This window comes from Epinephelus lanceolatus, chromosome 21, assembly GCF_041903045.1.
Source record: "Epinephelus lanceolatus isolate andai-2023 chromosome 21, ASM4190304v1, whole genome shotgun sequence".
Classification (NCBI taxonomy): Eukaryota; Metazoa; Chordata; class Actinopteri; order Perciformes; family Serranidae; genus Epinephelus; species Epinephelus lanceolatus.
The window spans coordinates 17,701,833-17,773,921 of NC_135754.1; the positions used below are offsets into that span (position 1 = coordinate 17,701,833).

Below are 72,089 nucleotides of genomic sequence, written 5' to 3' on the forward strand. Positions count from 1 at the left end.
ATTACCCCCTATTCCTCACTCATTTTCAATCACTCACTGACTCAATAAAGTTTGTTTCTCCAATAAAAAAAGACCAACAAAGGAACACTGAATCCCAGTTTTGTGCAACAGCAGTCTCTTACAATCCTCGACACTGTGTGTTTGTGTCTGGAAAATTGTCCACGAGTATCACGGACGCAATTGGCTCATTTGTGGGCTAAAAGATTGGACGGGTTTGAAAGTGAGAAGAAGACATTTCCTTTGGAGGCATTAAATGTGCTTTTTTAAGCTTAAATGGAAAAAATGGAAAGATGGAGAGATTGAAGGATGACAGATGTGCGAGCGGAGGTGTGGTCATTGTCACGCATGTTGTCAGTTCCAGAGGGAGTGGTGTCTCTTCAGTCGACAGCTGGTTTCACTCAGAGAAAAGACATGCAGCAGAGAGAGGGAGATCAGACCTTCACCACTGAATATTTATGATCTTGGTCCACACAGATTTCTCGCCACATTTTTTGCGGTTTTCTGTGGGGGTTAGTACTTGGTGACCCGCACACACTCCCAGACTCACAGACAAGCATACATGAGTGTTCACAGATACATTCAGATATTCACACATGCTCTCGCTGTCTCCGAGGGGAACGAGATGGGGGGAAAAGGAAATAAAAAAAGGGGGGAAATAAGTCATAGAGATCATTAGAATGGAAAGTCGTGAATGTGGCGAAAAGTAAAACATTAGGAAAAAGAAGATTTAGGAAACAGACCCACACACACACACACACACACACACACACACACACACACACACACGCACATGCACACAGACCCCATGCTGGAAAATGCCGTTGTTGAGCTTTGAAGCACAGTGGTAATGAGGCTCCATTTAAAGCCAATGAAGCCGCTTTGGCAGCTTATGAAAGCACAATTGGTAAGCCCCCCTCGTCTGCCGCTGGGTGGTGTGTGTTTGTGTGGATGTGTGTGTGAGTGTCAGTAGGATAGGGAGGGGGAAGAATGGACAGCATTTGGCCGGATCCACTTTGCTCTTTTCCAGCACTCTAAGCAGCAGCTTCTCTCTGAGACCAGTAACTCTCCAGAGCTCCAGTTTTCTCTGCAAACACTAAAATGGCCTTCAAAACACACTTGAAGATATTATCACTGAGTTATCATTCACAAAGTTGCAGAAAAGTGACAATAATCAATTTAACTCTTTATCTATTTAGGTGTAGCTATAACTGACGATGAACACAAGAGCGAAAATCCCTCAGCTCTTCCATCTATCAAATTTCTAGAATTTCTGAGTATAAGACATGAGCTTACTGGATGCGAATTTGCATTTCCTAGGATAGCAAAGACTGCTCTCTCATGGCTAGTACTCGTTGTTTTTGTTAGCTGGGTTGGTTAGGTTTAGACCGCAAGACGGAGATAGAGGGAGCCTTCTGTCTATACTCTATACTGTAGGAGATACAGTTGTCCTTTCTATGGAACCAGTTGGCAAATCTCATTCAGGGCGCCCTATTTAAACTGCTTTGGCCTGCCTATTGTTGCTGCTTCCTTTGCAAGCCACTCAGCTCCTTCTTTTCATGCTGTCTGACTTATCAATGTCATTGCTGTTTGTCATTGATGCTGCTCTGTTCTAGTCCTGGGGGGTCTTTGCTGCTGCTCTTCCTGCCTCATGGTTTCCTTGTTTGCACATGGAAGGGCAGAGAGGTGTGCTCTCTCTGCTTCAGGCTTTCCTTGTTTGCACATGGAAGGGCAGAGAGGTGTGCTTTCTCTGCCTTAGGCTTTCCACATAGGCATGTGGAAGAAGCTTTCTGCATGGGCCTGGGAATGCAGAGAGGCCCCAGAACAGAACCATACCGCCAAATACAATACTGCAAATGGAAATAAGGTTTTCTTTGACTAAAGTGGTCCTGACTGAACTTGAGCTGAGCTTGGTCACAACCTCGAGTGGAGGCCATATGAATACATACTGAACGAGGAGAGGACGAGACTACTGTTTTATTCTCCCACTCCTAAAGCTTAACCGGCATCCTTTTAATATCTTGAGTTAAGATGTCATAAGTGATGATTGAAAGGGTTTACCTACTGTAACCCTTACCCTTACTCTTTTAGAAAAATCCTGCATACTATATTTATGATATTATTTTCCCCGTGCCCCTGCACCACAAGCTACAGCCTCAGGATGTAGATCACCTTTCTTTTAACCTAACCCTAACACAGCATGATGCACTGCAACTTCAGGAAATGCAAGCAGAACAATAAATGAGAATTTGGCTGTTTGTGCAGGTCGTAATATTGGACAGAATAGTGCTAAAAACCTATTTTGATACAATGCTGCAGAGGCTTACTGTACTCCCAACCCTGAACAGTAGGTGCGTTATCTTATATATCCTTTAGGTACAAAAACACCTGTTAAGGGAAGGAAAGGTGGCCTACTGGCTTTAGAGACCTTGGGGTGAACAATCAGACCATGTTCAAAAGCTCACAAAAACAAGGTTGCCACTTGGCTACCAAAAATGGCTACACAGTTAACAAGAGGTAACTCCATTGTTATAAGTTTTGTTGTACCTGCACAACCCCGGTGGCAGCCTGAAGCTTCATGCTCATTGGAGTGTTCACACCCTCTCTCCATCCTACAGTCTGATAACTCAAGGGACAGGTTGGCATTTTAACAGTTATCATCTGCCGTGAATTTGTGCTAAGATTAACCAGATGATGCAGAAAATACTGAGTGAGGGTGATGATTTTGTAGGGACTGTGCCTCAAAGTGGATAATGTGCTGCTTGATTTTGTCTGATATCTCAGCTTGTAATAGAGTAATAAAAGAGAAAGACAGAGAGACAAAGAGAGATAGAAAGACAAGCAAGCTGTTGGGAGGCCAGGATGTTGAGGATGGATGTGCTCAACGCAGAGACGTGTGTGTGTGTGTGTGTGTGTGTGTGTGTGTGTGTGCCCAGACAATCTCAGCAACCTCTATTCTCACAGCCTTGATGGCCATGCCTGGGGAGAGCGATGATAAATGGTCGCTTTCCTGTAATTTACCTTCAGCAGGATGGATGGATGGAGCTGGCCTGTTTGGTTAGAGGGTGGGGAGACGAGGAGAAAGGAGAGTGTAGGTGAGAGAGGGGGTGGAGGAAAAAAAAGAGAGAAAGAGAGTAAGGAGTTTCCTGCTTTGGACCTGACTCGGGAGGTGGGTTTTCTCAGAGGTGAGGTGCACATCCAAGTGTGTGTGTGTGTGTGTGCCTCGCTGTTTATTTACAGAGCTTTTGCTCCGTTCATACAGACGGGGAGCCACTCGCTCTACCCAGTGCTCTCCCCTTTCAGACCCCAGTCTAGCCCCTGTGAGTGGAAACACACCAGAGCAGTGCCCACTGTATGCGAGCATACTTTCCAATGGGAAACACACACATATCAAGTTGACATTATTTCCGCAGCTCAGGCTAATGACTTCAATTAAAGAGACAGATTATCAACACAACACACAGCTCATTAACTAATAATTTATTTTTTTATCATTTAGATTAAAAAGTCAGTGGTTCATTGCCTCAGAGGAAAAATGTACAAGGAAGACTTTGATATAACAGAGCAGGACTGAACTGAGAGAAGAATCCCTTTGTTCCCCCAATGAAAGGTAGGTGGATAATTTGTGTGTGAGTGAGCCATTACTCCCAGGACGTTAAAGTAACAGAAAGTGGTGGGTTGTTGTGTCAGTTCCCGTCTGTGCCTCTATAGGAAAAGCAGAGGGTCCAATCAGCCCGCGTCACATTTGTGCTCTCCTCAAAGTCATTTACAATTGGGCGGTAGTTGTCTGGGAACAACGTAAAAACCAAAACAAAAGGAATACATTCTGTGTAATATCTGAACCACATCTTCTGGTCGTGATCACAAAAGCATATGTTTCTGGTTTTCCACATCCATATAACATCATCTGGTTTGTACATCCATACACGTGAGTCATCCCAGGCCAAGTGACGCTTTTACAAAAAGACAACATGAATGGCAGAGGCAGCTCAGTACATATTTACAACATTAAAAAAACGTGTCAAGACTTATTTAACAAGGCGAGATGGAAGTGAACCAGAAGGAAATCAGGCCAGGGGAAATGTAAATGATAATCCTTCATCATCGGCTGTTCAGACTCATCATTGCAAACATTAAAACATTGGCAAACCTTTCTGCACCTTCACTTCATGTGCATATCACTTGTTTACTCGGGTAAGGTTAATTAGACACACACACACACACACACACACACACACACCTGCGAATGCTATAAATGCTGCAAAAAGGGGGGGCGAAACAAAGCAAAGCAGTTATGGCCTCAGTTCCACTGCCAAGCTGCTCGGCTTGTTAACGTAAAACAACAGGACGGCTCTCCCTACGAGGCTCACTAAATAGCTTTCACAAGACTTCCACCCCCCCTAAACAACATCTGGCTCACTCTTACTTCTTATTTTTACACCAACATTCAGGGTGGGCACTCGAGAAAAGGAAAACGACAGAAGAGCTGATAGAAAGAAAAGTGTGATTTTGTGCGTGCAGATTCAAGGACACCGCCGTTCCTCCGCCAGTATGTTGGGCGCTTAAGGAGTTGAGCGCCAGAGAGGCCTCACGGGCACGTTATTTCACCATCAATCATAATGTGTCACACTGTACTCACATACCAGGGCGAGGAGACTGGTGCTACTGTAACACCACCTGTCTGACGGGCCGCTGCAGACAGCCAACACACAATCAACTGTTTGGTTCTGCATTTTTGTGAAATTCCAGCGGTGGGTTGCGCCCTGGGTATAGCGCTGTCACCATTTTTTTTTTTTGTGTCCTTTGCTCTTTTGTCACACACCAGAAATCACAGTGGGTGACGACTCATTTTGGTTTGGGGTTTTGTTTTCATAGACTGTAGATAAAGATGGACGCATGAAATGAAGTTCAGAGATGATCCCTATTGTGATTTTTGTTCACACAATAAAATTTGTACCTTCATCCACATGGTCTGGCAGTGCCCGGAGGTTAACAAATTCTGGTTTAACATCTCAAGCATCCTGTCTAATCTCTTTGATAGAGCAGTCCCTCACTCACAGCGCCTGCTCCTACTCAATGATACTTCATCATTGAAGCTTACTATAAATGGCAAATGATTTTTCTTAGCCGTATGAGTGAGTGACTGTATGGTTGAGTAGTGAGTGACTGAGTGATGATGCTTTGTTTATGTAAGATTTTCTATGTGATATTTTCTTCATTTAAAAAAACAACAAAAAAATATATTTTTTTCTATCTATTATCATTATTACTATTTTTGTTGCTGCTGTAGCTAATGTTACTGTTTTGTATATATCTGCATAGGCCTGCAAATTCTACCATGTCTTAGGCATAGGTTGGGGGGATTAGGGTTGGGGCAGGTATTGTTGCCATTGTAATTTGTACTGGGTCACGCTGGACACAGCACATCTGCCTCTGTAACTTGAAAAAGAACAATAAATAATTGATCTAAAAAAAAAGATGGACGCATGACAGCTCCCCGAAAGTGAAGCCAAAATATCTTGAATGCAGTAGTACTGGTATTGGTCACAAACCCTGCCCCCTTTATATTAGCAGATGGGACATTGGCGAAACTTAAAGATCAAAGTATGTGTCAAATTATGTTCGAGTGTTCATTTTTTTCAATAGGTTTGGTTATAACTAGTTATTTGATACTAGAAAAAGGGGGGTTTGCTGTCATGACTGACAGTTTGGTGGGTTCTCGCAATCAGTGGCGCTGCTCCTGATTGGTTGAATGGGTGTATGGGTGGGAAGTTCTTTAGCACTGTTAGCACCCTATGAATGACATTATGTGCTTATCGTAAAGTTACGTACTTAATGCAAAGTTACGATACTTAGGTTGAGGCAAGTAAAGATAAGGAGGTTAGCTTTAGGAAATGATGTCGGTGAAGATTCTCAGTCATCCAGGTCATGGTAATCATAAGTCCTAATATCGTAGGCAACTGGACTTGCTTGCGTTTCTTGAAGACGTTTCGCCTCTCATCCAAGAAGCTTCTTCAGTTCTAAATGACTGGTACGAAGTTGCAGGCTATAAACCCTGTGTGGGTGGGAACCATTGCAGAGTCGTAGGGGTCACGTGAGCTCTTAGTTTCAGAGTCGTTAAGGTCACAATGTTGGTCAAGATTCTCATCATCCAGGTCATGGTAAGAGCTCACGTGAACCCTATGACTCTGCAAGGGTTCCCACCCACACAGGGTTTAAAGCCTGCAACTTCGTACCAGTCATTTAGAATTAAAGAAGCTTCTTAGATGAGAGGCGAAACGTCTTCAAGAAACGCAAGCAAGTCCAGTTGCCTACGATATTAGCACTTACGTTTAGGAAATTATGTACCTGGAAATAACGTACACTCTCTAAACACGGGTCTCTTAGGGTAAAATCCCTTGTTTGGTGACCAATCCGAGAGCAGCCCGCACCAGAGCAAGATGTCTTCTTTTTTGTATTGTAGGAGGAAGTCGAGATGTGTTTTCCATCTTTATATACAGTCTATGGTTGTTTTTGGATGATTAAAAAGTCATTATGAGACAGACAGATAAGCATGAAGATCCACAATCATATTGAACAACATCCTGTTCAGAGTTTATAATAGCATCAGCTGTCATGGCGTCCACATTCTTAAGCTTGGTGACATTATTTCATAAACACTTACAATCAGACCATACACCTGCGTGTGTGTGTTCTTCACAGTTTGACATACATTCTCGGAAGACGTGAAAACAAGAGCTACAGTGCAGTACAGTACACCACTGAGGAGTTTTGGCAGCCTCGTTCTGTGCTGTCACTTATCTAAGACATTGAATACACAACATGCAAAAACGGGTTAAAAAAAGGAGAGCTTGGGGAGGGTGGTGGCTGACAGAGAGAAGAGAGCAGAGGAGAGACACTTTTGGAAGAATGACAAACCAAACATACGGCCGCAGCCAGAGGAGCGTAACCACTCGCTAGCATGACATGCCTGTCGGCACACTCGCTGCTACGCTGGCTTGATGTGCCCCTCAAAACTGTGTGTTTATCTTGTACTCTATTTAAATAAATTGTAATGTGCTTTACAAAATGAAATAACAGCAAAAGGCAGATAAAAAGCTTGAGAGCAACCAGACGGGTCTCTCTGTGGTTTTCGTTGGTCCTGACTTCCATAGTCTCTTAATTGAATTTAAAAACTGACTATGCTTATTTGGCAAAGGATGACAGGGACTGTGTGAGGGTAGGCAAGTGGGGGGAAGATGACTTGGGAAGTTTTCCTTTGGATCTTGATGCTCATTTTTAGTTTAGTCCGTGCTCTGCTCACTGTACGGTTTTGATGGACCAGCAAAAACCACAAACATGCAAACATAACAAAGCACATGAGGAATGAAATATGATCCTCTCATGTCATAATACAATCAGTGAGCACTAAAAACTTTCCAGCCTCATTCATTTTGTCAAAATACACTCGAGAGAAACACGACTGTGTTGTTTATCCCACTTTGTTTTCTTTTTACTGCATGAAAAGGAACTCTCGTTTCAATCTCTTATTTCGGCAAACAAAAGCCTGCCAGTCGCTGGACACATCAGGAAAATGTTCAGACATTTAAATACAAAGAAATGACATTGGCCACACAGCAACATCTGGAAGGCCACTACCCAGCGGAAGACATTATCCATAAAGTGAAAAAAAAAGTCTCCTTGGAAATATTGGTATTGTTCTGAAATTCCAGCCATTTGTCCACACCGCTTAATCTGTCTTCCAGAAAAAGTGACAAGCAATGAGTCATGATGGTGATGCATGACTTTGTAAACCACTCATGAAAGGGGCTGGTGGTGAAGAGGCACAGCCCTGGAGGCCTGGAATGTGACTCACACATGCTAACGGGTTTGCTCTGTTTAAAATGAAACAAAAGAATACATCTCAAAAAAAAAAAGATACGGCTGGGATATGGATGGATGAGATAAAACATAGCCACACGAAGAATATAACCTCTACTGCGAGCAGTGGCATCAAATACTTGCAAGATACAAGAGCAGTTTATTCTGTGAGGGCTGTCTGGTGGCAGCAGCAGTGGTGGTGAGACTGAGGTTTGCTGTGGAAAACGTCCCTGCAAAGGGAGCCCTTGGTTTCTCACAGGACACAAGTTTCATAGTTAGAGTCTGTAGTAGTTACTGCAGAGACCTAAAGCAAGTAGGCCCGTTTTTTTAATGAACATTTTAACAGCAAATGTTGAAAGGTTGTCATGTCGGGCAGTCCAGCTCGAGCTGATCCGAGGTTGTTTCAACAATGAAACGTGAGGAGGCCAAGCTGAGGATGTGCAGCTTGTCTTGTTGCTGAAATCAGTCAGTGACAAACACTGTTGAATAAAATCCTCAGAGAAGTGTGTGAAGTGTTGTATATGTCAAAAAAAGTGGCAGGAGACAGTCAGTCTTGACAGGAAGAGGAAGCGGAGGGTCAGTGGGTCTGAGTCAGGGGACGAGTGGACATTTCCGCTGTCGTCGTTAAGGGAGGGAATGGCGTCTGCTTTTGTCTACACTTCATACCCTTTTTAATGGTCCCTTTTTAAGGCAAACCAATTGGACAAAAAAGACATAAAGACAAAACTTAAAAAAAGAGGAAAATAATTATACAATATACACAAAACGTGGTCCTTAAAACAGGTAGGGTACATGCAGTCTTTCTAATGTGCAGCGTTCCTGTGATGGGGGAGGACAGGGAGATGCTTGGGTAAGGGTTCATGAAGGTGGGGCAATGGAGGGAGAGGTAACGCCGCTATCCCATCACGCTTTGCTGCACTTCCCCTTCTTCTCTTTGCGCTGGAACTTCCTCAGGCGTCTCGTCCAAACGTCCCTCCACTGGATCACCAGGCTGTTCTTATCAGCCACCAGGCCCACGCGCTCCGCTCCGGGACTGGTGGCTCCTCCCCCGGGCCCGACCCCTGGACCCGTCGCTGGGCTCGTCCCACCGTCGCTGCCGCCCATCACCAAGAATCGTTTGCTCATCTGGATCTTGGGACATTTGCACGCCAGGTCCTTCATGTGCACCCACAGGATGTTGTCGCCTCGCTTCAGGGGCTCGCCGCGGCTCTTGTACACGGACACCAAATTAACGGAGAACTTTGCCCAGTCGCCCACCGTCTCCATGTCCAGGACGTTCACTTGCACCGCTGAGGGAAAAAAAACAGGTTCGGGTTAACACTCCCAACACAGTATAATTATTAATTATGATTAGCTGCGGTTACATAGACAATATCGCTTAAATCTGATAATTTTGATAAAAGATTCCAACTTAACTGTTGACATGGACACTAAATTACGTGATCTGTTAAGATGTGCATTTACACACCTCAAAGGACTTTATCAGAATATAACTTAAACACAACAAACAGATGTCCCCTAAACACCTCACATGGTAGACTACTGGTAGACACTACAAATGAACAATGTAAATGTCTATGCAGGCTAGAACTACTGTTAGCAATAGATATAATGTCCAGCGACTCCACAAATGCAAGCTGTAGCAGCAACGTTTCAAAAGGCTACCATTTCGAAATCAAAGATACGTTTATTAATTAGTGCACTCACGTAAGTTTTCCCACGAAAAGTAATGGACCAAAATTTGTACATATCATACGACATCACGAGCCAGTAATTCGTGTAAAACCCACGTATTTGGGAAGGCTGCGTTCACATAACCAGTGTGCTGATGGGCGTAAAGACAGAAGCGTTCCCCGCAGGGAGATGGGTGGGGTAGTGAATGGGTCAAAAAGCACAGGACTTTTATCCAGGACTTTTCGCAGGAGACTGGTGTTCGGAACTTGGAGTGAACTTTGAGTTATTTTCAGGTACATCCTCATCATGTTTCTTTTCCCAAACCTAACCAAAGTAACTTTACGTTAAGCATGTAACTTAATGTTAAGTACATACAGTAATGTCATTGGTGGGGTGCCAAATTGTTAGATATACAAACCGTGCGTTTTCTGAATATATCACCGTTTGAGGATATGTTTCACTAGCAGAGTGCCAAATATTTTTCTAATTGGTTAACGATTGTCAAAATCAGCAGAGAAAGTTGCGTAGAGAGAGCTCACTTAATGTTACCTCCATGTGGAGCATGGATTATGTGCTTACATGTTTTATTAGATGCTAATGTTTTCCTATTGAGCAGACTTTCAAAGGTTTACACCACCCCTCTCAACCCAATGAAAAATACCCTCCGATTGGACCAGTCCCAACGGAGGTTGTTAAATGAGGCACTTTTATTCTGATTATTAGTGGAATATTAGGGTCCATGTAAATGCATCTATTAGTAATTAATTTTACTCTCTTACCATAATCCTTTTTGCAGTATTTCTTCATGTTGATCTTCAGGTTGCCCTTCACTGGTTTACAATAGGACTCGCAATCTGCAAAGCACAAGGACACCCAACATTCACTCTTGTAATGCAGGCTGTAACTTAATATTACTCACTGACACTTAAATTACACACATAACAGGACACTTACACACTTGAAATTTCAATCGTTGTCATAAGGTTCGATTTCAGGACACACCGTTTTATAGCTCATTATGTGGTGCTTTTGTAGCAGCACCAGCACATCTGTTGGGCTAAAGTTAGTGTGACAAAACACTGTAAACTGTTATGTGCTGTGAAACCACCAATAAACACACCCAACAGCATCAAAATAAATCACTATGTGCTTCACATGCACGCAGGCCAAGGCTGTTAAACATCAACACAAGAACATGTACGTATCAATGCTACTTTTCTGGATTCTGTTTCCACTTGTATTGTTTCATAACCTTGTGGCAAGTATGCTCATATTCACACCTCACAATATATTTTCCCTGACAGGTCCGAAGGCTCCAAGCGAAACCGGAGCAGGTTGGATAATGTTGAGCTTGGTTTGGTTTTTATATGCTAAAATACAACTTTCTGACAAATCGCACATCAAACCGTTGCAACAGCCGGTGTCGGGACGCAAGGTGAAGCAGACCAGAGTAGTAAAAGCGTTCGATTTGACATGTTTTCGGGGGTCTTGAGGAAAGACAGAGCACGGTGGAAGCAGGTCATGGTTGGATGGATGTGAATAGACCTTGGCTGCCAGCGTGACGACTGAGACCACACATTGGACAGATGACCTCCGCTGACCATTCATAGGTGGAGTCGCAAGTGATGAGGTGTTACAGTTATGATTGTGACAGTTGAAATCGACCTTTTGGCTGAGTCTCAGATCTCTTCATTTCTGACTGACTTTAAAAACAGCCTTGGTTTGGTTTAGTCATCGAGTATCTATGAGCATCTTTTTCAGGTCAACACTTCTTCACACAGTTACACGTACATGGAAGTTGCACTGGAAACAGTTCTGCCCTGAATTTCTCCGTCTGGTTCTGTGTCTCAATTCCCGTCCTTCCATATTTACGCTTGCTATTTTGGGTGTATAATTGAGTTCACACTGTCAAGTGTGGCAAAATGCAGTGCACTGTGGATGGTGTTCTCATAGCGGTCAAAAGGTAGGAATGTTGGACACTTCTCCACCTCAGTGGTCACTGTCTTGGCTAAGCAGCGGAAGGGGAAGGACCAGTAAACTTTTGAGAAGGGCAGCTGAGGAAGCTGTAGCAGTTGGAGTTGCTCTGGGGAACAGAAGCCAGCAGAAACTGCGGTCAAATGTTGAAGGTAATGTTCCGTCCGGTTGCAATTTGCCATGAAAAAGAAGGAGAAGCGGTCAAATGTTGTGATCATCATTTTCGGGAAGTGCACAACAGCCATGGTCGGTCTGAGAGAGCACTACACTGTTGAAAGTCACGTACACAGTTTAGTGTACACAGTGCACTACATGGAAGTGTCCTAATGGACTTAAAGCAACGACTTCTCTGGCCGCAGCCTCACATGTCTTGACTCTATGGCCCAAAGTTTACCTTCAATCTGAGTAAAAAATTACAATAGTAGTTGAATTTATTTGCAAACTGATGTTGAAAAATGACTGCATACAAAACTTCCTATGGGCCGAGAAAGTAGGATTTAAGTTAAGTCAGATAGAGCACATGCATGTCATTAGTTCTCATGGTTTGTTTCTTGCAGCCCTGAAATATTTATTTTGTCATCCGGACATTAAAAGCTTTGCTTCTCTGTGATCAAGAACCACGTTTTCCATGAGCTGAGAGCAGAGGCAATGGAGAACGAAGAAGACGGGCCAAATTAAATGAACTCACAAAAACAGGAGAAAGTGCTCATGTTAGAAATTAATATCAAGAATTCCTGATAAAATTTATAGCGTCGCATTGTGTTTTCATAAATTGTGCTCATGGTAACTCCTGCTACTGGAGCTGTGACAAGAAAGAGCGAGACACTGTTGATCATTAGCGAGGCTCGTACTGTACTTGACTGGATGCCACTGGGTTTTATGAACCGTAGAATTTTGGATCCACTTATTTCAATTACAAAACTATGAGGAGGACACATGAAAATGATGGACTGAAAATGCAGAGAATGCCAAGAGGGTCATATTCCAACATGGTTCGAGTCAGTTTTAGTGAGGGGGACACGAAAAGCTGACCATGCTGCTCGCTTGGAATGTCAGGGCATGAAACTGAAAAACCACATGCTTGTTACTGGACTGGTATCCGCGGTCAGGCCTTTCATTGCCTTCAAAAGGAAAACCATTCAGTCATATTGCTTCCCAAAGCAAACCAAATAAAATTGCTGGACGTGAAATGCCCTAATTAGAAAAAAAAATGGTCGTGAGAGAGAGAAATTACGCTTTCTGGGGTTGCATGAGAGTAGGGGTGTTGCATCGTTCATTTTTTGGGGAAGGACGGATGGAGCAATGGAAGGAGTGCATGAGGAGGAAGAAACGGGGGACCAAGGAGCCCATAAAAATGTCCAGGAGGCTTGGCTGTATATCAGAGCGCTGGAGATTTTATTAGCCAGAGAGAGGAGAGACAAGGAAAGAAAGGGAGAAAGAGAGAGCAGATGGCAGCTTCCAATAACCTCGAGACAGGGTGACTTTAAAAACATGATGAGTGGAGGTGTAGATGTGGACGGGTGCAGAGGTGAACGTGTGGATGGATTTGTGTTTATGTGTGTTTTGTACTTTAAAGAAATGATGTAAATATCATAGTTTGCTTGCTTCCTTTTCATTAAAAGTGGGCGTGTGGTTTCATGTGCAGATCATTATTATGTAAGTGTGCATGCAGCTGTGACGGGCATGCATTTGTATGAGATGTGCATGGGTTTCATTAGATTGCTGCCGTTGTGTGTGCTGTACACAGTGGCCGGCCTGAAGGTATTGGTGACTGGCTGGAGACAGTGTGTGTTTTCCCATGAAGAGTCACTCACTGCTGGCTGTTCACCTGGAAAAGCTCTCGGTGAATCGCCCACTGACCCAGAAGACCGGCCCACTGAAAAACACTCACAATTGGCTCCGGGGGCTCTCGATGCCCTCGTTCCCTTGAGCCCCTCTCACTGTGCCGTGACAAGGACAAATTGCACCCACCGCCCCTAACACAAAAACTTTTTGGGGGCCTTGGGTTTCTCTGATGGCGGAGCTCATTCTATGGGAGTTTAGGAAGCAGAAAGATGGAGGGGAAACGCTGTGGTGTGTTTGGTAGGGCCTGAGGTGAATTGGCGATCAACAACTCTTGTGTTCTGAGACCCCGTAACATTTTCCCAGGGAAGTAGTAAACACAAGAAAGGGCTGGACTGTGCATTTTTTTTTGTTTGTTTTTCACAAAGGCTCAAAGGCCCAAGTAATGAGGAGAAACAGATTGAGAGAAGTCACTGATGAAGAAAAAAAAACTGCAAATGTTGAGGAAAATTATTATTATTAATAATAGCCTATTATTATTGATATATTTACCTTCAAAAGAATATTTAGATTTTTTTTTTTTTGGAGTTGTAGTAGATGTTAAATAATACTTTCATGTCTGTGTGGTAAATATGCAGCTGCCGGCAGCAGATGATTAGCTTAGCTTAGCTTAGCTTATCTTAGCAGCTAGTCTGGCCATGTCCAAAGGCAACAAAGTCTATTATATTTTATTTCTTAAATCTGTACAAAAAAGTGTAAAAACAAAGATTTGTGATTTTACGGTTGTTCATGTGATGGACAACTTCTTTGATTATTTCTGTTTCCAGTCTTTATGTTAGGCTAACCTAGGCTAATGTAGCTTAGCCAATATACAGAATCTACAGCAAAATTATGACAGTGGTATAAATCTTCTCATCTATCTCTTGGCAATAAAGCAAACAAGTGTTTTTTTCCCCCAAAATGTCAAACTATTACGTTAAATGAACACTTCATCCCCCAAATTACCATTTGTGTATCAATAACTCACCTTTTTTTTACATTGAATTTCTAACGAAAACTTTGTTTTTACTGACATGCCTCTGGTGAACGAAGAATCCAAAAAGTGAGAAAATTCTTGATAAACTGAAGTCACAGCATTCCATGTTTTACAATGAATGGATAAATTACTATTTTATTATTGTGTCATGCAAACAGTTATGCCCAGCCTGCATGGGCTTACAAGACACCATAAAATACAATTTTAAAAAACAGCCAGGACCAAAGTCCAGCATACATATTTTCAGACAACATTAAAAGGAAAGAAAATTGTGCAAAACAACAAAAGCAATGTACATAATTTGAACAACAACTACTGTAAGGCCGAGTTCATGGATCACTCGCAAGGCATTTACCATACAGCATTGAAAAAATCAAAACAAGTACTAGTTAAACTATCTTGCCTTCTCCTTCAGACTTTTGCAGCAAAATTGGCAAACTTAAACGCATCACAGTTAAACAGCCATTCTAACCAACTCTCACATTATTCATGCAGTATAATCCAAGTATCATTCATCCAGTTGAATGCTCAGTAATCCTCAAACACATAGCCCTTTCTGGCAGGGAACTGAACTACAAGTGAAAATTATCTACACAAAGCCAGACTCCATTGACAAAAGCAGTAATTTTACCTTGCTGAACACAGGAGCTGCTGGTCCACCAATAACACAAACAAATCAAGCGTTCAGTGAGGTAAAATTACGGCTTTGTCAATAGTGTCTGACTTTTAAGGGAGAACTGATAACCTTTACTTTTCATTAATTTGTCTGTTGGAAAGGGCGGAAGCTGAGAATGTGCTGTCATGACTGAATAAATGATACTTGGATTATACTGCATGAGCTTTGTGGAAGTTTGTAAACAGCTGTTTTGATATAGTTTTGCTGTTGTTAAATGCTGCAGCTTATGATTTCAGTTCATCAAGAATTTCCTCAGTTTTTGGATTCTTCGTTCACCTGAGGCATGCAAGAAAAACAAAGTTTTCTTGACAAATTCAATGTGACAAGGAATGAATTATTGAAATGGGTGTTAAAGTATTGCTTTAATGCAAACCAATGCATTTATTCTATACCATTGGATTTAATAGGATGTTTTTTCCATAGTCACTGTATGCATTATGCACTGACTGCGTGTTTGGCGTTCAGCTTCACAATTTTCCCGTGAAGTCAGTACCAGCCATTATAGACATCTTTAACCCTATAACTCATACCCTCAAACTGGACTTCAAATGTAAGAAGTCCATAGGTCAAAAGTGTAATTAGCGAACAAAATATTTAATTTGTATAAGAGCAAGGATGTAAAAACAATAAAATGATATGCTTTGAATCGTACGGTGAAGTATCTGTTGCAAAGTGTGGGGTGCGATCAGTAGCCTGAGTGATGATATATGTTGTAAACTCACTAATGAATCAACATTTCCAAATCAACACCACCATTCAAATCAAACAGACACAGAGTGAAAAATAAGGGCAGGGTAATTGACCGGAGCGTAAATTGGACAGTTAGAGGGAGAGACTGAACAAATTTCCCCCTAGACACTTGCCAGCACTCCTTTCACGCCTCAAAACTCTCCCTTCCACTATATCTCCCAGCTAAACTTTAACTAATCACCTCTGCTGCCTATCTGCTGGCCTTGGCTTTGAGCACGAGCTATATTTTTTTTGAGCACAGCGAGGCTCCACTAACTTGAGGTTAGCGGTTAGAGGAAACTGTGCCAAGGACATAGGTTTTTAAGACAATGGAAAAATTCTGCTGGTCCCGGTGCACTCGTTCATTCTGCAGAACTTCAAAAGGAGGGGACCCCGCCCTTCATTAATATTTATTCCACACCTTAAAACTCAAGTCCAGGAATATTAAGAAATATGTTTTTGTTCCTCTCATAAAGCGTTGGTGCTTATGGGCGAGGTGCAGAGGGCAAACACTAACCTGCTGGTTCCTCCGTGCTGCTCACCACAGCTGTGGGATTGACCACTGGGATTTCTGAAACACACAGACACGAAATACAAAAGTTATTTCGCTGGGTAAATGTAAATCCATGCCTTTCAAGTATGGGCTAAGTGATCTGGCTGCATGCCTGTGGAGAGTGTATGTGTGGTCAGAGAAATGAAGTATGTCTGAATTCATTAAAAGTAATTGCAAAGAGTGCATATGGGAAGGTTTGGTGAATATATTAATAAAGCCACAACAAAATACAGAGGGCAGAAGAAGTAGAAAGTGGATTTACCCAACAAATCCAATAGGAGAAAATACCAGGGTTGTTTTACAGTAGGTTTGGATTGTGATATATGTCAACTATGTACATGAAAACACATGGCGCATTGCAGACAGACAAGCTAGATAAACACTGACAGACTGACAGGCGTACTTATTGGTGGTGAGAGGGAAGACAGGCTCAAATAAACCATGCATTCCACCAACTAATGTGGTGGTTTCACTGTCATTTTTAAAGAAGAGAGATCCTGAGTCAATATAAGTGGAAGAAATAATGGAGGTCAAAGGACCAAATTTACATTTTGAGCCAAACTCTCTGGATGCATCACACAGTAATCACCCAGTAATCCAGTTCGGAGAAGTCAATCCGTTCAAAGTCGGCACACTTGATACATCTGAGGCAGAAGTTGATTCTTTGAGGCACACTGATTAAAATGGAAAGGTGGCTGCACTAGATTAGTCTCGTCCTCCCCCAACAGATGCTGGGTTAACACTGCTGTGTAATCTCCATGCAAGCGATGTATAGACAGATGGACAGATGGCAAGGGGGCAATTTTGCTTGGATCGTCTTGAGACAGATGCAGCCCTCCCTCGCTGTGCCCGCTGGCTACACTAAAAAGTGCCTTGTGGAATTCCTCCAGGACTTCTCTTCTAATCGTATGCAACTTTCCAATACAAATGCTAATGCTAACAACGGGCCCTCGGCTTTTACCGTAAACAGAGTTACTGGAACGCCGGCTTAGCATCCACCCAGAGGATCTGCTTTTGATTGGATTTGGAGGTTGAGGGTTTGAACTGAGAGAGTGGGAGTGTGTTGGCGGGAGGCAGCAGTTGTCTCTCTGAAATTATGGACACCCCGCCAACAAAAACAAACAAGGGCACGGAGCTTTGTGAAGGCAGGCGCAGCTGCTCGGAGCCACTTTGAGTCCGTACGCCCTCATGGCCACGTCTTGTGAAGACAGACAGATGATGAAAGGATCATTCAGATGAGGGTTGCTGCCATCATACTAATTGGCTGCTTAATGGGCTTGTCTTCTGTCTCGGGGTCCGGGAGCCTCAGTAGGAGGTGAGATGCCCGCCATGGGGCCGTATTGACACACACAGTTGTCTATTCGTGATGGATCCAAATGTGCGCATGTACTTAAACGCACATACACAATTTGTCTTGTTCTCGCTGGATGGTTCAGTGGCACTGGAGTGAGTGGGGTCTGCCATCCATGACCACAGTTGTTTTCTCCCTTCTCGGCCCCGTCCACCATCTGCTCCGGAGCCGCATGTGAGAGAAACAACACGGCAGCATGTGGCACAGTGTGGCGGAGCTCGGTACGGCACTGGGCGGCACGGTTTGCTTTGGTGGAGGTTTGTCTTGTGAGTGTGTGCAATGTGTGCCCGTACCGCCTGGCACACAGTGTTGTGGAAAGTTGCCCTCTATTACACTATGCCTGCATGTGCCGGGCCGCTGGCAAATTTCATAACTCACACGCACACATGCACATTTGTCACAGGAAATTAAAAACCTGATGTAGCCGACATGCAAACTACAGAGTACACACACACACACAGACACACACACACATTATACATCGTTGACAGCAAGTGGAACAACAATAACCAAGTCTTGAATTCTCACACTACCAGCTCCCCGCTCCACTTTAACAAAGATCACATTTCAGTTCAGCCTGCTTTTACATCTGGGCCCTTGTTTGCACACATGTTTCGGGCTGTTCTCTATGAAATTATCATTGCATTTTCAGTGGCCATGCAAACCCGCAGAGCACATGTATTGTATACATGCAGCGCAGAGATCGGGCTGGGTGTGCCTGTCACAAGGCCAGAATGACTTTAGGCTACGGGGGGAGTGTGCTTTCAATTACGCCCTGTAATCTCACTGGTTTGAGTATGTGCTGCTTTTAGTGTACTCTGTTGTAACTATGTATTAGGCCTGTTGTTACATTATGTTCCTCACAATGGGGCTTGTCTGTGTTTTGCAGTTTTATGCCGTGACTCACTGCCAGGGTGATTAAATTACCAAGCTGAGGATGCAGTGACTGGTAGCTGTGTGTGCATGCGAGTCACTCACTGATGCACGGGGCCACGGGTGAGCGGCTCTGCTGGTAGCCCTTTGCGCAGCGGTTGCAGGTGATGCCGGTGACGCCGTCCTTGCAGGGGCACTGGCCTGTGGTCTGGTTGCACGTCTTGCCTGCTGCGCCCACAGGGTGGCAGTCACAGGCTGAGGGGGGTTAGGGACAGGTGTGAAGGGGGAAGGTAGGAGAAAGAAAACATATTTGACATTAATTCATTACATATTTGCAGAAATTACACCCAAAGGAGCAATCTTATGTTGTTTGCCAGTAGTAAACAGATATGTATCAGGGTTGAATGCTACATGTGAAAGCATAAGACAGCAGGCGACAAGCAGAGGATGTGTTAGAGACCTAGAAAGGCCCACTGTGCCCTCCTCTCTCCTGCCTACTTGTATCCGCTCTCCCAAATGCCGTGTGCCTGCCTGGTGACACACGCTCTGCCGTTTCATCACTTCCCGAAAGTTCAGTCGATGCCCGGCAAATGCCAACAGCAACAAGCAATGCTCCGGTCAACACGCTTTGGCGAGGTTTTTATGACTTCTGCTGGTTCTAGGCAATTTATCCAAGCCCCCTTTAAGCAACGTGAGTCTTTTTCCTTTTTGGTTTAAAGAGCTGTTAAATATAAGAGCTGGCGTGTTGGTCCAAAAGCCTTCTGAGAGAGCTTTACAAGATGTTAGAGAGGATGACAGAGGGAGGGAGAAGCAACATATCACAAGAGTGTGAGGTGAAGGAGAGGATGGGAGTGAATCAAAGAGGCACAGCCCGAACAGAGCCTCTGGTGTGTGCTCCCCAGCATAAACAAGAGTGAATCTAACCAAACTGTGGCTACGCCAACTCCACTAAATAAACAGACATTTGTTCTTTGAGTAATAAACACATACTTAACATTTCACGGCAATCCGGCCAGACAAACACATCAGTGACATATCAAAACAAATGCTGGACTTCTGCGTCTTCTTGAGCAGCGGTGTGACTGATTGGTTTCACTTGAAATGTGACATTCTCTGTCCAGAAGAGAACAAGCAGAGAAAAGTATCCTCTCCTATCGAATGAAGGAGACGTGCTGCCAAAAATACAACAAACCATGAAGTGCAAGGTGAACATTAGCCTTTCCCCTTTATTTCCAATGTAACTCTTTGGAAAACAGGCACAGGATAGTGCAAAAAGAGAGTGACTTGACTGTAACACAATAGCTGTAATTGTCCAATCTTATCAAGAAAAGACAAGAAAGGCCAAAATTACACTTTGGGGAAAAACCCTGTAACCCAACAGTTTGTTCCAGGGCTTGCCAGAGGAAGGCAGCTGCTAACATGCCGCGGTTTCTTCCCACCACTCGACGGAACTGTGAATGTGTTTATTTGCGCCGGACATTTTTGAGCTGCTACAACAGAGGACAGCCTGAGGACCCTACCACCTGTTGACTGGGCAAAGGGAGGGTTTAAATGGCTGAAACTGACCCAAGAGTGATCGTGTGTGTGTGTGTGTCTGGCGGCGGGGTTGGGGATGGGGATTAAGTGCGGCTCAGATCTTCAGAAACACGTTTGCCTTTCTTTTTTTTCCGGCAAGGCCGACCGATCCACAGGTGTCAGAGTGGCTGCGCTCTGTTTGAAGTTGCGCAACAGAGACGTAAATCTGATGCTTCAGCGTCCGTGCAAAATCCCCACCACTTGAGTCATGCAGGCCGGACCAGGAAAAGTCAAGCTTTGATAACACTTGGTAAGAGTTCCAGACTGACCTGAAGGGAACAGGCATCTGCATATGGCAGGATGTCAGAGGTCAGGTCGACAAGGGTCTCTTTGTAAGCTACATCCTCACCTGCATCAGTCAGAGCTCCTGCCGTTGTTACCAGGCACTACAGCGTCCACAGACCACTCATTCCTACAGTTTATGCCCCCCTCCTTCTTCCCTGTGAAATGATTTGTCCAAAGCACATGTGGGATAAACCCCCGTTATTTGATCTGTCTGATACAAGTCTGGAGTCGGTCTATCATGCCTGCCGAGGCATGTGGCCATTGTTTCCTGGCTGATCGCTGAACAGCGCAAGCTATCAACACAATCCAGTCAGTATGAACAAGATGTGAGTATTGTTAGACATTCTCACTTCCCCTCTAAACAATCATAGGCTGTTAAGACATCGGAGTTTACTGTCAGAGTCCACAATGTTCAGTAAACAACCAGCAACTGCCAAATCTGACCTGGGCTGTAAGAGGCAGGATGGGGATGGAGGGAGGGGGAGGGTGGTGTCAGTCTCCACCCCCAGCTCTCCTCCTTGAACTGCTTTTCTGAAGTTTTATGTGCAGGGGCTCAGGCCAGTTAAGAAGCAGTAAAAACGTCCTCAGAGGTTGATGACTTTTCAAGCCTTTGCAACTGCAGACGTGACAGGCACTGCGTTGGGATTTGTAGTTCCTTTGACAGGCTCAGTTTAACTGATTCGTGTTGCTCTGTGCGTGTGTGTGTGTGCATATGGGCTAAAGCACTTGGGAGGACTGCTCTTTGTCTGCAGTTATTGGCAGTTGCCACATTTGGAGAGGGTGGTGTTATTTGTGCCCTTAGTTGGAAATATGTTTTTTATCAGTCAGCTATGTTCTGCTCATAATTTAACTGTCAAAATAAATAAAAGTGTTCAAATATGTGCAGTTTTTAGGGACTGTTCATTATTTATGATGCAGGACAGGGTGGTGCAAAATAAAAATCAAATAATCTTTTTATATTCTGGCTTTAGTTGGGGACATACAACTTCAAATGGTTGCATTTTGTATTTATTATAAATACCCTCTGAACTCTGGGTTTGAAAGGCATGTTTTCTTTAAAAAAAAAAAAGCCAAAATCCCACCATTTATCATAGCCAGAAACTAGAGGTGTAATAATCCATCGATCTGAACTGATATATCAATTCAATGATCAACGATCATGTGTCATTGATGCTAAGTAAGAACATCGATCCATATTGTCATCTTTAGGATATGCTTTTATTTTGAAAGTCTGTGTCACTGTCAAACAGCGGCAGGCAGACGGCAAGCGGCCAAGAGAGAGATGATGAGGATAACATTATTTACTCGGAAATAAATCAGCGGCATGGAAATATTTTAGATTTAGAAGAAAATACGGGTCAACAGACAGAGCACGTGGCGTACGTACAGTAAACAATGCCGTTACGAGATAAAACACCATGGACCTGCCTGGACAGGCATCTCACTCACTAACTTCTCACTCCAGCAACATTAGCTGCTCTGTATCAATGTTTGGCTGAAAAAAACGTGCATGCAGACTGAAATTCAACTGAACTGTTCTGTTGGGTGTTGCAGTGACTTAAACTAACAGTGAGCAGGAACAAAAATAACATTACACGTAATTTTTTAATGTAGGAGTACAGAAAAAAGTCTGCTAGCTGCTAAGCTGATTTATGCAATTTAAAGGACAAGTCCAGTATTTTGCACTTTGAGCCCCATTTCTAGGTTGTTTATGATGAAATAGAGTGGTTAAGACCAAAATAGTGACGATTGCTCATTTTCGGAGAATTTGTCTTTCCCCTGCCTGGCTTAACACTGCTGCCTATGGCCATGTGTGAACCTGTCCTAAAACCACGCTAAACATTCCTTTCCAAAGCCATGAAACTCACTGAGTGGTCAGTGGTGTTCGTTGATGTTCTGACATAAAAATTATAGCAAACTGTGGTTTCCGTGATGATTTATATGACATTTATTGGGGCGGCAGTAGCTCAGTCCATAGGGACTTGAGTTGGGAACTGGAAGGTCGCCTGTTCGAGTCCCCGTCCGGACCAAAATATGGAGCGTGGACTGGTGGCTGGAGAGGTGCCAGTTCACCTCCTGGGCACTGCCGAGGTGCCCTTGAGCAAGGCACCGAACCCCCCAACCGCTCAGGGCGCCTGACCAAAGGGCAGTTCCCTCACTCTGACATCTCTCCACTTTGTGCATGTATAGGTCCTGTTTGTGCATGTGTGTGTCTTTCAGACCTGTGTGTAATTGACAAGCAAGAGTGAAAACATTGAATTTCCCCTCAGGGGGATTAATAAAGTAAATAAACTTAAACTTAAACTTATTTAGTCTACTCCATTGGTTTTCTATAGGAAGCATCATTGTCCGTTGGTAGTAATCCGCCATCGGAACCGGAAAGGGGGTTGTTTACGACAAGGTTGTAGTCATTGTAGTCTTTTAGCTCAGCGAAAGTGCCAGCTCGACAGTGCTGTGTGGAAGAACAAGAACAAACAAAAAGTTTTGTAATAAGTCTAAACAACTGCACAATGGATTACTCGCTTGTAAACAGCCTTCCCAGTACGATGCCTTTGAACACGATGCCAACCTTCTTCTTCTGCTTCTTTTCTGTGTCCCATTACATTGCAATGGTTTCCTGCCAGTTGGTGACACCCACGTAAAGGAGCATTATCGCCATCAAGTGGGCTGGAGTGTATAACCCTTCAGGGTCAAACAAACAATCAAGCGGAAGTTTACACACAGGTATGAGGCAGGTGAAAAAAAGGTCCACAATCGAGATGAATATCGAAAACACGGATGGAAACCACAGTTTGTTACGATTTTTATGTCAGAACATCAGCGAACACCACTGACCACTCGGTGAGTTTCATGGCTTAAAGCGCAAAATACCGGACTTCTCCTTTAAACATGCTTAAGCTAATAATGAGCTGAAGTTGATACTTTTGTGAAAGGATCTTGTTGTTAATCTGTGTTTTATGGCTCTTTGGGGAAGTTCGCCTTCAGGGCTTTAAGCTAGGTAGACCTGAAGTTTTAGTAAAAAGATGATGGTTTGGGTTAAAATGAAAAGATTTCTTCCAGGAAGGACCTTGACAGAAAGCCCTGAAGGTTTTGCCATGTGGTGTTTTATGTGTTAGTGTTGTTTTTATCTTCGAAGAAATCGATAGTGTTAAATGGGCATATAATATCGTCTCATATCAGTCACAGGCCTCTAAATTGCACCGAATCGAAATCGTATCGTGGCAGACTTTGCAATATCGGAAAATATCTTACCATTGCCAAAGAATCAATATAATATTGTATCGTGATGAAACTGGCGATTTACACCCCTTCCAGAAAATGTAAAAACTTCCTTGATAATGATGATGATGCCATTTCTAAGAAGGATTTGCGTTTTACCTAAGAAATTAGCTTTGTTTTGATAATAACTCATTGTTTTATCTCCAGTACCTACATTTGATGTAAATCTGGCGAGGGAGGTTCTTGCATTGTCCCCCAGATACTAAGGGAGGCTCAAGGAAGAAATGTGTGGAGCATCTGGAAGGTTCAAGACAAAGTCACACCCCCCAGCCAACCCTCTCCTTTGATAAGTAAAGAACATTCCCTGAGTCATATAATCAAGAGAATTAAGTACATCTTGCACAACTAATTTTTAAGAGATATTAGTATTATTGTAGCTTTTAAAGTAATAATGCTATGTTAAAGGACTGAAAAGCTGAAATCAATAGAACAGCTCAACCCTCTCAGTGACATCTGAGATTAAAACCTTGAAGTCGCAGGTACTAGCTAAACTTGACACTTGCTATAGGACACACACTATATTAACTAACCTGAAATTTCGCTTAGAATTAGGTTGCGTAACACTTTTTCTATCCAGTGTTTTCTGACAGCAGAGATCCTCATGTCCTGTTTCAGAGTGATATTTAAGACATACGGCCGGTGTGGTTTATGTTGGCAGGCGTCACTTCACATGGACCGTGGCCTCGTTTTTAATGCCTTTTATCAATGTTCCTTGTGGTCAACGGATACCAGCTGTACGGCTTGGATTCACATAAAAACCTTGCACTCTGAAGAGCTCTTATACTGCAGCCAGGCCATGTGGTGATTGCCATGTCTCATTCATTTTGCTGACTGTTTTAATGCCTGTGACACTGTAAAGGGCTCGTCGAGCGGGTGCTGCCCGGGCATTTCAACTGGGGAGCTGGAGCCCTGCAGTTTTGTGGTGCGTGGGAGGTAAGTTGTGGTGGTGATGGAGGCAGGGGAGAGGTGGTTACTCCTTCTCATAGACACCCCATCTACAGAGCAGGTCTCATTAGAAACAGACATGGCCTGTTCATCCTCTTAGAGCCTGAGCAGACCCCCAGCCCTCCCCTGCTCCTGTCTCACCTTTAGAAAACACCTGTATTTTATTGTTGTAACTCCATTTCAGACCTGACCCCCTTTAGCCATGCTGCACCTCTGACCTCTGTCTTGACCCTGACACATGGAGGAGAGTAAAAATCAGAGCTGGAAAATAAAATCAGGGATGAAAGAAAAAGAAAGACAAGAAGTTGGGGAGGAAGAGGAGATGGTGGTTATAAAAGATCATGGGGGATGGAGATGAAAAAAAAGTGAGCAAGTACTGAGGCAAAGGAAAATGACGGCTCCTAGAAGGCTGCGGAATTGCTCTGATCAATCACGGAGCCAGTCGCTCAGCTGAGGCTTTGCGGACGTTAACTTTCATTTCCGTCACATCTGGGGCCTTTGTGAGGGAGGCAGATAAACTGTTTACCACCTGATCATAAGGCTTTGATAAGGACAAATTGCAGTGTCAGTGGAGCCTGCGTGTGTGTGGGAGCATCACACTCGCAGGTATTGCAGGAAATGGAAGATGAGGGAACAATTTGCACGCGGGGATGCCGTCTCAGGACTGATCTCCTGCCAGGGCCGAGGCGGATCTCTTTCTGTCAGCGTTTTGGTGCAGCAACAGGTCAGATGACTTCAGATTTAAGGTATGTGACCAAGTCGCTTGCCATTATATGATGAATGGCTCGGCATCTCAGCGCAACTAACATGGGCAAGTGCGGCCTGATACTGTGCCATTTCTAACCTCCCGGTGTTCAGTTACAGCTTGGGCCGGCTGCAGAAGGAAAAAGTGAGCGGAAGCCAGCAGGAGATTTTCGCCATGAAATTTCAACCAAAAGATCTTCACGGCTGTGAGCGTTGGCAGCTCTCGCTAATGCTGTTTTTTATTTTCTGGAAGTGATTCTTTACCTACATCAGGATCAACAGGAAAAAAAACTCCCTCTCTCTCACTCTCTGCGATTGATTTGAATATTTTCCTGAGCAACAAGTACAGGAAACTAGTGTTGTTTTTGCAACCAGTCCAGCAAGAGGAGATAAATGCTTCCAGCATAATATCAGGCTGAAAAATATTCACTGCAAATGTGAAATAATAAAAGGGGTAAAATACATTTTTCCACGAGGAATGCCTTGGTCAAGTGATAATATTATGTGGTGTGTGGTATGGGGGGAACATTTGTAAGGACAGCCAGAAAAGCTTCAGGCATAGTATCAATTCCTTCTCCCTGCTTTGGTACAGCAACTCAGATATGCTGATATTTTTTATTAAAAGTCACCATGACCGTGTATGTTTCCAATAATAACGTCTTAAACTTTTTCAGACACGATTACACAAGTATTACAAGGGTTAGAACATCTCAATCAGCTTTTGTTTGAACACTTTGTAAACATTTCGCACAGCACTCGCCAAATGAAAAGTCAAACCGAGCTTAAAGTAATAATCTGTGACATGTTCATATAAATAAATATTCATTTTTGCTACTCTCTTACTGATTGATTTAACACAAAAATGATCCTTGTCCATGAATATTTCTCCATTAGTTGTTGTAAACATTGAGTGCTTGTTAATTCTTTCCCAGAAAAATACTTCTGTTGCATGTTTCTGACAGCTGGAGAACTGGGTGTAGGAGCAGCGGTCACACCATATTTGCAGTGGTGCCACCAGAAATTTTTCTTAGGGTTGGCCAGATGGGGCCACTGAAAATCTTGGGTTGGCAGACCAAAACTAAAAGCCATAACTGATTTTCAGGAATTCTGTTATGCCAACACATTCTCACTCTGACTCATGGACCTTCCATGTCCAGATACAACATGAAAGGTACCCTGGGTGAAAGTCGGTTGACGACGAAGTTCTGCCTGTTACATACACTGTCTTCTTTCAAATTACACTTCCATTTTCACAGGAAATTTAACATTTACATGCAGTCTCTTTCAAAACAAACACACTACGTAAAAAAAATTGTGAATTGATGTTTTTTTCTTTCAACAACTAAACAACTAGGTTTAGGAAAAAAGAACAGGGTTTGGCTTCATAATCTTAAGGAACGCGAGCAACGCTCTCCTGAGTGAAAGTCGGTGTTTGTTGGACCCATCCACCACCACTCCCACCCGCCCTACTTGGACTTTTGCTGCCTTAACTTTTGTCCTTGTCCCGTTGCATTTCCCCCTAATGCTGCCGCGCGCCATTAAATTATAACGGCAGCTGGCTGTGTATCATACCAACGTTAAAGGCGGCTTTTTTCATCTGTGTCTGACGTGGCAAGTCACAGCCCAAGCACTGGATTTTGATGACTTCGGAGTGAGACTGGGTTGATTATGCAGTTAAAGTATCTAGGCTAGTTGAAACTTATGTCAATATGTAGAGGAATCGCTTACTGATATATTTTGGCTTCTTTTTCTATAGTTCTTGTCACTAGTTATCTGATGTTTATAAACTAAAGGCCCTGATACGTCAAGCTGACGCTAGTTTTGGTGGTTTTCCCTGCACCGTTTGTACTAGTCAGCCCTTGGCCCTGGCTTTTTTTCAGCCAATTCAGCATGTTGAATTGGCATCAGAGACAGTGGAGTCTGTCAGTGAATGAAATCGATCTGATTGGCAGTACAGCTCAGTGCACGAGAAGGGAAATTGAAGTGAGGAAAGTAAACAAAGGACTCAAGTCATGAGGGCATCACATCGAAACAAACTTGTTATACCATAAGCAAGGGCATAAATATAGAGAGTGCAGGCAGTGCAATTGCACAGGGGCCTCTGGGGTGGAGGGGCCTGTAGAGAGAGCAGGCCCTTGCAAGTGATTCAGATTGATCAGAAATATACCTGCATTCTGGTCTTACTTTTTTGATGACAAATACAGACTACTGCCACCTGCTGGTATGGAAAGTTATTTCCTCTCACGCAGGCACAGAACATTCGTGCCAGTTTGCCATTGGCTGTAATCTTTGCGGTATGTTCAGGTGCAGCTTTTTAGCCAAGTCACAGGTGACATGAAGCGATGCAACAATTAGACCTTTATGCCACTAGTTCTTTGATGTTGGTTTGGTGTGTCTGGGCCTTAATATCGGTACAGTTAACATTTTGAGCTCCACAGCAATTTTGTTTTAATTTGTTACATATGTTAGGTGATTCATTGTTCTTTAAAAGGTTAATTGTCCTTTTTCTTAAAAAGGACAATTAATTAACCATTCTAATTTGAAGGAGTACATGATTGTATGAAATAAAACAGTTCCTGGGAACAAGCCTTCTCAAGTCAAGGGGAGACTTGTGGTTATCCAGCCTAATTTTGGAGCGATATTAATCCCTTTCCTGACAACTTATGCTGACGTGGTTACCACCAATGGATGCCTTGGCTTGTTTTGTTTTGCAAGATGCCACTACCTTCGATGCTAGCTTAAAAAAAATGAGCCTCTTTAAGACTGCCTTGAAGGTACCACAGCATGTTTGAACAGAAAACAAAATGAATCCCACCTAGAGATGCTCAAACCTTATTAGAAACAGAAAATGGAAGAAAAATAGATCAGAGCTGCTGATGGATTCACAAGTGAAGTGTAACGAATGCCACAGCTGTTACAGACAAGCCTCTTACCTTTGCAGGCTCGTCGGTGAGTGATCGGCCTTGCCATGTCTCTATAAAAGCCCTCCTTGCAGTAGTGGCAGTGGCGGCCTGCGGTGTTGTGACGGCAGTTCATGCAGACGCCTCCACTCTTCCTCCCTGACAGCTTATACAACTCCATATTGAATCGGCAGCGACGGGCATGGAGGTTACAGTTGCATGCTGCAGAGGGAAGAGAGAAAAGTTATCAGTTGTGTGAACATCAGCAAAGGAGGGTAAATGTAAAAGTATCTCCACAGTATTTATCCTTAAGGAGTCTAAATGGAAGTTAGCTCAGATGAAATATTCACACGGAGTGTGCAATGCAGTAAAACATATGGTCACTACCAAGTATATCGCAGGAGAGTTGGTGGAGATTTTCCAGTGAGGCAGTATAACAGTGAGTGGTTTATAATCTACACTGCGGCTGTGTGCTTGGCTGCTATTCCAGAACTCATCAATCAAAAGTGATATTTGCAGAGCTCATTTTCTCCATTTCATAATTAATGAATTCTGCTTCTCTCGGCCCATTAGTTATTAATCACTGGAAAGAGAGACATTAATTTCATGAATCACTGATGAGTAAAGACTCCTAAGATCTATTAAAAGCGAGAGCGATTCAGATAAAGGAACGGACTCGAGCTAGCTGTCTTCTAAATGAGGCGAACCGCAATATATGGGAGATGTGAAGTGAGGTTATATCTCTTCGCAGTCCCTCCCAGATGCCTTTATGTCTCTTTGCCTCACCAGTCTTTCCATTGATTTCTCCATATTAGACCACATTCACCAGCTCTGACATTATTCAGAAACTCCGCTCCACTCTCTACATGTGGGGTTTGCATTTGAGAAGCCTTAATGAGAAACCTGCCCTTCTTGTTTGTGTAATAGAGTTTGATCCAGACCCTCTGCTGGTTAAATCAGAGTCAGACCTGGGACCTGAAGACTTGGCTGCGGCTTCAAAGACGACTGCTGCAGAGCTTAGCTCTGGTTCAAAGTTATCCGCAGATAAATTAGAAAGGAGTAAACAACAGCAGAGCTGTTTGACCGAAAATGTCAACAGTTATGGCAAAAGAAGGATTATTAGGGCATCACAACAGAGGGTGATATTAATTATTCTGGTGTGAGTGTGATTAAGAAACATGCACTAACAATAGATGTTTAGAAGAGAAAAAGACACAACAATGGGGAATAAGCAAAGACAGAATGGCTCAAGGACTGGGAGGACTTTATGTATGTGTGGCTTTGTGTGCCATACAGTGACTGATGAGTGGGAAGTTAGAGAAAAGTAATACAAGTACTTTTATGAGTCAGAGAAGATAACAAAAAAGATGTTTACTTGTCACCTGGACTCCATTTTCCAATGTTTTTGGGTGTACGTGACTAATGGAGAAAACGTTTTTTCAAATTCAGTGCGCCGCAACAATGTAACAATAATAAGCAACAGTGCACCTTCAATTTACTTCCACTAAAAGTGCTTGTTTTTGCCACTGACAGGCTCAGATTGTTATTAGAAGTGTCTGACAACATTATGGAGAGGATCCCTACAGAGTAAGACTCTTTTTGTTCAGCTAGAAACAGCCCTGAAATCACTATCGACAAACCCACCAGACTCCATTTAAAAAAAAACAGTAATTTATCATTGGACAACACACTTTATTTAGAGTCAACAGAAACAAAATAAAACTCACAAAAACCCTCTTAGATTGTCTTTCCACTGTTCCAACAATCACTAACTCTGGTTTGGTTGAAATAAACCCTTAATTCACCCAGCTGGATGTGAAAATGTGCTGTCTCTATACATGCTAAATTTTCTGTTTATTTAAATGGAGTCTGGTGGGCTTGCTGATACAGATTTTGGGCTTGTTTCTCATTAAACAAAAAGATCTATCTCTGTAGGGATCCTTTCTATAATATTGTCAGACACTTAAAATAACAAGCCAGTATAGTATAGATAGTTAGCTAGTATAGACTAGTGGTGCACAATTGCCCCAAGTGGTTACATTGCAGCATGTTTCATTGCTGCCGCCTGCAGCACTCTTGTTCAATACTAAACAAGTTTCAAAAAGTGTTTTCTTCATTAGACACTTCAATACAAAATCATGGGACTATAGGGTCCAGGTTGAAAATTACCCAAGTTACCCTTTAAAGTCTCTTTCTTCATCACCAGCTGACACATGCACTGCTGCTGCAGCCAAGGTCAGCTCTGCCGTTACACTGAGCTCAATGATCTGTATAATGTCAGATGAGCAGTTGCAGTTGATCAAAAATGACTGTTAATGTCACCCATGGCTCTCTCACAGGAGAGGAGTGACTTGAATTTATATGTCCAGTAATATGTAAGCAGTGAATGATATGCCCCTCCATCCACACTGAAAAGGGAAGCCTGGCACCAGGTTGGGAAAGAGGCCCAGTTTTCCCTGGTTGCAGACCCTGGAAAAAAAAGGGGGGAGCACATTCCCAGACTGTTTCCCAATTCCAGCTGGTTATTACGTGGCCCAATTTGTATGGAATTCTGTAGTTAATTAAATATTTTGTCATGTATGGATCCATATTGTGAAGAGACACCGCTGGATGTTTTGGTGTGCTCTCATGAAATGGCAAGATGAGGACTGAACTTTGACTCTGGATAAAAATATAGATATGTATTCTGATGGAAGCGTGCACACTGAGTTTTAAGTGATATGTTGCATGATTTAACTAAAAAAAATGTTCCAAATTGAATCGGTGTGGATGCATGTGTGTAGTGTGTGTGTGTGCATGCGAACAACTAAACAGCCTGTCCAACTTCTTCTAAGGGGAATGTGACAAAGAACACACCAGCTCTGGTGAGCGGCTGGGGCTGCTGTCGGGGGGAGACCGAGGTGGGGGACTGTGATTATGATCAAGCGTCTCAAACACACACACAGCTGTGAGCACTTGTGTCCATTAACACCTTGTAGCAGAACATGAAAGCGATGGATTGCGTTTTCTCCCCCTGCTGAAGTACTGACGTTGCCTCTCATGGCATCTTCTCGATTCACTGCCGTGCAACAAGATCGGCCAACAAAGTCCGAGGCAGGAGAGGATACGTTCAAGTGTGGAGAATGCAAAGAAAGTTCCAGAATATAACCTTTGAATGATTTAGCATGTGTAGCGGTGACGGCTTTAACAACAGCCAGACTTTTTGTGACTGACAGAGAATTAGAGAATTAGTGTCTGGCGGGAAAAAGTAGTTTGGGAAAAGATGAATGAAACTGTGAACTAAGGTTGAGAAACTAAGCAAAAGGCACTCAGGTAGGTGTTTGTATGCATGTATGTGGGTTTTCTATGGTGTACATGCTGCATGCCGTTAACTTCAGCTTGGAGCTGCAGCTGCCTAAAGATCCTGGAATGTTTATGGGTTTGTTTTGAAGTGCTTGTGCGCACACACACACGCTGACACCCCAACCTGCCACCCCCACCACTGCAGCAGCCCCCCCTCACCCAAATTAGGCTCAGCGGGGATAACTGAACGCTGTTGAAGGCCATTTTTCAATTCATTAACACATCAAAGCCTCACTGGTGCTTTGCAAAAACACTTATTCTTATCTGTTGGAAAAGAGCAGACTTTTTCTGTGTTGTTCTGTGGGTGGTGGAAAGTCAGCAAAGAATCTGCGATCCTCCAGTGAGCGCGGCTCCTTTATGGGTCAGTGTCCAATTCAAGGATGCGTAAATCTGGTTCCTTGTGTTGTCGTGGAAATCAAACAACAAACACAAGCTACAGGCTTGGCAAACAGAGGGATGCTGCAACAAAAATAAAGGAGGGGGTGGAGGCAAAGGAGCAAGAAACCCCTAGGAAAATATTAGAGTAGGGAATAGTTGCACCACTTTGTCATCAAAATAAAGCGAGCCAAATGCAAATTTGAGTGGAATAACTGCAAGAGTAAATTTCTATCTGATATATTCCTCTAAGCAGTTTGCACACGTCTCCATTTGTGACATAGGTGGTGCTTACTTCCTTACTTCCTACAGGTAAGGTCAAGCTGCTCTAATTCAGCTTTCATTAAAGGTGCCTCAACAAGTACATGTGTTCCAAACAAGCTCACAGTCTGGCCTGTCATGTGTGTGCTCTGACAAATTGGCCCGTAAAGACTGCCCTTCGACAAATAAAATGCAAGTGTGTTTGTGGAGTGCACCGCCTCTCTGCTCCCCTCCATATGTCAGGGATAAATCTAACCTCATTTTTCCTTCAGCTCCACCAAAGCCAAGCCGGTAAGCACAGCCAATTGATTTTGGATGCCTGTGCAAAACCCAAATCCCATGGCTAAAATTGGTCCTTGAAAATTGGAGGGCCGCTCTCCCACCACCACCCTCTCCCCTCTTGGCCCCGGCCGTGGTCCAGACCTGCTGCAGCCCCCCTTGGGTGCCCTCTCCGCCTGGCCAAACAGGCTCTGCTATATGGGCTCCTGCCATCATGTGTATGTGTGTGTTGGTGTGTGTGTGTGTGCTGTGTGTTTGGGCTGAGTTCCGCCTGGCTGCTCCAGCCACCTGCTCAGGGCACCGAGGGGAACACCCGGTTAATTAGCTCCTCATTAGAGCCAAAGCAGTGTACAGTGTGGACAAACACACACACCAGAGACACTCCTTCAAGCGGTAGTAACTGCTCACATAATGACATGGATCAAGTAACAAAAGACGCCACAAAAAAAAAAAAAAAAGTCAGAAGTGAGACTTAAACAGATGTAAACACCGCTGGGTCTGTAGACTCTAATGAGCTGTGGACAACAAGCTGAGACAAAGATTTAAGAACACCGAGCTGAGGACTAACAGGAAACTACAACTCCTGTAGTCCTGCTGTGTGCATTTCGTGGACCGTATAATGTACACAGGAGCGTCTACCTCGCTGTAACAAAGCTGCTTTAGAACCACTTGCTCTTTCCTTCTCTTACACACAGACATATCTTTCACTTCTACTTTGACACCACGTCTCAGCCCTCCCCTCCCTCCAATGGTTTCTGCGGTTAGCCTCACGCCGTGGGCTTAAGAGCCAGCTCTTGGAAGCCCTTTTGAACTGAGAGTCCCCTTAATTCCTCTCCCACCCCTCCCCTGAGCCACCCTCCCCTCTCTCCTCTTACTTTCACGAGACCCCATCTCAAATACTCTCACTGCTTTGCCTCTCCCTCCTTTCACCTGTTTCCTGCCCTGACCCTTTCTCTTGTCCATCCTTTCCTCCATCTCCCCTCTCTCTCTCTCTGGATGGCATCAGCCGGGGGAAGATTTTAACGAGATTAGGCTGGAGGGTTGCCATGTTGGGGGGCCTGGTGTCAGTGGAGAGTTGAGCTCTGTTCCCTCTCTCTGGTCCACTTCACTTCCCCACATCTAAACATTGTTATCTGTGTCCCGTCTTTGCCTTCACTCTCTGTCTGTCTCGGTTGCTCTTTTTTTTTTTTTTCCCCCCACAGGCAACGTCCCGCAGTCCCGAGCGCAGGGGCAGAAGTAGACGACTGTTGTGCAATCAAATTATCATGGCGAATCAGTAAAAAGCGAGGTAAAAACAGATGTACGTTTGCCATGACTCTTGGCATACACAGCCATGAGGTCCAATCGGGGGGATGCATGCGATGCCTGGGCTGGTTTCGAAATAGAAAGTGACAGATGGAACCTACTGTGTAAATTCACCGCTGAGGCCAGAGATGACAGTGGCGTGGCAGAGGGGAAACCTAATGTTTTTCTCTGATCAGGTTGTATGTGAACGCAGAAGACTCCTGAGATGATGATGGGTGACCCAGAACTGAGCAGTAAAAGTAAAATCCACTGCAACGACCACCATGTACTTTTCAATTTGAAATGAGATCACTTTCAGTTTTACAGGGACTTTTATGTCAATGGTTTGATGAGTGTGAAAATGATGTGTATCATACGTGGCCTCCGCACATTTAATGAACACCTATGGGAGATACTGACCCAGCATATGAGACAGCTCTCTCCACAGCCATCATCAAAACACCTGATGAGGGAATATCCTTGGAAAGGATGGAGCTCATCCCATTAACAGAGTTTCAGGAACTTTGAGGATCTGTTACAAGCATTAGTGAAGCTGCTGTGGTTTTTATTATTAGCTTTATGTTTTAAAGAAATGACATCACAGGAGCTGAGATATGCTGACATTTACTCCCTAGTGTGGGATAAAGTACTGTGTATTATGCAGGATTTTCCTTATAAAATGTACAGACTCATACAAAAGTAATCCCTCTCAATCATCACTTGTGACTCACTAGGAGTTTGTGGCGTCATATGCATCTGCAAAGCCATCTGCCTGGTTTTTCTTATTTCGTTCTCATTGTGCAGTGTTCTGGATGTTTATGGGCTGCAACCTTTGAGCAATGGTGTGTAGCTCCCGGCCAATAACAGCACGCAGGTGAGGTTAGTAGTGGCCAGGTAGTAGCAGCATGCATCCAAGAGGAAGCTACAAATATTGCAAGCAAAGCACCGAAAAACGCAAATATAGCAAGGCGAAACACCAAGTGTAATCTCATTCCAACACGAGAGTGAATAACTTTCACTCTTTTCTGTTTGACAGGTCGTTGCCAGGAGTTAGCTTCTTGAGCTTTTCTATTACAACAAATGTAATGCTCTTACAATATTAGCTTAGCCTTGAAATCCAGACTCAAATCTAGAAAGATTTAGAGTCTGGCCCTCACCGATACACCCTTCCTACCCAAGGGGCGGCACTAACTGAGGCATATTAAATGCTGCCGCATGCAACTGGATAGCATGATAGCCAATCAGAGCAAAAAACAAGGTGACGTATTCACTGCACTAAGTCCCATTTGTTTGCCGACCAGTGGGGCTTACTGATATATTATGCTTTTGCTGTATCCCGTTGGCAAAACGGCAAAAACATCCTTCCTGGAAATGAAGGCTTCTAGGGCAGTCTTCTGTGTAAGCAGTGTAAGGAGGAGGGACCATGCTTGAATGCTGTTACAAACAGTGACCAACAATTCCTGCATAGTATACCTTTAAGAGTCAGAAAATGTTGGATCCGTAACAAGCCTCAGTAGGGTTGGGTACCAATACCTATAATTTGGTACCATTAAAAAATGGCACTTTTTCCCCATAGTTTACTTTCTCTGTGATGTCAACACTTTAATTTCTGATGCAGTATAGTACAGTATGGTGAAAAGCAATTCTGCTCCTCTGCTCCTTGTAATCACACATACAACTAATCTTCTCTCTGTGTGTCTGCTTGTCTAGCAGTGAAACTGGACTATAACAAAGAATATAGAAAAGGAAATGGACCAGATGCTGAAACTATCACGGTAGACAGGCGCTGCAACCATAGTTTTGGCTTGCTGGGGAGCTGATGGAGCTCCACGGCCGGCTTCTCAGCTGCAGGGCACCTCTACCTCCTGTCTGAAGTTGAACCCAGTGGCTCTGGAGAGGTCCGTTGCCGGTCATGAAGTTCCATAACCGGCTTCCAGGGTTCAGGGCACTTCCACCTCTCGTCTAAACCTGGTGTTTTTACCAAGATGTGCTCTCAGGCATTTGGCACAGATGGATTTAACATGAATCAGAACTCAGTAGTACCAATGTAATTCGGTCAGTATACTTAAAAGTCTGGTACCCAACCCTACTTTAGTGTATTTTGTTAGACCGTCCTTGCGTGGTAAATACCCCTGTCTTTCATACTTCACCCTCTGGTCTTTCTTTCAGTGTCACAGGTTATAGCCCAATTCCAGATTACCCTGATGACATCATCAGGGTTTATTTCTCAGAGCCACAAAGGACATTATTCAATTGTTTTCATCTAAAAATGGTGGAGTGCCCCTTTCATTCGTCACCCATCTGTAGATCAGTCTCAGCAGTCAAACTTGTACACAAACCTAAGAAAAACAGCTTAGTCTTCTGCGTCCTTTTATGTCACTCCTGCTGTTCTACAGTAACAGACAACTTCCATTTCACATGCATTAGTGTATGAATGTATACATAACGTACACATAATTTCAAGCACAGTGACAGCAACCACGTCAGTCACAGTTAGACAAAACCACAGCCAAAGGGAGCCGAGCGATTATCGTGCACTCATTGTTAAAAAACAAACATATATTTTCTCTTAACAGTCTCTGAATCTCGCTGCCACCAGCAACACCGGCTGGTGGCCAAAAACCACATATTTTCTCAGGCAATAGAGCACAGAGGCCCGCAACAGCATAAAAAGAGGCAAACTGTTACCAAAACACAGATAACTCAATAAGAGAAGAAAAAAAAGGCTGAATTCAGCAAAAAGAGAAATATATATGAAATAAAAGAAGAGGTGGCGGACAGGAAAAGGTCCAGGCAAAGAAAGTTAATCTATGACAAGAGTCAGTTACACAAGGATAGAGAGGAAGAGAGTGCCGACGGTGACGGGCACCTCGGGAGGTGATTGCTACCATCTGTGGGGGAGAGTGGATGGGGGCCTCGGAGAGCAGGGTGGGCACACTGCAGCTCCACCAGTTTGCTTTGGCACGGGGATGAAACGCTACATTGCACTACTAGATTACATGTGGCTCTCACACATGCGAAGAGATGCATATGCACACACACGCACTTGGCCTCGGGCAGCCACAGAGCATTTCCGAAGGATCCAGTGCTTTAACCCGGTTGACATTAACGCTGTTATTTGACACTTTGCTGTCCTTAACATTTGTTTCACCATGTTCCCTGCTTGCCAGAGAGCCTTTATGGGTGGCTTCATAGAGCAAGAAAAGCATCAATTCCTTGTGGGTTGGCTGAGGACCAAAGTTGCAATACTGACAGAGGGAATAAAAGCAAAGAGCACGGCTACAGTACAAACTGACCAAACCCTGTTGTCTCAGCCAGATAAAGGTCTTGCTTCAAACAGACACACACACACACACACACACACACACACACACACACACACACAAAAGCAAATCTCACACACCTCATGTTTGTTGGCCTCGCTGTGCCGTTGCCCCTGCGTCTCACGCAAACCACCCCAGAGGCATCGTTTCATAGGGCTGTTGATTTTAGAACAACATTCCTTGGCTGTGTAATTATTTGAAAGCACAGGAGGTTTCTTTTTTTAAATTCACTTTCTTTCACCCAGCAACCCCCTTCAACACACACACACAAACATCTCCTGCTCATTTATGTGTCGCGCTGTAAGTAATTGAAGTGTCGGTTCCCTGTTAGCCTCCAGCGACAGGCGGTGGAGGCGGAGGGGGGGTCTTTAAGTCAATTAGCCAAAGTAGGAACATGGCACATGCATGTAGTAATATCAAGGCAGCTCTGGCTTTCTTCATCCTCACCCATCTACACTCCATCTTCATATCATGTTGCCCTCTAGGGACGGACAGCAACATTTCAGCTGGCCGTGAAAGACAGTTTCAGGCTGCTGTGTGCTGCAATGATGGATCCTCAGGGTTCAGTGTGGAAATTCAACGCAATCCAGTGAGATTAACTTTGTTCTACTCAAGACCAAACACTGTGTCGCAAGAACAAAAGCACACAGATCCTGCTCCTCTCCACGCCACGATTAGGAAACTATAAAAATGCGAAGTTGCTCATGTTATCCAAATCATGCAAACTCACATGGTTTCATGTGTGGCGTGTTTAAATATGAGGTCATTTCTCGATTGCCGGGCCTAAAAAGTGTCTCGACGAATCTGGTGTACGACTGAAACATGGGCCTGACCTCTGCTTGCCCCTTGCTACGTGGAAAGGGGAAAAAATGGTGTGAAAGGATGGAGGCCTATTTTGAAATTCTAATCAGCATCAAAAAAACATCTGCCCCTTGTCGGTGAGGGAAACGAACACAGAGAGAGAGAAATATTTAAAGAAAAGAGAGTTTTTGCTTCTGTGGTCTTCAGAGTTTCCACAGCTCTGTACAGATCTGAGGGCTTATTCTGAGCCCTGTTCCTGAGCATGTGTTCCTGGCTGGCCTCTTCCTCTGACACACACACACACACTCGCACACATACACACCTCTGCTGGATCCACACCGCTCTCCCCGAGAAACCCATCTGTCAAATCCCCCTGTAATTCCAGCTAATAGTTTCCAAAAAACAGAGGCCGAGCCCACCGAAAACCACGAGCCCCCACAAAAGGTTGGAGCGGGGCTTGTGACGAGGCTTCGAAATCTGTCTGTTCTGCTTCTCCTTTTTAAAATTCACATTTTAATGCAGCTGCTCATTCATTAGTGTGGCAGACATGATCTAATAACATCTATTATGTAACGGGTAATAACTTTTTTTAGCGGTAATAACTAATTTGTGGGAATTCCCTTCAGGTGATGACATGGACCGATGTATAATGAGACTGTGAATACTTATATATTTCATTGATTGATTTAATTTCAAAGGAAACTCTTCTTGTGCAAAAACAGAACACCGTATCACTTATTCCCCGCTGGACTCAATATGTCAAAACCTATCATTTAAATTATTAAACGCCACACCCAGAGGCTGCAGCAGAGCGGGAACACCCAGCTCCGCTACTAACCGCAGCTCACCTGCATTTCTGGCAAATCAGCCCGAGTGGCAATCCAAAACAGCCTTCACATGACCTCTGTATTTAATGCTATGAATGCATACCAGTGTGCCTGCCACAACACAGGGAGCAGACCTGGCTTGGCTGGTCCATTAGGGATGGATGGTGTCTGGCCCCAGAGCAGTACTCTGGACTTCCTGCAGGCTGAGTCCAAAACGAGGGGAAAGGAAGGGGCTGGAGAATAGAACAGCTTGGTGCCGCAGCCAAACAGGGCCAAGATGGCTGCAGCCAAGAGTAGCGAGCTCCGACACCGCCATAAATTATCATCTACTCGGGATGTCATATTGTCGTTGACTCCACAAGAGGCCTCTTCATCTCATACGGCGACTTTGGCAGACTCGATTATGGCATGATACACCGTCTCGCATTTTTAAGTCAACACAAAGTATACATTACAGCATCGACAGTGCCAGCAGAAAAGCCAATACTCCATCACAACCGGTAACCAAATAGCTCTTATCCATCTGTTTCCTCATTCTGTCCTGTGGCTCAAACTGCAGGGCAGATAAATCACAGCTTTTTCCATCATGTCTCCCTCAATACAAACAGACACGCTCCTTTACGAGGCTGCCCTCTTTGACTACTAGAGCGGGGATTTGTAAACCCATGTCTTGAGGCAGGATTCATAGTGAAGGAGGCGGCAGATGGGGTGTGTGTGTGTGTGCATGGCTTGTGTCTGGAGACAGTACATGAGCTTGCCAAGAGCACAGACAGTAATCTTGGTGCGGTGCATGTCAAACATTTAGTAAAACCGGCGAACAATCAAACCAGCCTGTTAGAGACAATGTTCTTGTCATGCAGGGTAAAGATCCGAGTCAAGACTGCTACGAGTGAGCAAAACCTTTAAAGCCATCTCAACAGCAATGTTTAAGGGGTGAAACTGGCGCACTGGGCGCATCATTTCTAAACAACTGCTGTGTGAAACAAAATGTATTTGGCTCTATGTCTACCCACTCTGGATTCCTCATTTCTCACCCCCCCCCCCCCCCCCCCCCCCCACCCCCCACTCGCGAGCTTAACCTTGTCACCACTCTGCAAAGGATCATGACCTCAGCCCAGCCCCCTCGGACCCTACCTCCAACCCAGACACCCACAGGGCCTCATGAAGGCTCTGGTGACACCTAAGGGACTCCTTGGCTCTGTAACTTGCCACTCTTGCGCACTCGCCCGGGCTAAATACTTGCACCTTGCTGTCACAGCGGCTCGCACTGCAGAAAGAAAAGCAAGCGCAGAAATCAACAAGGGGCGGGTGCATTTAAAGAATGGGTTTTAATATACACTGGAGAGGCTTTTTAAAGGCTCTCCTGCTACTTTGAGGATATGTTGGAACTCGTTCTACCGGAATAAGCTGTAAAGAGGCTTTTGGAACATGAAATCGGGGACATCTGGGACTGGCTTTTTTGGCGTGTCCGGATGTGTGATCAGGTATAGCGTGCGACTCGCAATAGGCTTTAACTGCCCTGTATCAACACTGGGATTAGGTCATCGGAGTTGGCCAGTGCGGCTGGGCTGTTTAGTCCAGAAATTGTGGATGGAAGTGACATATCAATCCCGCTGAGAAGAGCTCTACGGGAAGCGGGCGTAACATTTCGGAAACGGCTACGGGACATTTGAAAGAGGGCGTGTGCAGAAAGTATGAGCGAGAAAACACTGAGGGATTTACAGGATATTGTTGTAGAAGGGGCTAAGGTGTGTAATGTGTGTGTGTGACTGTATCTGAGAGCGGAGTAAGTGAGGGCGTCAAGGGCAGATGAAGCCAAAGTAAGGTAGTGTTGGCGCGGGAGTGAGGGAACGCTGGCTTCGGCGGCAGGTCTAATGCTAAAATGGCCTCGCTCCTCTGGCTCTGTCACTCTCTGTCCCCTTTAAACAGATCTGGCACTGTTTAATGCTAAATATGATCTCAGGCCAGCTCACCGGGCAATTATAACATGTAAGAAAAATATACACTGTTTTTCAATGTTCTGCTCCTGTTTTTTTTTCTCTCTCTCCGGGTGTAATTTTATTTCATTAGGGCGAGAGGTTAAAACGGGGACAGCGGTTTCTAATATGGTTTTATTTTCCTACGCTAACAAATTTTTATGACAAGCAAAATTGACCTGAATTAAGTTCTACCTATGTCTATTTATACTAACAGAGAAATGCTGTAAAAATGACCACCAAAGAAACACATTAGAAAGAGCATTCCTGCTGAAAACACACGGGGAGCACGGCGTGTGTTTAAAACCTTTGTACAGCCATGAAATTAATATATGCGCTAAATATCACATAAAAGCCTAATCCAATACAAAGGTAATCCATTTACATTAACAAAAATTGCCACAGAAATTGCTATAATTTTACTTGGCGAGTGTTCAGAGCACGTCTGGATGACTTTTACGGAGCATGTCTTGAGGTGAAGGCAAACACTGCCAAATAACATTCTTGGATGACTTAGCTGTAGCCGTGTGCCAATGACTCGAGCTGTTGTCATCCACTGTTTAGACTTGCTGGTGAAAAAAGAGGTTTTTTTTCATGGACAAGTCCAGAAAACATGATTTTGTTAAGAGTAGGCCTGTTTCCCTGTGGAGGAACGGTAAATAGAAGGGGCTGATGGGAAATGCGAGGAAAAAGGAAGTGCCTTGTGTTTTGGGAGACGTTGCCAAAGTTGCAAGCTCAACCACTGCGCTACCAGAAGTCTTCACCTGTACAAACACAAATTCATCCGGTGTGCTCTGGCAACACTCTTAATTACCCATGTGACAGTCAAACACAGGTCATCATAGTTAAATCTGTCTGTTTCTGCCTCCCTCTCTCTTTCCTTGTGTGTCTGTGTATAAATTCAATTTGTTGGCCTGATTTTACGTTGCTGTCATATCCTGAGAGTGGGTGGTGAAACGGTCATGACTCCATCCAATGAAGAAATAAACAACCTGGATTTCCAAAAAGATTTTCATACACTCTTTCAACCTAGAATGGGATATTTGTATCAGATATAAGGCGGCCAATCTTCTGTCCGAATCCCATTTGCTCATTAGGAATTCTGAGCGTGCTGAGGAGATATACTGTTGGGAAACAATATCTCCCTGATTCATAGAAAGGGGAAAGGAACAGAGCAGAAATTTAACATATGCATGCTTCTTTATTAAAGGGATAGTCCAGATCTTTTGAAGTGGCATTCTTTGACTTTTTCATAGCCAGCGTATTACCTACAGTGGATGTCATTAAGCACAGCGCCAGTTTGGAGTATCTGGATAGAGTCTGACATGGAAGCCAAGCTAATGTACTGCTATGAAGGGGTCAGCAACAAAAACTTGTTCAACCACTTAAAAAAACAATATCAGTTTAAGTGCTATATTTAGAATATTTTATTGTTTTACATTACCATTAGACAGGGAACTGGAGCCATTTTTTTTGCTGTTTTCAAAGCCAGGCCTATTTGAGAAAAACAGTGATTTAGCATTGCAAAACACAGGAGTTGCTGGTCTATCGCTATCTCGATTGGTTCTTTTGTTGTCTAATGTGTGATTTTGGCATTTAAACGGGTTTGTTTAGATTTACCAAAGTCACACAATAATACAAACTAACTTCCTGATCGAGGCAGCGGCAGACCAACAGCTCCTGTGTTCGGCAAACTAAAAGTACAGTTTTTGCCTAAGGAGTCTGGTGGCTGACGAGAGCATAGATAGGGAACTAAACGGCTTCTCTGTGAGAACGGGCTGTCTGACAGAAAGGTAAAACTATGAAAATATTCTCAATATAGCGTACACTTAAACTGTTATGGGGTTTTTTGGTGGCTAAAATTTGCCTTGCTGTCACTCCGTCCACAGCAGAACATCGCTTAGCTTCTTTGTTGGGACTTCTGCTGCTTCTCCAAACCTATCATCATCTACTGTAGGTAAAACACTGACTTTGGGACACAACCCCACTTCAAAAAAATCCAAACTATCCCTTTATCAGCCACTAAATGGGTACAATTGTGTTTCCTGCAAGTGTTAGTTAATGCAGTAGCTGACAGGAAGTAAACATGGACCAAAGCTGTTGCCCTAGTCACAATATAACACTTACTGTAGAGCCATCCTGTTATGTCTCTTCTCAGGAAAATTCTTTGTGTTAAATGTTCTCAGAACGGTCTGTATTGTTTGCAGGCAAAGAGAACTCTACAGTATGTTCCACAGCAGACTAACTGAGACATGTAAAAAGCACATAAAGAATGACAGATAGAGGGAAAGACTTACGCAGACACTCATTGGCCTCGCGGGCATTGGCCCTCTGCCACGGTCGGTCATAGTGAAAGGGCTTGCAGCGGTCACATTCGGGTCCCTCTGTGTTGTGCTTGCAGTCACACACTAGTTTGCCTTCCTTGTCTTTCAGGCAGCGTGAGCCGTGTCCATTGCATTTACACCTCCCGCCCACCTGGAAGTCTCCCACTGCATAGAAATAAGTTGGCAGCGTGGATGTCACCGCCATGGGGTCGTCGTCCCTCCCTCCGCTGTTGCTTCCGGCCCCCAGTTGCAGCTCCCGGGGCAGCTGGGGCCGGCTGAAGACCACACGGATGTCGGTGACGGTTACCCAGTCCTGGAGGACGGGGCTGTTGTCAAAGTCTTTGCCGGAGGGCCGTCCGTCCAGAGTGCTGAAAGCAATGAGTCCTCCAGACAGCGGGTAGAGGTCAGTGTGGCCATCTGTGCATAGAGCCTCCTGTTCGTTCTGCTTGGTAATGGTTGCTCTGTTGGGCCGGTTGTACATACGCCGGCACTGTGAGGAGTAGAACTGGTAGGGCATCCAGGTCTTGCCGTAGTCCATGCTCTTATATATGGCCAGGGACTCGGGTCGTGGTGAACAGAACTGCAGGCTAACATAGGTGATCTCAAACTTTTTCCCCAGTGAAAGGGTGAGAGTCACATTGTGTGGCGAGGTGTTCAGATTCTCTGACTGCCAGCAGGTGAGGTTGTGGGCTGAGTTGAGGTCAGTGAGGTAGGTAGCAGGGTGGGCACGGCGGGGGTCGGCTGCGTCGCAGATTTGGCACGTGCGCACAGAAGGCCGATCGTCGCCCCGCTCCACCACGCTGCAGGAACGGGACGGAGGCCGGCCACAGACGCTGGACACCATCACCTCCTTGCCGAAGGCGGCATTGATAAACTCGGGGATACAGCGCCGGGCTGCGCCTGTGTCATCGTAGCAAGGGTCTGGGGGGGTCTGCTGCCCTGCGAAGGGATTGGTGGCACTGTGGGTGGAGGCTGAGCATGCCAGGAGGCACAGGCCCAGCAGGCACCTCCAGGGTTCCCTCATCCTGCTCAGAGGGGCCTGTGTGTGAGCGTGTGTCTGTGTTTATGCACGGATGAGTCTTTGTGCGTGTACCCAAGAGTCTGTGTGTAAATGTAAACGTGTCGTCGTGCAGATGTGTCCGTGTGTGTGTGTGTGACTTTCCCCTATGTGTGTGAGGGAAGGAGAGTGTCTGAGCTCAGTGACCCTTCACTTCAGGCTGACCAGAGCCCTTCCTGTAAGAGAGAGAAACAAACACAAAGGTCAGTGTCAGAGACATATTTTTACCATAATAGGATATAAAATTTAAAGTGACGCTGATCTAATGCTACTGTATAAAATCATCCACAAATTATATTTGCCCTTATAAAGCAAATTACATTGTATCTCTTGTACTGTACAATCACAAGTGAATGTTTTCATTGACTAAAAGCCTGTCAGAGGGTAAGACAGTGAGCTGGGGGGCCCCAAGAGAAAGGATGTGACCATTTAAAGAGAGACATTAGTGGCTGCAAGTGACTGCATCCTGAATTTTAATGCCGGCCTCTCATTCAGCACTTCCATTCAGGTCAAAACTGGCCAAGCCTTCTGGTCATGCTTGAGCAGCATGGCAGAAGTCACCCTATAATCCCTGTTGATGCTGCGAAGCAGTGGACCGTGTGTGACCCTGGTCAAACTTCTGCTTTAGGAGTGAAAAAAAAGGACGAACTATTTTATATATTAAGCTTTTTTAAGTGATTTTTTTTTTGCAGGAATTTGACAGTAAATCAAGCGTTGCAACACTATTGTTACACGGTGCTGACCCTCGAGAGGGGAGCATTATGTTCATTCACTGAACCAGAAAATTCACCAAAAGTGATAGCTATTTGAGGATTATACTCTGCATTAGAAGAACTGAGGCCATGAGACTCTATTCAAGCCTTTTTAATTCTTTGGGTCAAGATAGGTACCTGGATGACATCATTCATACGCTCACAGCGAGACGAGGGGCCTCTCGGTCCCAAAGAGAGAAAGATTGAAGCGGGGGGGACAGAGAAAGCCTTGGGGCGAAGAGAAAGACAGAGAAAGAGATGTATATAGCCTGAGGCTTTTCCTTCCCTAATCCCCTTTTTACTTCCCTGGGTGTCAAATCCAGAAGAGCCCTATTTCAAAACAGACAGCTGAGGGGTTGAGAAGGCACCCCAACCCTCTTTGCGAGGTATTTATTAAATTACAATGAATCACACCCACCTCCTCCTTACCCTCACTCTCCCTCTTATACTACACCATCCCTCTTCATCTTGGTAGAACAAAAGGCCGCCTCTGTATCCACTTCAGTCAAGCGGAGGAAGGCAGACAGACGGATTTAAGGGGAGTCGGAAAAACAAAAGTTTCGTTCTTTTCTTATGTGAGGGGTCCAAAGCTAGCAACCCTCTGAAAAAAGGGCCCAGTGGCCTGGTAAATAGGGCCACTCTTCTGTGCTCAAGTGCTTAAACCCAAGCCATTTGGCCTCTTCTCAAGCGCAGATTGGGTGTTAGAGGAAAATACCACGAGGGACTTACACAGAGCAGAAAGACTGTCACAAAGTGGAGGTACAACAACCCTCGAAATTGAAACCACATCTTTTAAACTGCCTTTTCTGCTTCATTTTGAACTCTACTTGGAATAAAGAGTGTATATTTGGAGTGCATGAGCCACGAAATTTGAAAACCTGAACTTGAAAACACTATAAAAAATCCCCTGCTATTACAATATTCAACATATGAAAAATGGATTTCAGGGAATGGGCCTGCTCATAAATGACTGGAGTAAGAGTGGGGCCTTGCCAGGACAGATAAGGACATTGATCAATGACATGTGTCTGAGGACGAGGAGGTTAAAGTGGGCACGCAGGCGGGAGTTCATCAGCCGAGGCACTCCATCAAAAGGCTGGCCGTGGTAAAGCTGGCGGGCCCCGACACCCACTGGGGAGGGCATGGAGAGACGGCTGATAGAATTAGCAACTCATTAGCATCCAGGCCCAGCTTCCATCAGCGGCAGGCTCATCCGAGAAAAGAGACAGCGGGGAGGCTCGGAGAGGGAAGGAGGGGGTAAGGAGCCGGAGTAAAGGGGGAAGAATTTATGACAGGTGAGGAAGAAAGGAAAAAGACGGAGAGAGGGAATTATTCAGACTTCATGTTTGATGGGCATGTTGTTGAGGGAGTGAGAGGAAGTTAGAAAGTTTAAAAAAAACACAGGCAGGAAAATACTTGACAGACTTATGAGGCTGAAAAAGAGGACAAACAGGAACAAGGAAAGAAGAGTTTTAGTAGATAAGGAGGACACACAAGGGGGAGAAAAACAGCGAGGGGCACGACAGTGATAAAGCAGAACTGACTCGAGGGAGGCCGAGCGAGGACAGATATGAATGGAAGCCGTAGGAGAGAGAGCGAAAGTGACAGAGATGGAGGGAGGGAGTTGAGGAAAGGACATAAAAAATGAGAGAGATGGAGAGAGAAACAGAGAGGGGAGACAGATTAAGGTGGAGGACTGCATTGGTCTGTGTCTGGACTTTGGATGACTAAATATGGTGCGGTCCGCCGTGCTGCCGGGCCTGCTGGGAGATTCTTCCAGGGTCTGGTGCTGTCAGGCGCGTCTGGCAGATGAGCATGTAGGTTAAACAGAGAGAGAACAGTGACAAGGCTGTTTAATTCCACTCTGTACGCCCTCTGAAATAGATGCTAGCCTCGTGTTACGCTTCCTCTGAGCAACACTACACTGTGGCAAAAAGCTGGTATCTATTAAAAACTTATTCTATATCGCTATAAAAGCTGCAAAAATGTGAGCCAGCTCCACAAAATTTTTCTGCATCCATAAGCTGTGCCAGGACATCAGCACAGTGGTGTAGCTGGCTGACCTTTGAAATTGTAAAGAATCTGTTTCAGCCAGAAAAGTCTTTGCTTTCAGCATCGACAGTGTGTTTAACAAGCCACAATTTCCCCTCAGTGGGGGCAGACATTGTCTTTCATTAAATGTGGTTGAAGTAGCAACAGCTGCAGGCCCGTGTGTGTCTCTGTCTTCCTGAAGAAGACAATGAATACCACACAGAAATGCTGCTGGCTGCAGCTTCATGTTTAGTGTACAGACATGAGAGTGGTATCGACCTTCTCATCTAACTCTCAGCACGAAAGGGAATAAGCGTATTCCCCAAATGTCAACCTCTAATAAATTCAGTGCATGAATTAAAAAATGTATCAGTCAATCTTGGAGTGATATCAGCCTCCATCTGAGTTTTGATTTTAGTATTGGCTTCACTTTTGTTTACATTTAGATCACAGATTGCGACTTTTAAAGGAGCAGTGCGTAGGATTTAGTAGCATCTAGTGGCTAGGATTGCTGATTGCGACCAGCTGAAACTTCTCCTGTGTGACAAGCGTGAACTCCAGGTTAAGATTCCTTCAGTGTCTGTTATTCAGGAGGTTTTTACTGGGAGCCAAATTATCCGCAGAGGTCTCTTCCTCTCCAAAACAAACTGACCAGGGGTCTCATTTATAAAACAATGCGTAGGATCCATACTAAAAACGTTCGTAAGCATGGGTCAAAGTTTCTCCCATCAACTTTATATGGGAAGTGGCGTACGCGTCTTTCGGACCTCGTTTTGTGCATACGCAATGTTTACAAATGAGACCCCAGCTTATTAAAACCAGAAAAAAAACATTGAATGAAGCGGTGTCATGTTACAAATCAGTGTTTCTCTGATGCTGTTTGCCTTGAACAGGCTGCTAGCCCAATACCTGCTAATGTGTGCTCAGCTATTTTCTCCTATAACTTAAGATCAAGATGTTCAGGAGGTTTTTATCAGGAGCCGAATTAGCCGCAGAGGTCTCCTCGTCTCCAAAACAAACAGACCTCATGATTTGAACCAGTAAAAACACAAAATAAAGCAGTTTCAGATTAAAATCAGTTTTTTTCAAACACTGTTTGGCTCATCAGAGGGGCTGTTCTCTTCAGTGGCCAAAGCGAAAACACAAATGGTCCTACCTAGAGCCAGTGTTTGGTTTGTCCATTCTGGGCTACTAGAAATATGGCGTTGCAACATGGCGGACTTTGTGGACAAAGACCCATTCCCCTTCTAAATAAAAATGAATCATTGTAAGATAACAAAAAGCATGACAATTCTTATTTTCAGGTGATAATACTATATTCCATTTCTACCCAATATATCCCTTTCAGTCCATCACACTTGACCTTTAAAGTAGCACACAAACGTACCACCATTATGGTATGTTAAAAGACAAACTGTTCCTGTAGCAGCTAAGCAATTTCTCAGTGACTGCTTGGAAGTGCAGTGACAAATACAAACAGCATTCACAACCGCAACATTCCTGTGTGGATTAATGGCAAAGAGAATGTACTTGTGCGGACGTGCTACAATCCCTGGTGGCTAAGTTACTGCAGTGCTAAATAATTTGGCCATTAGTAGTGGAAGCACAGTATGAGAAAGGATGAAAAAATATGGGGCTTTGAGAGTGGAAGCCCCCCTGCATGAGAAGATGTACCATACCACAAAGACTACTCAGGCCATTTGGCTACTGGAACGTATTCAATGGTTTTAATCAAACAGCGACAGCCCAATTAGAGAAGGTAGATGATTGAGGGCAAAAGGAGAGGAAATTAGATTAAATTCGCCTTCCTTTAGCGGTGGGTGAGTAACAGAAGGAGCAGCAGAGAGAGGCAGAAAGACAGGAACAGGAAGATGACAGGGTGGTCTGGTGGTTTTCGGCAACGTTTTTTCAGCTTCTCCCTGTCACTGGGAGATCATCCCATGTTGAGTTGTCTCTCTTTCAAGCGTGGGCGCCTCTGTCAGAGTTCACAGATTAGGAAAACAGGAGTCGCTGAGAGGCTTTATTTGGCTTGGGTGTAGAGGAGGGGCCGCTGTGGGAGGTGAGGATAGGAGAGGGACAGCTGAGCCACTTTGTATCCCAAGTGGGAGCCTTTCACGCTGCTCTAGAGAGTTGGTGTGGTGGCCCCACTAAGACTGCGAGTGAATGGGGGTCTACGGGGTCGCCTCTCTGGGATGACAGCAAGCTGAGGTCCAAACTGGTGCCCTGCTGTCCCTCCAGCCTGCTGTACAGTAATCCCTGGTGGGGTTATTAGTGGCTGCCCAGAACCATGGAGGACTTTTTAATGGGCTAACAACAGGACCACCGCTATTCTCATTATCATTATGGAGGGATGAATATAAAAGAACAGTGTGAGCAGCAACACAGTCAAAAATCCCCCTCTGCGCAGACTGCACAGTTTAAGGTTGTTGTTGTTTTCACCTGAACAACGTTTGAGCTCACGTTTGAGTATTTCAATCAAGACAATGTCAATTTTTTGCCATTTTTCTTAAATGTATTACTTACAGAAACATTTTTTGAGCAAATATGGCAGTCATTTTTTAATTAACTGTCACTATAACCTGACAGTAGTACATGAGGCAGATAATCCGTGAAAAAAATCATGCTTCTCTGCCTCCTCACAGTTCTCCTGCTGATATTTGCAAGAATCATGAAAACAACCAATCAGAGCCGAGGAATCTCGAACGCAGCTGTCAATTTTATCAATCACTGCTCGTGAACTGTGGTCAAATGGTCAAACTGGACAGCCCCGGTCAAATATCATCAAGATTTTGTTCCTGTATTGATTATTTGTCGCCTAAATGTTTTTAGAAACATATTTTAGTGCACTGTTTAGCTGTAAGATGAGAATGTTTGCCCCTGCTTGTGGGTGGTGCTTGTCTTTGGCTCAACTGTTGGCAAACTTTTTCATTTTACAGCTACACAGTGCACTAAAATGTGTTTCTGAAAACATCTGAGACGAGAAATTGGCAATGTAGTGACAGAATCTTGATTTGTGTTTGATCAGCACTGCCTAGTTTGACTCCATGACCACAATTCATGAGCAGTGATTGACATGAATGACAGCTGCTCTCTCTGAAATGGCCTGTGATTGGCTAAGGTATTCAGTCCTGGACTACATTTTCTAAAGCCTGAAAACAGAGCCAAGTTTGTTATGGGATTTTTGCCCAGTGACATTTGCCTACCCAAGCTTTAAACAATTAATTGATTATCAAAAGTTTGGGGGATTCATGTTCTATCAATGGACTTATCGCCTAATTTAATAATTGTTTCAGCACCAATCACATCCTTCCATCCGTAACCTTACACACACACTCATTTAACAGGTAAATAAACCTGTCCAGATGAATCAACATGACTGACAGGCCTCAGGTGACGGGGTCAGATATTAGTGGACTGAATTCCACTTGATGATGGCCGTCTCCACAGTGGTGACGACGATCCTGCTGTTTGTGTAAGCGTGTGTGTATGTGTGTGTGTGGGTGGTGGGTGTTGGGGTGTAGGGTGCTTGGAGTTCCTTGCTGGCATTCATTAGGGATTGGGGAGGAGGGGAGGAGGAGCGGGGAGGGCGAAGGGCAGGAGGAGGTCACCTCTCACAGCTGAGAGCGTCATTAGCAGGGGGATCACTGACAAATTTCTAAAGTCTGCTCAGAGGCTCTGTGTGAGTGTCTCTGGAAGGTTTAATCTGAAAAATACCCATAGTTTTTTTTTTTCTTTTTGCTTTTCTCTTATTCCAACCTTCAGAACTGTTCCTGTCACCTCAAGCTGCTGCACCTGAACTAGCTGCTATCTGTTACTAATAATCTGGTGATATATCTCAGGCTCTCAAGGGCTCGTGAGGCTAATCACAAAGCAGGAGGATCCGATCATAAAACATATAAGTGAAATAATCCCTGCCTTTCCATCTCTGCATCTGGCAGGGAGAGACACTGCAGGGAGAAAGGCAGAACGCCCAGCAGAGGAATGCAGCAGCTTCTGTGGCCCAGCCCACACGGCTGGCCCCGAGTCCGACAGCGGTTCTTTAAATCAACAGAACCTGATCCAGAACCGAACAGGAGGAGAGAAGACAGACAGCGCGAGGTGGAAGACGAGGTCAGGCTCATTCTCACAGACTCACAGACAGGAAGTTGTGCTGAGCTACCACTCTCTGCATTTATATGCACTTTGGTACAAAAGCAGGAGAAAAAAAAATTGCTGATAGGACAAGTTGTGTATTTTTCTGTTAATGAGGTGTTCTGTGAGGTCAGTGTTTTTGGTGAGAAAGCGGCAGGCGTAGGGAGGGGAAAGGACATGAGCAAGCAGAAAGTTCTGGGCAACAGTGACTCAGATTCAGGGTTTAAGCAGGGTTAAATTGTGAGAAATGGAACAGACAAAAAATATAGATATCTAGAATAAGAAGGGCTCTTTGTTTTTTTTTACAGATTTCCCAGCATATCCACACACTGCTGTGTTTTCTGCAGCAAAAACAAAGTGGTGACTGCAGTTTAGAGTAAATTATTTGTTTTTGGTAATAAAAAATGAAGAGAAAAATGCAAATATGATGCTGAGTCTTCTTTAAGAGTAAATTAAAAACAATGTAAAAGGTGACTGAACTTCAAATTGTGTTTCAAAAATCATATTTCTAAACTTATGTCTATTTTTCCTTTTAATATTTAACACAAAATCATAAATAACATACAAAGTACAGTGGCAGGGTTTGCAGCTAACAATGTGGACGTTTCCATGCACACTAAAATCCCACAATTATGTTGAATATGACAATATTCCAGATTAAAACTGGTCATGTCAGCAGCATATTCCAATTGGATGTTCGGAATGAGGCCTTTTTCCGGAGGAAGCATTTTCCGACTAAGACATGTGAGATATGCTGGTATTATCCAGGTTTGAACAGCATTCTTTGGGCATGTATAGCACATTTGGACTATGCGTCTCATTTGGGGGTGTAACCGCAGTTTGCTACACTTCCCTGTTTCAGTCAGCTCTCTGCATTGTCATGGATGCGCTGTACACTAACCAACTAGTCAACAGTTTGCAAGGCTGTGGCTCAGACATGCATGTTCAAAAGAAAAGCCCACATCTCTGGCCGGAAGGAGGAACACGCCTACGTCTAAACATTATGAAAATGCAAATATCACATCACTGAACTTTTGAAGAAGGTGATTAAAGGAAAGAGGGAGGCTGTGTTCGTGCAGTCTAACAAGACTGCCACTGGTGGAAAACTTGGAAAAAATCCTGGCACAAGCGACAGCTGTTCTACTTTTCCATATTTTGACATGATAAACAGCATGTAAGGGCACGTTAATTGGAGTATGCGCGGCTGCATGTGAATGGAAATACTAGTGGAATATTCATTTTTATTAGCTATGTAAACAGTTTAGTAGAAATATTGTGTTTTTTGGAATAAGGGCAAAAAACAGATTTGTCCATGTAAACCCAAGAACCTTGATTTGAGTCATATCTGGGGCTTAATAAGCACTAAAAATCCTGGGAACATAGTGGCATCTTTGCTAAAAATCAACGCAGAGGGTTAAAAATACCAAAGAGGTCCAACAGGGCTTCAGTCCCGAATACATTCTCAAGTGAAAAATATAGCTGTGAACTTGAGAGTAAGGGAGGAAAGAGTTATACTCTGCCTTGGATTTTTAAGTGACAGAGTGACAGTCTTGGGAGTGGAGGGACAAGGGTTCAAAAATGTATAGTCCCCTTCTGTATGTCAAATCTGCTTTTAAATACAAGAATTATTTCCTGTGTGCTGTCAAGATGCACCAAGAAAAGGATGACATATTTGTCCTCAGTGCGTGTCAGATGAAGGCAATGCAGCGAGGTTACACAGATGATAAAGACATGTAAAAAAAAAAAAAAAAAAAAAAATTTTGAGAGGCTAAAGTGTGCTGTTTTGAGAGTGCGTGGGTGGACTGAGGACTCCTTGATTGAACATTTCCCATGGACCTGAGCATAACCCCAACCGCAGCTTTGCGGCAGTGCGGTTGGACAGTGGCAGTCCAGGAGAGGCAGGTGAGGTGCTCCTGAATACGAGAGGAAGTAGCTCGTTTAGAGGGATGGAAGGATTTAAGGAGAGGAGAGGTGAGCACTCCTTCAAAGCCCTTTGAAGGCTGGCTGCGGTAGGCAGAGCCGCGGTTTTCCCAAAAAAGCCCCCCTAACAGGAAAACAGTCTCTTTTTTTTTCCATTGCACAAGAGCAACCTCTACCCCACAGCCGAAAGCAAGGACCCGCTTTGAACTCGCAGGGGGAAGAAAACCGCAAATCATTTTATTAAGTGCTTGGAATACTCGCACGGTTGCGTACGTTACACTTAAACACACACGCTGTTGACGGACAAACACATGCTCTCCGCTCGGTTTTTATATGTGCCCTCGCTCACACAGGAAGACACACTGTGAAGGATGCCAGAGCTTGTGACTCATCAGAAAACTCCCTTTCCCCTCTTCCCTTGTTCCTCTCCTCCCTATCTACACCTCCGCTCGTTCTCTCTCAGTGCCAATGTTAGCACGCACCGAGTGACCTTCGCCTAAAGCTCAAAGGTCAGCTGTCTCTCAGTGAGAAGGGGAAAGCACCTAAATGTCTGTCTTTTGGCTTGGCTGACATTAACACAAGTCATCCAAATGAAATGACAAATAAGTTATGTGGCCATGCCTTTTAGAATGACAGGCGTTTTCTGACCTGAGAGCCCTATTAGCACGCCATTTGCCTGTGCCGTCTATTTTACGACGTGACAATGATATGGTCAGGTTTAGGCACAAGTCAAGGTGGGAATTTCTTTCTGATCTTCTTTTGTGCTTCCTCACAACAACTTTTGTGTTACCTCGCATTCAAGTTTGCATTCCCCCTGATCTATACAGTAGCACGTTGGTCCAGTCCAGTTACACTGCCAGCTAAACGCTCCGCACATACTACACACACTATATTTTGCACCTATTTCTCATAACTCATTTCAAAAGGCTCAGTTCCAACAGTACACAACCACTGGCTGCAGCTGCTCTGCCTGGTTGTAAGTTAGTGGTTGAAGCTGCGGCTGCAGATATAGTTACTGCTCGGACTACGACTGCATTTGTGGTTGAATCTGCGATGCTATAGATACGGTTATGGTTATGATCTCCAACCCACAGGGGATTTGAACCCGCAGCGCTTCTATCAGATATGACAGATGTGTTCCCAAACACACCACAAGAATACAGCAGCTTCAAAACAACGCTCCGCCAGCAGCACAACCGTGTCAATTCACTGCGCGCGCACACACACACACACACACACACAAGCCCTGCACGTGTTGCGCCCATTATAAACTGATTTGCTATAGTCATAGTCTGTCAAAATCAGCTGCAGCAGCAATGGCACAGAGAGCTAGATTAACTAGTTTCACTAACTAGCTGTGGATCAGAAAGACTTCAAAGTGTATTGAGAGAGAACACAAAAGCATTTTGACATAACACAATGCTTAAGTCAAAATGAGTAGCTGCCATTTTGGGCTACTCGCTGAAACAACTAATTGACATCATTCTCCTTTAGAGAACCCCCTTCTTTAACAGGTTAGCATGCTAGCAAAGAGCTGGTCCAACTTTATGGCAGCAGCCTGCTATTTTATCAATGTGTTGCTTTGCCCTCTGTGCTCACATGTTGAACAACTGTTGAGATGAGCAGGCCTCAGCTAGCAGGTAGCACACACGGTCGCCATAGCGCTCGGAGAGCCAAACATGCCTCCAGTCTATTGTCAGTTCAACTCATCACATCTCAGAACTTTGCCATCAATAACCGAAGACGTCCCACGCCAGATAAGGATACTTATAGGCACTAAGTGGGCACAGACACACTAGCAGACCTCACACACATATCCCTCTGCATCTGGAGGAAATGTGTGGCTGACACATGCAGGCCTAGCAGGGTGCAGGGAGTGGCAGGATGAAGCATTTGCCCCTGGATTCTCTTCACACAGTGGGAGACATCTTGGGCGTCACGCTGACGAATGACAGGTATTTTAACAGGAAACGCAAGGGCGCACACACGCACTCAATTTGTCACTCAAAGAGAAAACATAGGGCCACTTACTGCAGGACGACAGCACCTCTAAAGTGGAGACAATGAGTGTAATGTGGGCTCTTTATCACACCACATCCATCTCCAGGTCTAAATATAAATTCATATCAGGGATGGGAATGATCCAGGAAGGACAGAACAGAAAATATACTACACATGAAATTCCACCTGGAGTCAAATCACAATATTAAACTGCCATTCAAGGGAACTTTAGAGTGCTATATTCACAGTGGAATCAGGTGCCAGAGCCTGATATGGTAGCAGAAAACGAAGGACTGGCAGAAAGATTACTTTGCCCTGTCAAACTGTTGAGGCCATAAGAGAAAAATATATTGGATGTGTTGACTTAACTCGCTCAGGTGGACGGAGCCAAGAGTTCTGAGGGATCCTGCTTTTCAAAAGCAAAAGAAAAACGATTATGTTACTGCAGCTTTCTCCGTCTCAATCCGTCCGCTTTACTGTGGGGTTCATAAATACCACATACAACTGCACGCACACACACACACACACACACACACACACACACACACACACACACACACACACACAAAAATCTGCACTATGTTGCTTTGGATTAGCTTCCACATCATGTGCCTTCAGCTGCTCCTGGCTCTACCTCCCTCGCCCTGTTATTGATGGAAGCAGGGCGTGATGCAATTAAATAATGATGATTAATTTGCAAAAACAGGGCAGTGGTGGCCAGATGAGCAGCGCCTCGCTTCACCACACGTGTTCGACTCAAACATTCTCCCCTCGGTTTACACTTTTTTTCTTTTGCATTCTCCCTGACCTTGGGGAACAGCGAGGATTCAGAGGCCTTCTCCTCTTCGTGGAATGATTCCAGTCATTTGCAGTGAGAGTGAGAAGTAGGTCAAGTGGCTGACACTGTTTCAGTGTGCAATAGGGGCATACTTTAAGGCTATTGAAGCAGTTAAGATAAGCAATCTGTATGGGACTCTCGCTTTCACTACCAGGCTTGTTGCTGCTTGTAAGCGGAGAGGAGATGAGCCAAGAGAGTCCTGTCACACCTTGACCACGGTGGGCTTCAAGGGCGTAGGTTTGATTTCTGCATTGAGGGGGCTTTGAAATGGGGGCCTCCTCTGCCAGCGAATTTTGAGTATTGAACACTTTATTTCCAGAATTCTGGTGATTTTGTTCACACCAATTTGTGTGTTTTCTGCATTACTTTATGGTGTAAATGTATTTGATTTTGTCCAACTGAAAGCCATCTGCTACTTTCATGTCTTTGGGGGGGGGGGGGGGGGGGGGGGGGGGGGGCAAATGCACATGCTCTAAATCTACAGCCATGGTGGGCTTCACCCTTCAAATCAACCTCATCACCACTTTAAACCTCAATGAACCACAGACACAACGTCAAGCTGCCTGACTCATTCTTGTACTTTTCTCTTTAAAGTTGCTTCAGTGCTGAAAAATAATGTTTTTTTTAACACACAAATATTTTTCAGGTGGTGGCGTTAGAGCGAAAAGGGAAAATATTAGAAGTGACAAACGCATTGGGAGACTTGGCCAGGGCAGTGTCGAGGAAGACGGGAACCGAGAAGCGCGCTGCTTGCTTTGGCATCCGTGCTTGGCTCTGATTCCAAGTCGCTATTAAAGCTCACTGGCTCCGTATAGTCCACCTCTTGTACCTCGTATTAAATCCTCGGCGCGGGCTGTTTTTCTCGCCTTTTTTTTTTTGCTACGACCCACGGGCTAGCTGTAAACCGAGGAGGCTGACACCTGTCTGCGGTGTCCGCCGCTCTGATCCAACGCGCCCCGCTGATTCAGCGACCCAAAACACCTACTTATACAGTCACACACGAGCTCAGCCTGTAATAAAGTAATGACAGTCATTGCGTTCATTTAAAACAAATGGCAGGTAATGGACAGCCCGTCTCAGCGAGCGCCCTGAGTCACTCACCTCTTTTCTGAGAGAATAAGCGGTGCGTAAAATTGGAATGAACTATCCACGAAAACACGTTGGATGCGGAACAGAAACAGAGAGCCGCAGATTATAAACTTACCCCGGTGTCAAGTCGTGAATCTCGCTGTCTTTGAATTTAAAAGGACGTCCCTCCAGAGATCCACACCAGTTATTAGCCTTCAGGTTCTCTTCCGTCAGAAAGTGTCCTCTCCAAACGCAAAAGTGTTTCTCACACTCGCCTCGTTAAAATATTAAAAGGAGAAGAGGAAAACGCGCAGCATAGTGAAAAAGTGAGGGGGACACCGAGAGGAGGTGGACCGCTGCATCCGCGCCCGGAGCTCAAACCAACTGAAAACCGTCCAGTACATCCATAGGTTGTAAAGCGAGCCCGGGGTAGGCTACTCCCCATTAAAATCAAACCCAGATTTCCCCCACCATGTGTGTGTGTGTGTGTGTGTGTGTGTGTGTGTGTGTGTGTGTGTGTGTGTAGGAGAGAGGGAGAGAGAGAGAGAGAGGTCTAAATATTCCAACAGCCCCACTGCGTTTTGCGTTTTCCTAGCTCAAGTTTAATTTTACCTGCCATTGACTGATGCGTGCCATTTCCTCGTGTAGCCAAAATAACGCGCGCTAAAACACTTGACCAAACGACCACTTGCTCCTAGATTTGTTTTCCCCTCAAACAACACAACTGGTCTCACTTTTACAACAAATACCTCCGCCGCTTTACGGACTCATTCTCACCGCGCCGCATGCCTCTAAATGCCCCATGGCTCGCTGTGTTCACAGGCAGCCATATGGAGGTCGTAATGAGAACACAACGTTGAACCTGTTGAAAAAGAGTAGACCTAGCGGGGCTCCGGGGCGCGCCGAAACAAGAGGCAGATGCAGGGTGTTGTAATTTATTAATCCTAATAACAGTCCCAACACGTGTGGGATTTATTAGCCTGCGCGCCAAGGCAGCGACTATGTTGATGGTTTTATTAATATGTAATAATTAAAGTAGCATCGAATTAAGTATATTATAGTATTGGCTCGTGGTTGCATCATGAGGAGGGATGTGTGTGCGTGTGCGTGCACGCAAAGAGCGAGAGAGGTTCTTTTTGGCACAGAAAATGTGGCCCTGCGCCCTCGGCCATGACAGCAGCACATTAACTCATTAACTGCATTCATATGGCTTTATACCCCTATGTGTGTGTGTGTGTGTGTGTGTGTGTGTGTGTGTGTGTGTGTGTGTAGGTTAAAGAGCGACAGCTAAATGTGGTTTGTCGTAGTGATGAGTGTCTGCAATTTTATACAGCCTATTAGGGGAGAGCGTGCGTAAAAGCGCACTGGAGAGGTCACTGGTGACTTAAAGCAGCTTTTAAAATTGAAGTCAGTGGTAATTACTGATATTAATATTGACTTCTGTCTACATGAAGCAGTGGGAGAACATAAATGGCGTTAAGGTGGGGTTTTTTGAGCTTGTTCCAACTTTCAAAATGTCTCAGCCAAACGCATCTGCGCACCACAACTACTCATTTTGTAAATGCGCATGGAATAACATTTTATAACATTTTACATTTGTGAAACCACTCCAGCAGAGGCGCGAGGACAGCCACAATCCGCTTCATAATTCCCGTTAATTTACAGGCGACAGCCCGCGCGCTGCTCTCTGTGTTGGTGCAGGTGCAGCCTTCGAGCATCACGGCAGATCAAAATCCCGAGCACCTCCCGGCCCCGCTGTAAGCTGATCAACATTCCTCCTGTATTTACTGTACCATCCTCTGGGGGGAACAGCCCGGCCCGGCCCGGCTCGGCTGGGCTCGGCCCGGCCCGGGACCAAGCTGCGCTTTGGTGCCTTTATTCCAGTAATTCATCTCACTACAAAGCCCGTTTAAATATGTATTCAAACCCGCGGATAATTCAGGATAAAAAGCATTAACCCCAATCCTGAGTGTGTGTGTGTGTGACCCCTGCACGAGAACACACCTGCAGCCAGCACTCATTAATGGTGTCAGTGAGGGAATGGGGCAGGACAAAAAAAAAAAAAAAAGAAAAAGACACTGCCAGTTAATGGGGTTTACGCACAAAAGGGAAAAGTGGTGCCAGCTTCATCTAAAATAGGATAAAATTAATTAACTTTGATCAGACTCGAGCTGGGATAAATGGCACACGAGCGAGCGCGAGGCTATGAGCTATTGCGCAGGATGTTAAAGTATTGCATTTATTTTGGAAGTGAAAACTTGACACATTTTCTCCCAGGAAACTTCCAGTCTGCGCACATTCATCTGCCATCATGCTGTATTTATTGTTATTACTCCTTATGCTCCTCTGGCCTCCTGTCCAATTACTTCATCCTCCTTTAGTCTAAGCCCAATTCTTCATTTCAAAATCTCCTCTGCTTCTCGACGATTTTCTCACGTGAATCAGCCCCTAAAATAACCTTTTCCTCGGCTTCACACAGCAGTCTAAATTAGTTTTATAATGAATCCTCCTTATTCTCCTCTAATTACATTTTTCATTCCTCCCTGCTCTATTTCTTTCTTCTTCTTCTTTTTCTGCTAACTTTATGAAATTAATCTTATTGTGGGAATGACGCTGTAAACACACTTTTGTCATTTGCTTTACTGTTTTCAATTTAAAATGTTGAGGCATTTGGGGAAAGCAGGCCAGTAAATGGAGAATTTGGAACAATCGCAGCAAGCTTTCAATAATGTGGTCAAACAGAGTTTCTTGGAATTGAGCACAATGCTGCAAATCTTCAGTGAGAAAACAACAAACTGAAACATTCTGGTGTCAGCTCATCTGTTTCTATCACAGACACGCAGAGCTGTGTCCCTTCACACAGTCCAGGCATTTTCCCCACACAGGGCCAATTTTGACGCATTTCTGTAAAATAAAGGAGCCCCGCCAGCCAGGCACTAATCTAGTTAGATTATCTCTCCCATTACAACTGGGAGAGATTAGACTGCGTTAAAGACAGAATGAAAGAAAGCAAGACTTACAACAGGCAACACACTCACTTGCTGTCAGATGGGATTCAAGCGGGGAGCTCTCCTCGGTCCTTTAGAGTTGGTGCACTTGGATCAGTGTGCTGATTTTTGTCTGCAAAACAAGCCTCAGTGGTGTGTCTGTTCAAAGCCCCGGGGCTCTCAGCGCTGGGTTCCCTGCGGCGGACACCCTGGAGAAAATGTCAGCCTCCGGCTTTTTCCTCGCTTCATTTTTTGGCACCCCTGCTGTTGGGCGCCCCTGCTGTTGGGCGCAAGGAGCGATGCTTACCTTGTCCTTGGGGGGAAAACCCCCTACCTGGTTTTCAGTGATTAGAGGGCGCCCTCCTGTGGCTGAGCACGTGTAAAGCTCCGTCACGTTTCTGGCCAGAGAGTCATCCTCACAGTTCAGCATATTTTACATCCTGTTAGCTCAACTTCATCGTCGTCCTTGTCCTCATAATATAAGAAGTCGTTTTAATAAGAGACGATTAAACAACTTCATTTAGAAGCTATGTTTAAGTAATATATTAGACCTCTGTCAGTGCAGGCGTTCAGACCTGTAAGCACAGGTGTTACTAATAACAGTAATGATGCCCTGCTGCATTAGGTTGTCCCTGTAAGTCCTGCACGTGAGCCAGCACATACAACAGAGCACTGGCACTTAAATGGAGTGCAGCCATCATTAGTATTAGTTACACCTGTGTCTGACTGGCCATAGTCTTTACTTCAAGAAAGGTCCTGTAATAAAATAAAATAAAGAAATGAATGAAATAAAAATAAAAATAAAAACAAAAAATAAAATAAAATAAAATAAAATAAAATAAAATTAAATTAAATTAAATTAGGCCTAAATAATAAAATAAAAACAACAAAATAGAATAAAATAAAGTAAGAGTATGATCCATAGCCCCGGTCTCACTTAAAATATGTGACCACACAGAGTAATTTTTTAGGATTTTGTGTCTCTTTTTGAAAACCGCTTAAGAATATTTCCACACTATGTTGTGTTTGCTTGTTCCAAGGTTTTACTGAGTTTGATTTTATTCATTAGAATTTTAAGACTGTGTTTTTAAGGCCAAATTGGTGACCCATTCAGAACCTAATTCAGAATCTAATTATTTATTTATTTTATAACACACACAAATGGTGGATTTTTGGGTTATTTATTTATTTATTTATTTGTCAGTAGATGGTCTTGACTGACTTTTTTTTTCAAAGAAGAAAAACATGACCTAATTTATTTTTCATGGATGGTTAACTTATATCAATGAATAAAGTGATGCTTTACAACACATTGCATATATATATGTTTACTCTGTATTCGTCACCACAGCTCTGAAAATCCTAAATTTCTGAAGTATTTCCAGAAAAGGTATATTGAAATTGTATTTTGTGTGGACATAATCAATAAAATGCATTATGAGCGGATTGTATCATTAGAAAATCACCTTAGAACACTATTCAAACAGTATTTCACCATTTAAAGAGTGTTTCCCTTTTATCCCAGTGACATCCAACATCCACTCCAATGGACGGAAATGTCTGGAAAAAATCCTTAGTGAAATCTTTCACATGATTTTTTTTTTAACATAGCAAACATATTTTACTCAAACCATATGATTTATAGACTAAAAATTGCACTTCCTCCTTGCCTTACAGTCAGCCATGCTTGTTAAAAAAAGTGGTTGTGGCTCTATACAGTCCACTAACACTAGACATCCCATCAAATAAATCTATGCATTTGGGTGGAGTCAGAAGACGGAAATCACAGATTTACACATCCTAGAAAAGTTATGCACATTGGAATGGACGGGGGTTAAATCAAATGCAAACAATTTCAAAGTGTTTCATAGATTTACAAATACTTGTCTGCACAGTATGGACCCACAGGTGTGCCTAATACGGTTTAACACTTCCTTAATGTCATTTGAGATATAAAAATTCTCTGGTTAGGAGCCTCCTTGAGTTTTTGTCTTGTTTTGTTTTAGTTCACCTAAGTGTATTATGTGTGTCCAGCTAACACTGTGTGAAACTTAATAAAATGTAAATAACAATAAAAGAAAATGCTTTGGTTATTTCTGACCTCCTCAATCAGTGTGAAGTCTTTAAACTCTCAGCAGTGATCATGCGATGTTTTGGCATGTGGTTACATCATTGCCATGTTGTTTAACCAAAATGTAACCACATATACCTCAAACGGCATATTAGGGAGCAATTAGCTTGTTCATATGGAGACAAATGGGCAGCAACACGCCTTGTCACCATCTGGACCTCCAAGAAAACAACAATATTGTTCTTAAATTAACTAGGGCCTTTTCTGCTCACTGCTGCTTTTCATTTAACCATTTCTTACATTTATGTAACTTACATTCTTGTATTTTATATATGTTATTCTATTTTAGCTCATATTTATTTTTTATTCACTTGCTCTTTAATGACAAATTGTTTCTAAATGTCCATTTATAATGTGGGTTTTACACTTTGTCTTGACATTTCTGATGTTTGATAGGTACTTTGAATTGCTCCATTGCTAGAAATATACTATAAAATGGACTTATCAATGATAAATCCATTTGTCAGTGGTGAAAGAAGTTCTCAGATGTTTCAGTTAGGTAAAAGTAGCAATATCACAGTGTAGAAATACTGTCACAATAACAAGTTCAAAATGTTACTTCAGTAAAAGTACAAAAATAAAAGAATGGATATTTACATACAGAACCAAAAGTGAAAGTACTCATTATGCAGGAAGGCCAATGTCAGAATAATATATATTCTAGAACTGGACCTATTGATGCATGTCCCTGGAAACATCACTTTCATGTCACAGATGGTAAAGGTGGAGCTTTTTTTTTTAAACGAACTTACAAACTGACAGGCTGCTTAATCTGTAATAATAAATCATAATTCATTTATTAATCACACTGTGTTTTATTGATCTCATCTAAATAAGTAAAACCGTAAAATAAATGTAACGGAGTAAAAAGTACCTCTAATATTTACCTCTTAGATGAAGCAGAGTTTAAGTATAAAATATGATAAAATAGAAATACTCAAGTAAAGTACAAATACCTCAAAAAGTACAGTACTTGAGTAAACACAGGCCTATTAAGCTACTTTTTACCACAATTGCCATTGTTACTATTTATGAATCTTTTATCAAGGTTGCCTTAATAGAATGTGGTACAATTAAATGCTATCAACAAGTTCAAAAATCAAGTTCACACTTAAAGGGACAGTCTTCCCTAAAATCAAACATATGCATTTTTCCTCTTACCTGTAGTGCTGTTTATCAGTCTACATTGTTTTGGTGTGTGTTCCCAAGTGTTGGAGATATCGGCCGTAGAGATGTCTGCCCTCTCTTGCATATAATGAAACTAGATGGCACTCAGCTTGTGGTGCTCAAAGTGCCGAAAAAATACATTTGAAAAACTAAACAGCGATGTCTCTTTACAGAAATAATGAACTGGGAACTCAAGAAAATCCACAGACCTTGTTGTGAGCAGTTTCATGTAGGAACTATTTTCTTTCTACGAAACTACACCTGCTACCTGAATCACCGCACAGAAGGAAGTGTGCATCTACTCATGGATTAGAGGCTCATGCTTGTGAAAGTGCGAGGTGTGACATTAATGAACCTCAGCTGAGTTGTAATGTTACCTAGTTCAGTGGTGCTAAGTGAGCTAGCAGTAGATGCACGCTTCCCTCTGCACAATGTTACGGTTGGTGGGTGTAGTTTGGTCGAAAGAAAATAGTTCCTACATGAATCTACTCACAACAAGGTCTGTGGATTATCTTGAGTAACCAGGTCATGATTTCTGTAAAGACACATTGCTGTTGAGTTTAATAAATGTATCTTTTTAGCACTTTAAGCACCACAAGCCGAGTGCCATCTAGTTACATTATATTCAAGAGAAGGCAGACATCCCTATGGCCAATATCTCCAACTCTCTGCCACTCACACTAAAATAATATAGACTGAAAAGCAGCACTACATGAAAGAGGAAAAATATGTATTTATGATTTTGAGGTGAACTGTCCCTTTAAGGTAGCCACTATACTCCACGCCTCCACAAACCCATACACCTGACATGACTCTGGCTGTAAAGGTGCTGTTGTGCAGCCTCCTGCTGATGCCCTTCAGTTCAGCACTGGAACTCTGCATCACGTACAGAAACGTGCAGCACACTGCACATCCATATGCCTTTACAGTCAGCATTAGAGAAGTGGGCCAAGCACAGGGGCACGGTGGAACCCAACCGACTGATAATTAGTTGCTGCTGGCGAGCACCCCAGAGAGGATGGGTGGGTGGTTGAAGAGAGGAGTGGGGTTGGGGGGGGAAGTTATGGCAGGGTTTTGGGGGAAAATGGGAAAAGCAGGTCAGAAGAAAGAGAGAGAGAGAGAGAGAGAGAGCAAGAGGGCACTGAGGGCACTTCAAACGACACTGAGGTCTCATGTAAAAATAAACAGCATGAGCCCCTCTCAGCACACCCCCTGTTTATAACGACAGCCGCTTGGGGAACCCCGCCTGTTTACTTTCCCTCTGCCGACTCATCTTAAGTCAGGGCGGCGTGTTGGCGTTATTGTATACATCCTCTCACACACTCACTCGCTCAGGGCTCAGCTGCCACTCCACTTCAAAGACCCGGGGCCTGAGTGGGAACGGAAGAGATATTAATGGGTATAATACCAGCATGTCCTTGTGCAGTGCATGTGTGTGTGCAGGCCTAGAGTCTCTCTCTCTGTGTGTCACACACACACACTTCCATCGCTTGGGGTGTGCGGTATCAACATGTCAACATTAAGGAAAGAGAGCTATCAATAGCTCTTCTGCCAGTATTATTGTCCCATCCATCATTTTGACATCACACCACTGAAGGTGGTCTCCTCCAGCTCACACTGATGACTCAACCGCAGAGAGTTTTTAAATGAGGATACCTTGAGGCCGCAGCTTGGAATCTGCAGTAACCCAATCTGCAGTGCTGAAGACTCGGAGGATGTGGGCCGACCTTAGTGTGTATGTGTGTGTGTGTATGTGGGGGGGGGCGGGGGCTGTTGACTTGCTGTGGGATTATTTTTGGGTTAGCTGCTTACATTTGACAGCAGTGACTGTCCAGAATGACGGTGGGAAATTGGCTTTCCCACTTGGTGTGCAGTGCATGTGTGATTAACCCACAGAGAAGAAAAAACTACAAGTATATGTGTGTGTGTGTGTGTGTGTGTGTGTGTGTGTGTGTGTGTGTGTGTGTGTGTTTTTACATACATGTATGCATGTCTGTGCATTGAGGAGGGGGGTTCAGGTACCTCTCTGGTGGTATTTAGACCCTTCATTTGTGTGGAATCCAGCATCATTATCCCAAAGTGTTGCCAGCTGGAAGCGCTTGGGAGTTCCCATTTGAACTCGATGTGTGTTCTGAAGATGTAGAAAGAGCAAAAGAGCCGAAACTCTCTAATGAACGCTCACGTTCTGGTTCTCATTCTGCCTTGATATTCATGAGCGGCAGAGTCTGGCACTGTCTTGTCGATTAGCTAATAAATTGCGTGGCCACAACAATGCCACCCAGGGCTACAGAGGTTCTCTGTGAATTAGTTGTAATCCAGTGAGCTGGAAGTGGATGATGGTGGAAGTTCAGTTCGAGCACACTGATAGTAAATAACAGCCAAAAAAATCTGCAGTCGATTAGGAGTTATTCCCACTTGTCGAAGTTCGTCAGCATCAAAAATGGCATTTATTAGCAGTTTTGATTGGTGGGCGATGGCTCAGTTGATGCACTTGTGACAACTGGAAAGAGTTAAAGTAACTTGGGAATTCCTAAATGTCAATACTGATCAAGTGCGTGCTATTTTATCTCCTGTACCGTCACAACTAACCCCTAGGCCACCAGAGGTCAAGTGTTCTTTGCCTTGTCATTAATCATCTTTTCAGGCATGCTGGTGGCATAACTCTTCGGATGTCGGTGTCCTTTCTCAACGACATTCATTGTTTCCAGAGGATGAATCGAAACGACATTGGTGATCCCCTGACTTTTTTATGGCTCCACCGGCAGCTCAAGTTTTCACTCATCTAGAGAATATCTCTAAACTTCTATCAGGCCCTTTGTCATGGAAGACATTTAGACTTGTCACAGTATGAAAAGCACAGGTGTAAATAATGAAATGAATACTTTTATTTCAGATTCCTGATGTCATGCATGCTGGCTCACTGTCACTACAACACTTGAATGGAGCTCAGCCATTGTTAGTGCTATTAGTCACATCTGTGCTTTTCCTAATGTGGTAAGCCAAATTATCTGCTGTGAGAAAGGTCTACTGGCACACAACAATTTGGTACAGATACACACAGACTTTGGTGATTCCCTGACTTTTTCTCTAGCCCCTCCATGAGATTGATATTTGTAGTTTTTAGTAAAATGTCTCAACAGCTATTAGATTGCCATCAAATTTGTTACAGACAATTTAATTGTAATCGCTTTGGTGATGCCCTTATTTTTCATCCAGCCCAACTATCAGATGAAAATTTCAATTTGTCCAGTACTTTGGTTCATCACACCTGTAAGACTAATGTCCTTAGTGGTTGTGGTAACATACCTGTTTTTGCAAAATGACAGAAGGCCAGGGGCAAGTTGATAAATGAATGATATATATGTCTGTCATATACATGTATGAATATTTATTAGAATGAATAAATTGCCTGTTTTAAAGATTTTGACATTTGCTTTACTCACTCATCTTCGCCAAAAGGTAAATCCAGTCGCAGCAGCCCACCTTAGGTCAGGTGTATGCAGGGGATTTCAGGACATTCAGGACTTAGACTGAACCTCTGTCCAGGGGATCTTGGAGCTTCTTCTTTTTTTCAGACACAAGCCTTATTTTGATGCTTTTTCATGAACTCTGGCACCTTATACACATATTTTAAGTGTAAAAAAACCCAGTATGAATCAGTTTTGGAAGGCTGTAAGTTGAGTATCACTGTGCTAAACTAAGATGGTGCCCAAGATGAGATGGGGCAGCAGTAGCTCAGTCCATAGGGACCTGGGTTGGCAACCACAGAGTCGCTGGACCAACTCCCCGTACGGACCAAGTATGGAGTGTGGACTGATGGCTGGAGAAGTGCCGGTCCACCTCCTGAGCACCACCAAAGTGCCCTTGAGCAAAGCACTGAACCCCCAACTGCTCAGGGCACCTGTCCAAGGGCAGCTCCTTCACCCTGACATCTCTCCAGTCAATGCATGTATACGTAGGTCTTCTTTGTGCATGTGAGTGTATTTGACAACAGAGTGAAAAAAAAATTCAAATTTCTCGAGGATTCATAAAGTGTATCTTCTTCTTCTCATGCACTAACACTTGCTTAACATCAGCATGCTAACAATTCATTTTTGAGCATGTTGCATTTAGCTCAAAGCACCGCTGCACCTGAGTTCATCCACACTGAGCTGCTAAAACTAAGCAGACACTGAGTCTAGATTAACTACACTTAAGTTACATGCAAAATACAATATAGAGTAGTAGAGGATGAGAATTAGCACAGTTGGAAACAATATAAATCAACTGAACTGAAATAGTTTTAGCACACTATGTTGATCCTTGCCAGAACAGCTACGTGCAAATTAACATCCTTTAAACTGGTTCAAAAAGTCATCAAAAAGTTTGCTTCTTACTGCTTATCTGTGGTCACAGTGTAGTCACAGCTTTGCAAACTCACCTGCATTTACAGTAAGAGACAGCACAATATTCCACCACTAGATGGCAGTATTGGTCAAGTTTGACATGCTCTTCCACCTGTTCCAGGGTTTGTTAAGCAGGTCAAAGTTATGAGACCATCAACACTTGCTCATACTCAGACAGTGAGAAATGGGCAACACTGGGGTAGTGCAGTAAAACTTTCAAACTGATCTCAGGCAGTTTCTGTAGCTGCTGGGATATAAAAGTTTCTACACCGCAATTGAGGGCATGTGTTATCAATATAGCACTCTGCAGGTGTAAATCCTTGAAGAAATTTAGTTGTTTCTTTGGATTTACCAAGATGAAATCTGTTTTGTAAATGTGTTAAGGAGCATGAAAAACTACGGTTGTCTGTAAGAAATGTGTCCTGGGCAGATTCCAAAGTGAGTTTATATCCAGCTTCAGCAGGTATATCGATATTTTCTGAACCAATAACCTTAGATGTAGTCTTCAGCCAGTGTGGTGTTGATGTTTTCTGCAGGGTTTAAGTCTCGAGTATCTCTGGAGAAAAAGTATTCTTTGTCAGGCCTAGTGGTCAGCTTTCCGTAGTCATTTCCGTTCACAAAAGGGGTATTTACCTTCAATATGGTTTGCGTAAGTCTTAAGGAGGCTCCGGGTGGGTCAGTAATTACAATGCAATTCAAAACCAGCCCTCCCTTTGCTAAAAGGATGTTTCTTCTCACCAGTTGAATAATATTAAATGGGCATAATGGGTGACACGCCTTTAATGGGAATATTTTAGAATCTCTGATACAAAATAGTGGCTTTTAAAATGTATACAACGTTTCTGGTATTTTGCTTGAGGGATTAAAGTAATATCATAAATTAATTCCACTCAACACACGAGAACGACCCATGTCTTAAGTGCTGCATGCACAGATTTGGGTAACACTATGGGAAATTCACTTGACAATTGTCTGGCCAATTAGGAGAGTATTACATTGTGTTGTTCATTGTGGTTTCTTTCAGTGTAACATGAACCATTCCTAAATGAGACTAAATGCCCTCTGATTCAAACAAGTTCATAGCAGTGTTCCCATGGGGTCAACCCGTGTGCAATCTGAGCTGAAAAGCATCCCATTTGGCTCTCCCTTTACATTCAGATCCTATTGACAAGTGCATGCAGGCAGGCATGCAACAACACACACACTCGCGCGCGCACACACACACACACACACACAAAACTGCCCCCTTTGAGTCTAAACCTCTATGGCCGTATATGTCCATTCCCTAATTGGTGGTTCTTCTTTCAAAGGAGTGATTATGTGTGTATGTGTTTAGAGGCGTCCTCTCTGTGCAAGGCGTCTCGATTCAGTCCATCTCCAACGCCGGAGGGGACAAAAGAGGCACCCGTTCCTCCTCTCAGGGCGAGGGGCCGTTGACACCAATAAATCCCCCCTTCCACTTCCTCCCCGGTGTGTTGGGGTTATGTCAGGAATGTCCTGGGTCCTATTGTCCCCTGGTGCTCTGTTTTTGGTAACCCATCACCAAGCATTCTCTGCCGCTCGCAGCGCCTCCTCCCTCCCCCTTACACACCAACACACATACATGAGCACACACACACACACACACACACACACACACACGTCCACACCCCCTGGGCTGTGTGTCCCCTGGTCCCTCACTCTGAATAGACCACCTCGGCTGAATACGACAGACAGGCAGGCGTCAGGACATCAGGTTCAGCAGCACAAGTTGTGCATGGCGGCCCAATGGGGAAAATACAGCCAGTTATTTTCACCTGTTTGGTTCCCTTGCGCTCTTTGTCTTACGGGAAAAGGGGAATAAAACAACGGCCTGAGTGTTTTAGACTCGGCTCTTAATGTCTATTCTGTCCTTTCAGTGGGATCGAGTACACTGCCCTCTTCACCCCTGTTATAGTGATCAGTGTTAAAGGACACATTCTTTTGATACTTTCACACTGGTAAATGCCAATAATCTGCCATGCTTATGGTGTCCCACAAGTTACTTCTGTGATGGTTTCTATCATATGCAACCTGTCTCGTGTACTTCTACTTACATTAGTGTGCTCCCACTTGTCTCGCAATGCCTGTCAATAGAGAATGGGGCTGATGTTGTGGGTTAGAAGATCTCCATGACCGCATGTTGGATCCAACCAAAGACTGTATAAAGATGGACGACGCATATCCACTTCCCATTGCACAAAAAAGCCAAAGTATCCTGGATATGGGTGCTGCCACCATTATTCTTTATTCAGATACCCATTAGCTGCCACTAGGGTTGCAACAAGACATATTAAACATATAAATATTCCCAGTCTTGCACTGGTGACATCATTTGCAGGCAGGGTCTGCGCAGTAGCAATCGGGAAATGGAGCCGCAATATTGAGTATCCACCCATACACCCATTTAAACCAATCGTGAGCACCGCAATTGATCTCGAGCACAAGGATTGACACCAGTGACTGTCAATAAAGATGGACAACACATCTCCACTTCTTCTCACTGTCTAAAAATGAAGCCAAAATGCCACAATACAGCAGCTGTGCTGGTGACGTCATTTGGAGCCAGAGTCTGCGCAGTGGCAAACTCAACTGTAACGAGCTCCCTTCCATGCTACCATCCCATTTTATCGTGAGCAGCACCATTGATCCCAAGCACACCACAGCTGTCAATCATGTTGTTATGACCTATACTGAAGCCAGCTATGTCGGGGCGATTGAGGTGTTTTGGCTTCATTTTTGGGTCACTGGATCCAACACAGAGAGTCTAATGTGCTGAAAGCAACACATAGACTGCACCAGTTCTCACCATGATTGGCTCATTTTGACACACAGTGGCTTTAAAGTGGCACCAATTATTCAACACACAGCAACACGTCTTATCGGCTGCCACAGATTTTGTTCAATTGACTATTGATGATACAGCGTTGGAACATCTGCTTCTTCTACAAAGGATTCAACACTGTGTAATGGCTACGATAATTGACTCCACTGAACAGAGGCTTACTGGAAATACCATATGTCAACATGGCAACACATTGTTTTTCGTGTACTCATCAGCGGGGACAGACTGCACTGAACAACAACATGGAAAAAATACAGAACTGTTTTGCAAGATGTCACCAAAATCCATGTCAACAAGTTCAAGATAAACATTAATATCCTCTAAATTCAGGTGGTAAGAAACACGATTGAAACACACACACACACACACACACACACACACACAAAAACATAATAAGAATTAAAGTATACACACACACACACAAGCCAGGACTTTACTATAAAACTGTACTAGTTGAAATGTGGTGCACGTAGACCATCGAAAGCAGCCATTTCATTCCTTGTTCACACACTACCTTGTTCATTAAGTCACCTGATTTCTCAGGGGACAAAAGATTAATTGAACGTACTTTTTAATCATTGAGTCCTATACCTTTTTTTCCTGATTGCTTATGTGGAAGTCTTTACGCAGCTCAACAGTATGTAATCATGACCCATGACCCCACTGTCTATTACTGTCTGTAAAGACAGTGGTGGAAGAAATATTCAGATCCTTTACTCAAAGGTTCTTAGGTGACATTTAGAGCAGCAATATGGCAGCAAATCATGATTTGCGATGTAAAGATATAGTGGTGTAATGGCGTCCTGAGCAGAGAATAAAATCACACTACCTCTGTGTGTGTTGTAATCCAAGCTTCTCTATGGTTTGTTTAGGTAAGCCGGTCCTGCTGCTCATGCATGTGTGTATCCCGCTGGCTAGCTCATCACTGCAGCTTTGCACTGCGCTCATACGGAAATTACTGCTGATATCAGGACAATGTAGTAACAGAAGGATAGCACCCAAGTGGCAACCCTGAGGCTTTAAGAGGAAGCCAACACAGAGGTGCAAAAACTGCAGTTCCTTAAACGGCCACTTGAGGCTGGCTCCAAAACAGCCTGAATCCCTATAGTCCCCCATGTTAGAATGCCCAACTTCACAGCAGAAATAAGCATGTCTCTATAGCTAATTTTAACATTAATGACAACTGCACAAGGGTGAATTTTTTTATAACTCACCTATTTACATTTTTATAAGACCCAGAGTTGAGCATGTTTAAGGGCAGGGCCGTTTGAGTGACAGGCTGCTTGCAAAATGTCGCTGCAGTCTATGAGTTAGATCCACGATCACTCCAAAGCTCCAACATCTCTTCCAAATATGGTCACTTCTGGCTCCAGAAAAAACCAAGATGGCGACGTCAAAATGCAGAACTCAAGGCTTCAAAACGGCAATCGAAAAGCCAACGGGTGATGTCACAGTAGCTACGTCTATTATTTTATATAGTTTATGGTAGTGGTTTCCCCTTGGTTAACACCGTTAGCACTTTTGACATTGTTTAGCACTGTCGGGGGAGTTAGCACCGTTAGCTGCTAGCCACTCAGCCACTTCCATGTTGAAAACCATGTAGTTGTTGTGCTAACTTTAACTATGACTGCTCAGTAGATAACTTGATCCTTCAGCTGATCCTTTATCGGAAACATTTCAGATTCAAAATCACCAAATTTGGAGACACGTGCTTTTCACTGGACAGAATGGAT

At 43.9% G+C, this 72,089-nt stretch overlaps 1 protein-coding gene across 2 annotated transcripts; it reads right to left on the minus strand.

The window, feature by feature from the left end:
• Positions 1-7,224: 7,224 nt before the first annotated feature.
• Positions 7,225-60,030, minus strand: ntn2 (netrin 2). 2 transcript variants are annotated; one of them, XM_033612143.2, is made up of 7 exons: positions 59,862-60,030; positions 42,999-44,258; positions 28,267-28,455; positions 18,611-18,760; positions 16,246-16,299; positions 10,311-10,385; positions 7,225-9,146 (listed from the first exon to the last, which is right to left on the minus strand). In XM_033612143.2, exons 2-7 carry the CDS (start codon positions 44,047-44,049, stop codon positions 8,761-8,763), a joined length of 1,905 nt encoding a protein of 634 aa, XP_033468034.1. In that variant the 5' UTR covers positions 44,050-44,258; positions 59,862-60,030; the 3' UTR covers positions 7,225-8,760. The 2 variants fall into 2 exon arrangements, with proteins under 2 accessions (XP_033468034.1, XP_033468033.1); XM_033612142.2 differs by lacking the exon at positions 59,862-60,030 and adding an exon at positions 56,960-57,295.
• Between the last annotated feature and the right edge of the window lie 12,059 nt (positions 60,031-72,089).

Excerpts from the sequence above, each read along its gene's own strand:
- ntn2 (XM_033612143.2), bottom strand. The coding sequence starts at position 44,049 with ATGAGGGAACCCTGGAGGTGCCTGCTGGGCCTGTGCCTCCTGGCATGC. Across the intron at positions 18,761-28,266 it reads TCACCGACGAGCCTGCAAAG|CCTGTGACTGCCACCCTGTG; the intron begins GTAAGAGGCTTG and ends AACCCCCCTCAG. Across the intron at positions 9,147-10,310 it reads ATACTGCAAAAAGGATTATG|CGGTGCAAGTGAACGTCCTG; the intron begins GTAAGAGAGTAA and ends TTTTTCCCTCAG.